General features: G+C 43.4%; 5 protein-coding genes across 5 annotated transcripts; 2 read left to right on the top strand and 3 right to left on the bottom strand.

Annotated features, from left to right (window-relative positions):
* The first annotated feature begins 345 nt into the window (after positions 1–345).
* On the top strand, positions 346–6,664 carry eral1 (Era-like 12S mitochondrial rRNA chaperone 1). The gene is made up of 11 exons (XM_079355629.1): positions 346–582; positions 1,722–1,880; positions 2,111–2,238; positions 2,325–2,402; positions 2,490–2,536; positions 2,649–2,710; positions 2,832–2,944; positions 3,824–4,108; positions 4,394–4,543; positions 5,056–5,136; positions 6,198–6,664. The coding sequence occupies exons 1-11, from the start codon at positions 477–479 to the stop codon at positions 6,318–6,320; spliced, it is 1,332 nt and encodes a 443-aa protein (XP_079211755.1). The 5' UTR covers positions 346–476; the 3' UTR covers positions 6,321–6,664.
* Positions 6,665–12,104: 5,440 nt separating this feature from the next.
* ggnbp2 (gametogenetin binding protein 2) lies at positions 12,105–22,456 on the bottom strand. The gene is made up of 14 exons (XM_079355000.1): positions 22,437–22,456; positions 20,108–20,243; positions 18,738–18,818; positions 18,382–18,635; positions 17,433–17,531; positions 16,545–16,658; positions 16,235–16,444; positions 15,974–16,148; positions 15,694–15,879; positions 15,467–15,590; positions 15,164–15,286; positions 14,313–14,461; positions 14,020–14,226; positions 12,105–12,835 (listed from the first exon to the last, which is right to left on the bottom strand). Exons 2-14 carry the CDS (start codon positions 20,198–20,200, stop codon positions 12,632–12,634), a joined length of 2,019 nt encoding a protein of 672 aa, XP_079211126.1. The 5' UTR covers positions 20,201–20,243; positions 22,437–22,456; the 3' UTR covers positions 12,105–12,631.
* A 2,841-nt stretch (positions 22,457–25,297) lies between these two features.
* Positions 25,298–28,297, bottom strand: pigw (phosphatidylinositol glycan anchor biosynthesis, class W). The gene is made up of 2 exons (XM_079355906.1): positions 28,049–28,297; positions 25,298–26,900 (listed from the first exon to the last, which is right to left on the bottom strand). The coding sequence occupies exon 2, from the start codon at positions 26,895–26,897 to the stop codon at positions 25,425–25,427; it is 1,473 nt and encodes a 490-aa protein (XP_079212032.1). The 5' UTR covers positions 26,898–26,900; positions 28,049–28,297; the 3' UTR covers positions 25,298–25,424.
* Positions 28,298–28,771: 474 nt separating this feature from the next.
* myo19 (myosin XIX) lies at positions 28,772–46,283 on the top strand. Its single transcript, XM_079355946.1, has 24 exons — positions 28,772–29,122; positions 31,585–31,723; positions 33,509–33,657; positions 33,972–34,085; positions 34,671–34,800; positions 34,886–34,955; positions 35,085–35,187; positions 36,354–36,450; positions 36,537–36,613; positions 36,947–37,037; positions 37,212–37,377; positions 37,487–37,560; positions 37,644–37,765; positions 38,379–38,492; positions 38,647–38,823; positions 38,908–39,045; positions 39,133–39,240; positions 39,324–39,394; positions 40,370–40,449; positions 41,504–41,667; positions 42,513–42,642; positions 42,907–42,992; positions 43,692–44,015; positions 44,108–46,283. Exons 1-24 carry the CDS (start codon positions 29,063–29,065, stop codon positions 44,219–44,221), a joined length of 2,898 nt encoding a protein of 965 aa, XP_079212072.1. The 5' UTR covers positions 28,772–29,062; the 3' UTR covers positions 44,222–46,283.
* Positions 46,284–47,377: 1,094 nt separating this feature from the next.
* Positions 47,378–50,723, bottom strand: znhit3 (zinc finger, HIT-type containing 3). Its single transcript, XM_079355955.1, has 5 exons — positions 50,519–50,723; positions 49,391–49,422; positions 49,236–49,301; positions 48,295–48,372; positions 47,378–47,701 (listed from the first exon to the last, which is right to left on the bottom strand). Exons 1-5 carry the CDS (start codon positions 50,593–50,595, stop codon positions 47,499–47,501), a joined length of 456 nt encoding a protein of 151 aa, XP_079212081.1. The 5' UTR covers positions 50,596–50,723; the 3' UTR covers positions 47,378–47,498.
* Between the last annotated feature and the right edge of the window lie 3,507 nt (positions 50,724–54,230).

Here is a 54,230-nt window from a genome sequence, read left to right as displayed (position 1 = left end):
AACTTTTCTCCCCCACGCAGCAACCCAGGCTGGAATCAGAATCAGAAATACTTTATTAATCCCAGGGGGGAATTTGGTTTTTACGGGGGGGGGTTTTGTTTTGTTTTTTAAAAAAAAACACATAACAAAAATAAAGAAATAATTTAGACCATAAAATAAAGAAAGATCAGATTGTTCTCTGAAGTCACTGTTGCTTCCAAACTCACTATTATGTCATGGGAGAGGGGTTTGTCGGAATTGTTTCAGAGCATGAGGGATGTAGTTCAAACACTGGTCGCGAGGGGGCGGTCTAGTTTCAACCTATAGAAAAGACCTCTACGAGAACCCTCTTTAGACCGGAAGTGTTGTTTCCTCTGTGGTCAAACCAACATGGTGGCACCCTGCAGGCAATGTGAATGTAAACAGCGGCTCACCTCTGGGACATTAAACTATTTAATACCTGTTTCAATAAAACGTGTATATCTATAAATACCTCAATGGCTCTCAGAGTGTGCGCGCGCGTCTTCAAAGGCTCCGCTGTCCTTTCCGCACGAGCCGTCGTATCCGCGCGACAAGAAAGTGCGTCATGGTTTTTAACGACAGGTGAGAAAATGTTTATTTTGTATTATTTTAGGATGTAAGGACACACATGAACATGAGACAAGCCGAACGTGACACTTAAATGTTTTTGATAATTAGGGACTGGTTTCGATTCTAAATTGATTTTGGGTGATATAGACCACATACAGGTCTACTCAGATCCGAACCCAGGCTTTGAAGATAGTAAGGTCCTAGCTACACACACACACACTAAAATCCCAAAGCGCCTGTTCTATGAGAACCAGGACAGTACAGAAATAAAAAAGCATGGACAGCACTTTTTTATTTTTTATTTATCCAGGAAAGGTCCCATTGCAGTTAAACACATTTTTCAAGGGAGTCCTGCAAAATTTACACTCATTACATACAGACAGCAATTAAAATGATATAGAAAAAAACAGTTAAAAGCTGTGGGAAGAAACTGTTTACATGACGGGACTAATAGAGCACAACCATCTGAGTAACAAAGAGACAGTTAGCAGGATGACTCGGGGGTCCCTGGAAATGCTGAGGGCACGTGAGCTGATCACTATAAATATCCTCTAAAGCTGGAAGGCTGAAAACAATCATCCTACAAACACTTGTGTTTTAGGGTTTTTCTCCTGCACAGTGAGATGACCAGACCAGACAAGCTGCTGAGATGCGTTCAATGACACTGCTGTGAAAGTTCTGTAGCATGTGTCCGTTTAAGGTCAATTCTTTTAATTTCCTTTAGAAGAAGAGATGCTTTTGTTGGCATGTTTCAATAATGTTTGTATCTCGGTGGGCAGAAATAGTCATTAAATAGTTATCTGCAGGGCTGCATAAATACATGCAGCCCTGCATTGAGTGAGGCGAAACACCATGTGGATAAAGCTTGTTCCAAAACGAACTTGAACCTTGGGGAAGGGGGCGGAGCTGTACAGTTTGAAAAAGGAGAAAGTAGGAACAGAAAAAACAAGCACTCAGCTCGTCTCCTTAAACTCTGTCGTTCTCCACAACTGACGGCCGTGAAATAGAAAAGTCTAAATCTGCAGGAAGCAATTTAGCGTCACTGAGTTGAGGCAGTGAGGAGAAGTGGGGGGCAGAAATGAAGGCAGGGTTGCAGTCGTGTCTCCCCTGCCGGAGAAGTGACGTAGATGTTGTCATTATTGTTTTTACAGGAAATGCTGCCTGCGGCCAAGGAAGGCGGACAGGATTCAACTTGACCCCAGCTTGTTTCATATCTTCAGAGGTTCTTCTCAACAGATTGATGAAAGGCAAAGCAGTGGAGGAAGATGGCAGCATCCATCGCCAGCCCGCCTCAGTTCCACCGGACAGCGGTAATGAGACACTGAGATTGACATCAATCAATCACACAAACAGCCAATTGAGAAATACTTTACATGGAAGCTCGTTGTACACAATTCAAAAGCACACATTGAACCGTGGATGCCGTATCAAATGCTTAAAAGTCATACTGAGAGTTGTTGCATTCCTACTTTACACTCTGGTTCCTTTTCGTCTCCGCTGTAATGTCACATATATATTCTCCGTCTAATCTTTGTTTCAGCGGAGCAGTTTTCTTTGTTATTGAGAAATCCAGATCAGCCGGAAAACTCAAAGGTTTTGAAAGTGGCCATTATCGGTGCGCCAAACGCAGGGAAGTCCACTCTGTCCAATCAGCTTCTTGGCAGAAAGGTAAACGTCTCCACTGAATTTTGTCTCACTAAAGAGGAGGGGATGCTCAGTCTTTCCAATCAGTGTTTCTTTTTTTTGTCTTTAAGGTGTTTGCAGTGTCCAAGAAAGTCCACACAACGCGCTCCAGAGCCCTCGGTGTCCTGACGGAGGATGACACACAGATAGTAAGAGCTTTAGAGTTCTGTTTTTTTAATCTCGTCTCTACATGCATTTAAAATTCTCACTGCACGTGTGGTTTGTCTTTGTCCTAGATTTTACTCGACACTCCTGGTCTCACAACTGAATCGAAAGTCAAAAGGTGCCCTCCTTCCTTCCTTCCTTCCTTCCTTACGTTTGAGTCTTTCACAGAAGTGTGTCGGCACACTTTAATTATACAGCGTATCGTATAACTGGACCCTCTAACTCCACAGACACCAGTTAGAGAAGTCTCTGCTCGAAGATCCCTGGACGACAGTGAAAGAAGCAGATCTGGGTATGATATCGATTTCTCTCAGCTTTTTATCGTCCCACCTGAGCTGCAGATTTCTTCCAGCATGCTTTTGTTCATGTTTGATTTCAGGCTGAGTATTTAGTGTGAACTGTGTCGTTGTCAGTGGTCGTCATGGTGGACGTGGCCGACAGATGGATGTGCAGCAGGCTGGACTTCGAGGTGCTCAAATGCCTTGCTCAGCACCCTGACATCCCTGCGATCCTGGTCCTCAATAAGGTAACTATATGATACGGTTACGATATCAGGTTTCGTTTCAACAAACAAAACATGTCTTTTTAGCTCCACATTTAAAGCTTTAAGTCATTTATGATAAATGAGGCGTTATTGGATAGGACTGATTAAGAGGGACAGGAAAGGTGGGGAGTGGGGTCTAATCTGACAGCCGCCCGGTCCAGTAGCTTATATTGAATGTGAAGGAAAACCAATAATTTAGCACCAGCACCGCCGGTGTTTGGCAGCTGCCTGTCCAACCGAAAGCAGACCAACTCCGCGTCCGATGGCAACGCCAACAAAAGGCTTCACCTTGTTTGGCGTGACATGCACCAAACAGCTCACCAGTCACCGCTAAGGTGCGAGGTATGGAGCTACATCTGGATTCGTGCTCTAGGCGATGCAATGAACAAATTCCAGTGGAGTCGTCAATCCATTTATTTCCAGTCTACGATCAGGATTCCAATAACGCACAAGACAATGTCTCATTACGTCCAATACTTAATAAACATTAGACAGTTACACTCAAGTTATTGATTTGATGAAGGATAAGAGTTCTTCACAATAAGGCGTGTTGCTGACCTGACTGACTGGTGTAGCTGTTTGTCAGGAGGCTTAAAACCCGCCTCAGGTCCAGCTCTCAGTCTGTCGTAAGGTTGACTGAATGTTAGGCTGAGACATCATTTCCACCATCGATGGGACTCCAGCGCCCCCTGCAGGAACAGACGGGTGATGTACACGCGTACGGCTGCATCAACTTATATTTACAGTCTATGCTCCAGAAGAGTGTTTTTGCTCCAACTTAAATATTTGAAAGGCTATGTTCACCTGTGCTGAGGAGTCTTACAGATGTGTTCACTACTGCTCCTCCTTGTGTTTTTTTAGGTGGACCTGCTTAAGACCAAAGAAAGGCTGTTGGACTTCACAGCAGAGCTGACATGTGGAATTGTGAATGGGCGTAAATTGCGTGTCAGGCCGGTGATAAAGCCTCCGTGGGCTGAGAAGAGGGACTCTGCGTCCTCGCTTGAAGAGGACAGGTCCGGGCCTGAGGGCAGCAGCACGCTGAGCAAAGAGCAGCTGAAGGTGCTGAGGGGTCAGCGGGGCTGGCCTCATTTCAAGGATGTCTTCATGCTGTCGTCTGTGGACAGAGAGGACGTCGACACGCTGAAGGTGCACTCAATGCTCAGAGCAACCAAGAACTGTCCAGGGTGCATGCTCCAGTTCTGGAGGTTCAGAGAGAACTGATTCAGTGTTTTGTACGAGGTCTAAATAACCCTGTGTGAGGTTATGAGATATGATCCTGTAACATTTATGACAACTTATCAGCAGTAGCTGGTGGCTGTTATTAAAACATTTTTATTAAAATGTTGAGTTTTTTTTTTTTTTTTTTTTTTTTTCCCACACCATCTCTCTGTAGTAATAGATATTTACCAAACATTCATTCCTCCTTCCTAGAGTTACTTCCTGGTTGCAGCGAAGCCGGGCTTGTGGCCGTACCACAGCGAGGTCCTGACTGACCAGGGTCCAGAGGAGGTCTGCACCAACATCATCCGAGAGAAGCTTCTGGAGTATCTGCCGCAGGAGGTGCCATATTCACTGAGTCAGGTGAGTAAGAATGCAGAGGCCGCTCTCAATCACGTGAAGATAAGCTGGCAGCTGAGTGCATCCATCACTTCTCTCCACTCCGAAGCTGCAGCTTATTTAAAGTCACTCCACACACACGGTGAAGCCCCGCCCCCCCTTCCCTGAGCGTCACCCTCGTTTTAGAACAAGCTTTATCTGCTTGGTGTTTCACATCTCTGTGATTATATTTTCTCTTCTTTGCTGCTTCGTCCATGAGTGTTTGATTCTCGCTGTCATTGGCTAGAGGAAACACATTAGCTCCGCCCACAAATGTCCCAAGTCAACCAGAAGAGTAAAATCCAGTCAGAGGACAGAGTCTCTGCAGACACCAGCTCACATGTACGGAGGCGCCTGATGCTGCCACCTGCCTCACTTCTACTTCTGCACCTGCTAAGAATTCTGGGATATGTAGTCATGTCCACACTGCTCTCAGCCAACAGCTGACGGATCCTCCTTCCACTTTGTTAACTTTGAATGTCTCTGCTTTCTTTCAGTCTGTTGAACTCTGGCAGGAGGGAGAAGATGGCGACCTGGATATTTCTGTGAAAGTGTACGTGAGGAAGGAAACGCACATGGTAAGATGGGCTCTCTGGTCTCTCATGGTTCAGAATAGTTCTTCCAATCCTTTCAGACATTGGGGGCAGGACCTGCAGCACGTCTCTAGCCCTGCTCAGATGGCCGTGATGTTTACGTCCATGAGACATTTCGCCTTTAGTCAGAATGTGTCAGAGGTGTAACGGGGGGACGTCTTCAGAGGCGTTACCCAGAGGCCCGGTTAGTCCTGGAGCAGAGCGAGTGCAGGCCAGCGGAGGAATGAAGACGGGGGGGGGGGGGGGGCAATAATGCGTCAGCATGGGACGGGACAAGTGGGCCTCGTGTGAGAGCTCCCTTTGAAGTGTCACTGCTGGACTCGAACAAGAACGAGGGATTGTGACTGCTGGTCTGAGTCAAGTCTTTCCCTCTCTTAAAGACACCTGTAGCCTCTCCCGTCACTTCCCATATGTACTTACCGCTCCCTCGTACCTCCAGATCCCTCTTTCCTTGTCTTCTTCACCTCGTTAATATTTGAGCAGCTTTTCTGAACCATGCATATTTGATGGAAAGAATATTTGAAGCTCCATCTGTGCAGCTGAAGCACTTCAGGCCGATGACCTGTAAGACGACCGACAGCCTCCTTTTACCTTCAGCTCAGGACGAACTCACAGAAACAAGCAAAGAAATCCAATCTCTATTTTATGAGGAGCTGCTTTCATGTTGAGGTTCTTATCGGCCGATCTTAAAGGTCCGTGTTGTGTCATGTTTAGAGTTTCAGTGCTCATTGCGGTCGTTCAGAGGAAACACAAGCGCCGCACTAATCCTCGAAGAGCGACACTTAGTATGACAATATGCGAACATTGATACGCCACGTTTAAGTGGCAAAAGCATAAAGACAACATATCAGATGTTCAAACTGAGACGTGTCTTTGCTTTTAAAGAATCGAACGCTCGTTTTGAATTGGTTTCCAGCGGCGTGTTTAAAAAAAGTTGGTACAGAAGTCCTCCGCTCTTACGTCGTATGTTGGTGTCTGGTTCTTACACACAATTTAATGGTCTGAGCCTGCACGCTGACACCCGCTGTTTCTGTGTTTTTCTGTAGAAGATGGTGATCGGCGCCGGAGGTCAGTTGGTGGCTCAGATGGCCCGAGAGGCGGGCGAGGACCTGAGCCGCGTCTTCCTCAGGGAAGTGAAGCTGAAGCTCACGGTGAAGCTGAAGAAGTGAAAATGATGGAAGGACTTTTAAGGATGAAACGCCTGAAGGGATGACACAGTGGAAAGGTGGGATTGTTCTCTGCAGAGGACGGACATGAAGAGTGGAATCAGGAGCAGTGGCCTCTGCAGACCAGACATTTCCTGTTCAGCGGGAGGAAACGCGTCTTTTTGACTCCTCTGACTTTATCTGCAGCAGCCTTTCATGCACACTCACAACACGTTATAAAGACTCCTGATGTGGGGATGCAACAGAGGACATGTTGATATCATGGTGGAGAGAAATCTGACACGGCTTTATCAGTCAAATCGAGAAATGAATGCAAAATAAAACCAGTTGAGGAATGAAGTGAATAATTGCAGTTTATTTAAGCAGTGATGTATTTCAGGCAACAAGATGACACGACGCTCATCAGACGCATGTTTTGACACTAGTTTGACAGTGTGTTCATGGCTGGGGAGGTTTGGCGAGCTGTGAAAAGGCCGATGGTTTATCTTTGGCTCTCAGAGCTCTTAACATGGCGGGCATTTGGCGCCTGATGGAACCTGCACAGTCATGTTCACTCAAATGTCCCTGATGCACCCCCTGCCCCCCCGCCCCTGTTCCCTCCACTCCCACATCACTTTAGCCTTCGCCGCTGCCTTTGAAGTGTGGCCATCCATCCTCTGCTACTATCACTTTTTGTTCCGCTGCCTTCTCCCCCCTTCCCTCCCGCCTCCTTCTGCTTTTTTGGCTCTTACAAAGCGGCGCTCTGCCCCCGAGGGCTGACTTGCCTCCGTAATGGACGGCAAAATGGAGCACTAACCTGATGCTAAAATGGGTCAGATAATGGTGATTGGATTCCTTCCTGCTGCCTGTGAGTTAACTCTGTAGTTACTCTATCCAGGGCATCTTGATGAATAACCAGCTCATGGCCTAAAGCGAGCTTGACAGGGGGGGGGGGGCTCGACTCGACTCACAGAAGCTGCGTCAGCCCCTCCAGCTCTCTGCGCCGGCTGCTTCTCAGTGATTAGACAAGCCGGTTACGCAGCAGAGATCACCACTTAGACAAGCCAACTGCTGCTCGCAGATATTCTAGACTATATACGTTAAAGTCGTCCATCAAACACTGACACACACTCCACACGCTGGGTTTTCTTTTTTTTGTACTCGATAAAAGACAGTCGTTTGTTTGGGCATCATGAGCTTTATTCAACATTTATCCACACGTACATTTTTAAAACAGACTCCTCCAGAAGCTCCTGAATATCCCATGAAGCGACCTTCTCCTTCCTCGAGGTCACGGCGAGTTTGAGAGAGGGCCGTATAACCCTTACCATTACTGGAACTCAGTAATGGTAACGGTTTGACGGCCCCCCTCTGCAGCATGAGCGGTGTATTTCGGCGCGTCTCTGTCGCTGAGGGCGAATGACCCCCTGGATAGTACATCATCTATACTGTAGTGTCTCTTTAATGAACTTACAGTATAAGATGATATCCTGTCCAGGGCTCAAGATGCATCACGGCTCTCAGGCAGCGAGCTCCAGCTGTGCTCTGAACCTGAGAGGAAACGGAGGTCGACTTGTTACAGACTTGCAGAGAGCGTTGATCATAGAGTGCTGCTTTTAAATAAGGATAAAAACCAAACACGAAGCACTCACCGTTGCACGCCGTGTCGCTCGGATCGTCTCGTGTCTCTCTCACATGTTCATGTTTCACAGCTGCTCGTTCACAGACGACTATCAGCTCTGCACGCCGGGCTTCTGCACTTAAAGGCCCCCCTGGCTCATTAGCATACTGTGATGACATCTGGGTTGACCAGACAGCGTTTGAAGGGGGGGGGGGGGTCTTATCTTGTCCTAACCTGGACCTCCACACCCTTATCACCCCGGGCTGGACTTTGATGAGAACTGAAACTTTTATTTTTACTCCTTACGAACGAGGTGATTCAAGCAGAGGAGACTTTTTTTATTAGCTACTTTCTTTCATTTAACATAAAGTACCATCATCCTGTCATGTTATTGATGACTAGTTTTCTGTTTCAGGAGGTCAATGCTAGATTCAAAAGAACAATTTTATGTTATTATGGCCCCCCAAATGTTTAAAGTCTAAAATTTACGATCTGAAATTCTTAAGTTGATTTAAATCAGGCCATGGTTCAAAATGATCCTTTGCAGGCCGCAGCTGCCTGTGGCCTGCATTGTTGTGTTAGCATGTGTGCTGATGGCCCTCTTTAGTTAGCTTGTAGCTGTACATTGAACGTAAATTGACACAGAATGACCGTGATCTAAAAACTCTTACTATCAGTGAGTATGTTCTTCTTCTCTCTAGTCCTTGACTAAAACAGCTTTTATACACACCTGTATGTACCTGTAAACACAGCCAGCGGGACTCCAGCTTCTCCCTCATTGTAGACAGTCAGGACTCACAGACTCATTTACACAGGATAGACTGGGTTTATGATATATTGATGTGTAACATGTCGCACATTCTTCCTTGAAACTTGACGATTACACTCGTCCTGCTCTCTGAAACATTTAGTAAAGATTCCTCACTCATTCATGAAGGGAAGGTCGACTGAACACATTCTTAATAGACCTGTTGGACAACATTTGGCACCCTACTGTGCAGGCATTGACTATGAGTAGTATGAAAGGGTTAAACAAAGAAGAGCACAGCAGCAATAAGCACACACTGAACGTCTCCATCCGTCTAAAAGCGTGCATCTTGATCTCACAGTTAGTAAAACATCTAACGCTTTTCATCTCTGAATCTCCCTGCTCGAGGATTTATGAGCGATTGGTTCCGCGGTGTTTGAATTTAATGCTCCGATACGTCAGCTGATGTCACGTCATCTGACTTATTAAAGTCTTTTTCCAACGCTCAGCTCGACTCCAGGAAATGGAGAGCTGAGGTGTGTTTTTTATTGCAGGTGTCACACACGTCAGATTCACAGCCTCAAATTAAAACCCCAGACTGGGATGGAGCGGCTCGCAGTTTGCCGTCATTTGTCTTCGAAACCTGACAGTTTGACTTCATCTTGGATTCGTGCAGACCCTCCCATACGTTCAGCTGCAAACTGAAGAAGTGTCTGTCAAAGATGGTTGATCAGTAACAAAACAAGGTCCGAATCATGTAGTGCAGAATAAGCATTAAAAAACCCCATGACAGACATAAACTTATAACGTGCATTCTCTGCAGCGTTTTATGGAGGGTGTTTAATACATGATACGTTCTTTATGAGGGGAGGTATGAGGGTCAGGCCTCTCCCTGGTTAGGGTGTGGGGGCCGGTCAAGGGTGTGAGACGTCTTCCTGTACACTCTGATAAAGATGGAGGAGGGACCAGCAGGGTGGTTTGAGCTTATCTGCTGCACAGATGTTCCATAAGCGCTCTCAGATAAGTTCTTCGCGGCGGCTCGGAAGTGCAAACCAAACTTACAAAGTGTGGAACCGTAGACTGTAAAAATAAACTCTTTAAAAACAGCAGGAAACGTGTGTCAGTCCCCAAACTAATTAACAAATGTCAGAATCTTGTACGAAGGGGAATCAACCAAAAGTTAAAGGACACGGACGACACTGAGGGTCTGGAAGGTGCACTTGGTCCTTCAGTCTCTTCCGTGTCCTTCAGAAACTCCAGAGACCCAAGACGTGCAAAGCAGAACTGTGTTAATGTTAACTGTCTCTGGTGGGTTCAACAAAAAGGTGAAAACATCATTAGGTCAGTAATTCACATTTCTAAGTGTGAAATATGTCATACAGCTTTTGGTACTCTCCCTTTCCTGCAGGACTCGTTCACTCGTTTGTGAATGTGTTTTCTAAAATGCACATTTGTCTCAAGCTTGTTTGACTTTGGTTAGCACTTCTGTTACAGATTTATGTTCTCCCTGTGCTGTTTTGTTCCCTCTCGACTTTCTGTTGTCTTCAGTACAGGTTTAGCCACTGATTGCCCAACGAGGCTCACCTGGCTTCAGTGCTTAAAAGACTTATGGTTTCAGCAGAGAGAGGCATTTGGAGTTGGGACTGCTATGATTCTCACTCAGGGATTGTCTGTTGTTTTTTGTCACGTTAGTCTTAGTTGATCATTGTTATTAGCTTGTGTAATAGCAACAGATCTCTTTGTTTGACTTTGTTAAGGTGTGAGTGTGTTTTAATGGGTTGATTTGTGGATTGTTGTTAGCCGTATAGGGCTGCCTGATGGTGGGGTGTAACACATCCCAGCCACCGTAGTTCTTCACTTCATGAGGAAACATGAAGTGTCGTATAACAAGCCGATGTTGTCAAAAGTGATCAGAGGGAAGTTCTTAGGATTTAATTAAACTTGATGTAGATTAGGAAATTCTCTTCCTTCCTCATGTCTGGCCTGATCCTCTTCCTAATGACATGTCCTCACACAGGAGGTTACAGGAGATTGTGCTCATCACTGGAAGGTCAAAGGTCGCTATTTAGACTCAGCAGACTCCTCGTAAGATGATGGCAGAGAGAACAGGCCCGGTATCATTCAGACTCTTGTGTTTATTTCCTATCCTATTTCCTTATTCTCTTGATTTCTGTTGACTCTGCAGGCGGTGATGATGATATGTCCTTCTGGAGTTATTCAAGTCGTCTATATCTCAAACTGATTCTTTTGGGCTCTTTAAAAGGAACCAGTTTAAATATGACTTGACCTTTAACAGAGGACCCTTCATCCCTGACACATGAGACTAATTATAAAACCTTTAACCAGCTGCAGTGTTCTTGTTACTCAGGGAGCTCCAGAATCAGACAACAGATCCATCTCTACATTTTTATGACATATTTTTCCCATTCGATGAAGCATCTCTGCAAATTACGACACATCGATAAACTGTGGAGCGCCTGAACACATAAATTAACAAAGACCATAAATAAACCAGTTGCAGGCTGACAAGAGTACGCCCTCAATCAATTCATTTTAAAACCTTATGAACACATTTCATCAGAGGTCTTTGACATGCTGGCTTCAATGATTCTTTAACTATAAAGTGAGATTAATATTCTTTGGATTCGCTGTTGAGATTGTTCCCTAAATTTTATGAAAACACCGGAGGATTAGAGAGCACAGAGACGCACACAGACTTTTATGAAAGTTCATTACGCAGCAGAGTTAAATGAACGTTTGTGTTCTGGCGTTAGCTTCATGTCCAAGTCTGGGCCGTGAGCTTTTCACTGACCTCTGAGTTTGAAAAAGGGGACTGTGACTGCCCTCTTCAGGATGTCAAGAGAAGGTTCCTGCTTCAGCCTCTACAGAAGAGATTCCAAAGTGAGGCCAGAGGTCATGAGGGGGGGAGGAGAGGGAAGCCAAATGAAAACACTCCAGACCGTTAGGCACTGCCAGCGAAGCATTTTAAACTCATTGAGAGGACTTGTAGATAAACATGAGGCGGATAAAAAAAAAATCAGCAGCAGACTACTGAAACAAAGACGAGTCATGTCTCATCTTCAGCTTCACCTGAACAATGGTGCGTAACTAAGAGACACATTACTTCATTTAGAACAGGCTTTTTCAAACTTGGGTTCCCGACCCAGCGTGGGGTTGTATGGAATTCAAGTAGCCGATGCCAAAACAAAAAAGCTGCTGAGTCTCTGTCCGTGCAGAAATGTCCTCCCGGATGAATGTTTGCTGGCACCAGAGCAGAAAAACCGACAGAGTAAAAAGCTGTTTGTGTTTTGGATGTCAGGGGTCACCAGAGTTAAAAAAAGGAGGAAGACGGAGGAAGCCCCTGGGTAGTTTAAAGCCTAAAACTACACTGACACTTTAACTGTAACAACAGGAAACAGGGTCAAAAACAACACTCATACATATTAATAAATATTATTTATTTAGTAAATTTTTGCACATTGCATTCTTGACATCACATCATTCAAATCCTTGTTACAAATGGATTTTTGATTCTTTTTCAAATCTCTATTTAGAATTTCTGTACACATAACGGTACAACCTTTACCACTACATTGACGTGTCACCAAAGAGAAACCAAATAGAAAACAAGAAAACATAAAAATAAGACCCTTAAAATGTATCCCTAACATCACAGCTTCGATTACTGATTCCACTGTGCTCCGACCCAATGACCCTACAGAAGACCAACGACACAAAGCTAGGTTTGGTCACGGAGAACAATCGCAGGCGAGGACGTGGCCGAGAGATGAGACGAGAAAGTGTGTTTGTGTTCGAGGGCAACAGATACTCAAAATCACGTCACTTTAAAAACGGAGAAATCACTGAATCAGACACCAAACGGACTTCACAGTTATTTCAGTGAAGACGCTGCAGCAGTGGTCACGAGTGTTGTTCCCCGGGTGGTGCTGGTGGTTGTTTGTGCAGTTAGTTGAAACTGGTGGTGGCAAACCACTTTCCACACACGGGTTTACTCTGCTCATTGGAGCGACAGTAGTCGGTGAATTTCTCTTTTAGGAGCTGTCGGTACTGGTGGCGGTTGTTGTAGAAGGACTGGTTGCTTTCTAGAAAGGCCTGAATTTCATCCTGCGTCAGGCAGTTCTCCTCATCAGAAGCCACTTCGCAGTCGTCCTGTCGTAACAAGAACAAAAGAACAGGTTACGTAAAGGATGAAGATCTAACTGTTGTTTCCTTTTACAACTGCTCAGTGAAATCAAAGAATGTATAAAAGCTGATTTAGCTTCATGGTGAAAGACGACGGACTCTACCGCTGAGCCACAGCCGCCCTTACAGCAAATAAGGAGCCTTCACTGATGTGCAGGTGACCCATGCAATGTGCACTAATGCACCTCGGCCCCAATTACACAACTAGAATCTGTTTCATTTTACAGATCCATGAAATCATTCATGTACTATAACATGCTACTTTGGCTCCACTGCAGGTAGGTCTGTTTTCAATTCCCACTCTGCTTCACATAAGCCCCGTTTCCACCGAGCGGTCCGGCTCGGTGCGGCGTGCATTTTGCAGTGTTTCCATAGACCCGGGAAAGATTCCCAAATAACCGACCCGTACCGTCCCACTTTTTGGGACCCTTCTGTTGGGGTGCCAAGAATGTCGAGCCGACCTGAAAAGGTGGAGCTAAACACTGCAGTTCGTTGATTGGTTGACATGGTTCCCATGTTACGCCGGCAAAAAAAACTCCGCCGTGTTTTAACCATTGACTGTAATACACAGCTGATTGTTTACGTGTGTATTTCTCCTCACAGCACACAGCCTTCTCTGAAACAAAGCTGGATTGAGTTCTTGTAATAAAGAGTCACATGTCAGTGATAAAGTGGATGAACTGCTGGATGTCTTTCAGCGTTGGTTTTGTTTGTGTAGCGTTTTTCTCCTTTGTTGAATTTATTAGTTAGCAGTTAGCTGTAGCGGTTAGCTGCTATCATATGACGCTATTTACATAGCGGCTATCGTCATCCGGCTTACACGCCGCCTACCTAAATAGGGCACGGGTGACTGTGGAAACCCTAACAAGATCGGGCTTAATCGAACTAAACTGTACCGATACGTGCCGGACTGCTGTGTGGAAACGGGGCTATAATTTCCCACCCACGACACTTTCTGACAGGCTAGATATCACACGAGTTACAGCCAATCAACATTGAAGGCTAAGAGCCCCTGACGTGCACAACTGGGGAAGTCATTTTCCTGATGTGTCCGACACGACATGAATGCAGGGACAGAAACTCCCTAAGTTCTGCGTCAACAGAACCAGCCGTGCACGTCTAACCAGAACAAGTCAAACCGGTTCACTAACCAGCAGTTCCACCAGACTGAAGTTGGTCTCGGTAGGACTCCTGTCAAGGCTGAGGTTCTTCTGATGAGCTGTCCACGGTAGCCGTAGTGCGATGTTGGCAAGTGCGTCGCCACACGAGGAGTAGATTTCTTTGGTTCGGCAAGAAAGCGAAGGTAGACTGTGGCGTGTGGTGTTCCCGTCTGACGTGCAACCTTCAGCCTTCTTTCTCTGCGGGAATGACAGACAGAAGCATTTCAAAACACTTGTTACGCATGAAGCACGCAGCAGGACTTCTCTAGCGGTGCGGCGCTCACCTGACTGTTGCATAAAGCCTTGCCCTTCCGTTTCTTCTTTTTACTCTTGCACTGACTGTTTTCTTTAGAGCGCGTCCAGCAGTCCACATAGCTGTCTATTGCATCCTCCTCCTTGTCATCAACACAGTGAGGTGTGTTGGTCTCTTCTTCTGCAGAGGGAAAAAAAACCAAAAAACACATTTAGACAAAAAGATGTGGAAACGACGTGCATTCATATGAGAAAATAAAATCTGCCCTGTTCTTCAAACTTAAAGAGTTAATAGGGAACAGCAGCTTCATTAAACCTGTGAAAGTATCAAACATTCCTACACTGATTAGATGAACAGTTTTATTTGGTGTGGGTTTGACACGAGGACATGCTCATGTCTTTAGGTAATGTTGATGACATCGTTCTTAGTTTGTCGACTTTGCACAAGCAGCTTCGATCTTCGCAGTTCAGACACAAACCTCGCTGTGATCTGACGTGATCAGCTGACGTAACCTGATGCAGCTGAAATGCAATCAGCCAGCTTCGTGCCGACTCAAGAGAACATCAGGTTATTGCTGGAAATCCTGGACCCTGGATTTGAGCGCAACTGAGGAACCACAACCCCCTCCTAACTCACATTTCTGAGATAACTGTCATTAATTAAAAAAAAAAAAACATCAAGAGTCCCAAGGATTCTGACCATCGCTGTTCAGACTGAGCTCACACTGCTTAAGATTCGACCTGTATCTGATTTGGACCCGTATGAAAGTGACTCGTGCTGTTCACGCCGACATCAAAAAAGCTAAATCTGAGTCACGGAGGAGCAAATAAAACACTCTGTCTGCCATGTGAACGCACAGCCTCAGAGCGGCTCAGAGCAGACCTGCTTCGTCGTGGTTGCATATTCCCTCGGAGCAAGCGACATCAGAACCTTCCCGTGAGCTGGCCTCGCTGACCTCCATACTCGAGTATCCATAGTCACTGCTGTTGCTCGGAGGAGACAAATCTGCCGAAACAAAACCAATAAACACACCATGTTAAAGGCTGGTCGTTTATGCTCACAGGGTTCATCTGTTGTGGTGACGTCTGTGTTTGGCCTGCGACTGATCTCCTGGGCTTCTTTTTGAAAACTGTTCATGAAAGATGTGAAGTGTGTGACATGATTAGTGCTGGACGAAGTGTTTACTCTGTTTGGTGCTCTCTGGGCAGATACAAGAAGAGCTCTCGTTCGTGGCGGTCTCATCACATCCCGCCTCCTCCGCCTGGATGCCACAGACTTTGCAAGAATCCTCCGCAGACTCAAGAGAACCCTGAAACACAAGGGGGAGAGTTCAACGAAACTCAGCGCATATATATCACACGGTCCGCCGAATCACAAACAAGGTCAGACTCTCCGTCACAGTGGATGATTACCTCGTCTATTTTTTCCTTGTCGTCCCCTTCCTGTTCCGACATGTCGAAGCCACACTTGTTTTTCCGTCGATTTTTACGCTTTTGTCTTTTTTTCTCCTGCTTCAGCTCTTTCGCTCGCTCCTCCTCGGACAGCTCCTCGACAAACTGCTCCAGGCGACTGATGCCCTGCATCTTCTCCACAGCCATCTAAGAGAAATGGTAAAAAAAAAAAAAAAAAAAAAGTGACTATCCACCCTGCACATTATATCACAGGTACGTTTGAAATATGAAGTTACGTTACTTCGAAACTTTTGCGTAGTGCGTCGACCCCCAAATGGAACAATATCTGCCAGGTCTGCTCCTCTGCTCGTAGCTTCTGCCAGATCCTGTGCAGCCGTTCGTACAGATTAATACCCAAACAGGTCAGGACTTCTTCCTGTGCGATGTCAATGGTCTTGGCGTGTCTCTCTCTGCGTCTTAGAAAAATACAAACGGCATCCTCAACATACTGACACTGTGTAACACGGACTCAAAGTTAGTAACTGTCTGAAGCTCTACGTACTCGTAGCCTCCTGCAAACTCGGGCTCTGCCCGGCCGAGGAGGTGAGCGATGAAGTCTGTCTCACAGCACACGTGGATGTGGCGCTCATGGGGGCAGCAGCACAGCCCCTCGTACAAGGCAGCGCAGTAGCCCTTCTCTTTGCTGCAGTCCACCTCTCCCACCAGGATGTTGTACGCCCGCAGAACTTTGTTCTTGCAGTCGGTGCAGAATCTGTGGACATACAGTAGATGTGCAGATTGTTTTTAAACCTCCCACGAGACGTTACGTCGAGAGGGAATCAGGTGTTTTCGTACGGGGCTGCGATGGTTACCTGTGTTTACGCAGGTATGTCTCCAGAGTCTCTAAAAGACAAGAGCTGTCTATGAGGACCACCTCATCCCGACACTCCTGAGACATGAGCTCCCAAACATCCATCCAGCTCCCCCTGCAGACAAACACACACACACTTTGATTATTAAACCTTCAATAACTTCACGTCAACTTGAAGTTTTCTTCTTTGAGTCACAAACAGTCAAGAAAAAAGCTAACCGATCTAAGGACCCGAGGCTTCGTTTTTTTTTTTTAATATTCCCAATGAGGGGAGAGCGTTTACAGCAGCAGACGGAGAAAAGGCATGTCACATCTTTTTTCTGACTGCTCCACCATGTTTTGTGCGAATGCTCCGAGCACTTCCTGTAAGAGTCGTTGAATGTGTCTGGAGGTCGCTGTTGACGTCATTGACGCTCTTTTGACAAAACGTATAATAGTCTTATTTTTGTTCAGAGCCGTGACAGCGGGCTGTTTTTGTCGACTTCTCCGTGTCTGATCGGAGGCTTGATGGCGGGGCCGTCATTATTAAGCTCATCGCCCAGACAAAAGAGGATGGAAAGAAAAAAAAAAACCTCAAACAAAAAACATGCAGTAAAAAGCCAATGAAGCAGCGCTGGTCATACGGCGGCTGTCTTCAAGAGACGCACATGCAGTGTTTGTATTCTCAGCAGACAAACGGGATGACAGTACCTCCATGACATGCTGCGTCACAGTTTCAACAGTAAACTTCTTACAGGTATGATCAGTATAAAGACCATAATCAAGACTTGTCCACAATCCCACGTCTCACGCTACCATCCATCATTCTGTTCAGAGGAGAATACAAACGACTGACACATCATGCATCAGTTTGATAAAGTAAACTGATCAAAAAGGTGGAATGACTCACCCCAGAGGTTTGGGCTTGTGCGTGTCTAAGGAGTGAAGCTGGCAGCGTTTGTTCTTCTTACTTTTTGGAATGGCATCAATCATGTCGTTCAACTTTGACCTGAAAACAGAAAAAAAAAAAGAAGCTTTTCTTACAACACTCTGTACGACAGAACAATCTGTCCTTTTCCTGTATGTGACGGTAGACGCCGCTGTGTGTCAGTACATAATATAAGTCAGAGCGCAGACAGGACGGCTGAGGAGAGACAGGAAATGTCAAAAGGGGGAGAGAGAGAGAGAGAGAGAGAGAGAGAGAGAGAGAAAGAGAGAGAGAGAGAGAGAGCTGCAGTAAAGGACCTGGGTCAGATTCAAACCTGCCGTCGCTGTAACGACCACTACAGCCTCTGTACATGTGGTACATGTTTTCACAGGAAAGACGTGGCAAAAAGCTAAAACAGATTCTTTAATACCAGTCGATTTCTTGAACTCCATGTCGGTCGACAGAATGTCACTGCAGTATTGCTCAGCCCTCCTTCACGTCACATAATGGACGTTTTTGTTCACTGCGTTTCAAACTGACGGAAGACCGTTTTTCAGGTTCTCTTACGACGACGTACAAATAAGTAGGCAGTGAAAAGTAAACAAAGCGAATTTCTCCTGTTCAGACTGTCGTTTCAGGGCACGATGTTTACGCCCCTGTTGCCTCGCACCTTCAATGTGAAAGTCACGGAGGAGTAGTGCCCCCCCCCGTCTTCAGAAGCTTAACAACAGAGATGTTACAGAGGAGAGACGAGATCAGCTGAGCCTGCTGGGCAGCACAGCGCCGTGTATGGACATGTCTGACAGAGCCCAAACACAACATGAATTCAACGGACTGGGACACAAACATTACGCCGTCGCAGAATCAATATGGCTGCACAAAGACGTGGTGGCAGTGCTCAGCTACGTGGCTGTGGTTGTGACTCACTCACCCGTGGACGTAGAAGAGGGTGTACAGCTTCTTGGCGTCTGACAGACAGGCTTTGGTGACAGACAACATGCCTCTGGGTTTCACAGTGAGGGGCTCCAGGGCCGGGTTCCCCGTTTCGACCAAGTGTGAGAAGAGGCGCTCCACGCTCTGTCTGCAGCCCACGCACGGCACCGGCTGAGACAAAGCGGCGTACACCTCCCTGGGCGTCACCATCAGGGCCAGATTCAAGTCCTGCTGCTTCAGCTTGGCGTAATGCTAAAAGCAAAGGGAAGATTTCTCTGTTGGGACTTTGTTGACCAATCAAATGAAGGCACACCTCACGTACATTTAAACAGTGACGTGCATGAATCTGCTCACCTCAGAAAACTGTTTCCAATGAGCCACGTTTAACTCGTTGCTGTCTACATTCATGACGCCGTCCGGAAACTCCATCACCATCTGACGACAAAAGATCGTGAAACATTTCAAACGCACATCCTGGGAATATCAAGGGAGTGGCATCTGCATTAGATTGTTTTTAAAGACACAATCTCGCCTCAGAGAACGTTTGGCATGCTTTACATCAGTGGTGTCCAAACTTTTTTTCTTGCGGGCCAAAATTGTCACGTTAGAATCGCTCACGGGCCACAGGGTTTTTTTTTGTTGTTTTTTTTAAATATTGGAAGGAACTTTTTGTATTTTGACCTCTTCAAAAAATAATTTAAATACACAATAACTAATTGCAGTGGGAAACTGTTGTGTTCTAATTTTTTGGAAAGAATAGTCAGGCTTTTATAGGTCTCCCTCGCTAACATGAAAAAGAAAAAAAGAACAAAATATGCCATCTGATGAGGCCTGGGGCCAAAATCTTCTGATTCTTCGATTTGAAGTCAAGGGCCACAAAAAATCCACTCAAGGGCCACAAATGGCCCCCGGGCCGCACTTTGGACACCCCTGCTTTACATGAATAAGGCGTCACTTTTTCTACACATATTATCACAATTTATTAAAATGACACTGTTTTGTAGGTTAACAGGAAAAAAAAGATTTTAAAAACTAAGACGATGCACCAAATTGACCTTTTAATATTCTGAAAACAGGATGTAGTACCAGCTGTAACTTTGTTTTTCAATAAGCGTCATTTAAATGAGACGAAATCTTGATGATCAAATCAGACTGGTGTCCTTTTCCATTTCTAACGTTGTTATAAAGGGCTGCATGGTGCTGCAGGTTCCTGGTTTGAATCCCTATCTCACAGGAGCCTCTCTGTGTTGAGTTTGCACGTTCTCCCCATGCAACCTAAATAACGTTTAACTAAGACCGGCCCGGGCCTGCTGAGTTTGGCTATTACAAAGTAGAAGTGAGCAAAAGCACATTTAAAATCATAGTTCATGTTCAAACATGTCCTAACATACAATCCACCAGCACCTGCAGTAATCAAGAGGGTGTTGAGGCCAGACTCTTAGTGAGGGACTTATACTCTGTAGACTTTGGTCCTGTAGAATAAGGTACTAATAAGCACTTAATACTGACTAATAAGCAGCCAGGTCATGGTGAATATGGTGACCTAAATTTAAAGTGTTAACAAACCTTCTATTTTAGTTTGGTAAAGATAGACGGTTTTAGAACTAATCCATTGTTTCAGGGCTCAAAAAGAGAAACAAGAGCAAACACAAAGAGGCTTATGAATGAGTTAGCGACTTCGTAAATGTTCAACCTGTGGGCGCAGCCGGGAAAAGGTTACTCACTGTGAGGGTATCATCGATGTAAAGAGGGATCTGTCTGGCGAGGAACGGGTAGTCCTCCTCCCCTTCCCTGCAAACCGCTACTAGACGAGCCATGTTTGTTCTTTTCCTCCAGGTCGGGTTTGTTGATGCAGCTCGTCTGCAGATGACACAGGAGGGACACAATCAAAGTATGTCCCACGATAAGTATCGTATCGTGGGGGTTGTGGGAAATATCCAGTCCTCGAAGAGACTGACACCATCGAAGGTGTCGAGGTTCACATTGGTACTCTAAAGATTTATTTTTGGGGCTTTTTTGCCTTTATTGGAGAGACGGGACAGTGGATAGAGTTGGAAATCAGGGACAGAGAGTGAGGATTGACATGCGGGAAAGGAGTCATATGTTGGATTCCAATGTGGGTCGCCTGCAGTAAGGACTATAGCCTCCATATATCAGGAGCGCCCCAAGAATCACATCTGTACTCTGAAAAGCATGAGTCGACAGCTGCAGAGCAAGATTTAGAAACTGAGGACGCACCACCATCTGGAAGCATTTTGTCTTCCCAAGACAGAAAATATAAGAGGTGAGAAGATAACAGACGAGACAACTGTGTACAAATATTACAAGAACACAGAGAAATACACAAATAACACAACCAACAAGATGCAGCACTTAAATCGACAACACAATGAGAAGCTTCAATCACCTCCCCTGATTGAGAGACACAAACCTTAAAAGACCAAACACACTGACAAGCAGGTTAGCAGCTTCTAAAGGAATCGGTTTCACTCATCATTTATCTTCAGTCTTATTTTCTCGAATAAATCGGGAGAGAATCGTATCATGAGTTTAATGAATCGCTACATCCCTGATAATCTGCTGCAAGTCATAATGAGACGACAATAAACAAACTATTATCGCTTTAGCAGGAAAATGTAAAATCGTTCCTGGCCTTGAAAACTTATGATTTATCGTTAACAACTGAGTGACCCAGATTTAACCGGCTAACTTCAGTTAGCATAACAGGTAATTGGTAAACAGGAACTTGTATGTGAGTGTGAGTAGGAGGGGAAAGGGTGTATCGTTTCTGGTAGTCAACGCAGCGTCTATGTGAGCAGATTAACATGCCGCATGCCGTGAAGACTATTATTTATCTGATTGGTAGTAAAAACAAAAACAACCAGCGGCTATCTAGTTTGCGCTAACATGCTAGCTGATTAGAAGGAGGAAGCCGGCCATTGTATACCTCTCTTTATATCCCTTTATACTGCTGACTTTCTTTATTGTGGATTGTTTTAATCATTTGAGAACGATACATCGACAAAAGATTCGTATGTAGAAGTGTTGACGATGTTTTTTAAACTCTGTCGATGTCAGCAAACTTTGCTAACTGACTCTTTAGCATCCCTGCCCTTCCAAGCTAACGCTAGAAGCTAACGTAAAGTTCAACCGTCGCTTCTGCAGCCTCTGTCTCGTGACGCTGAAAATGATCTGAAATGTTGACAGGGTGTCATGTATGCGCGCGTGACTTGTTACCTGGTTTACTCACCCGCTTCTGAATGTCTTACCTTTTAAAAGATAAACAGGTGCGACGGTGAGTGAAGCTGCTACGGCGGCGGAATCTTCACCACTGCTTTCTAGTGATGTGTCGGTCGCGAACTAAACGGCTCTAAGAGTCGGCTCTTTGAAGTGAACGACAGGAGCCGGTTCGTCATTGGGAGCCGTTTAATGTTTTTTCTTGTCTTTTTTTCTCTGTTAAAGCCGAATATCATTCGTCAATATGTGCAGTTGCGTCTGTGTCCACACTGAGCAGGGGGAGGGAAGGGGTTGTACACAGCAAACAAACAGGTGAGAGAGACAGAGACAGAAGTTGCAGCCTCTGTCATGTCCTCCTCCTAGTTTTCCTTAAATTTCGTTTCATTAAAGTAAACACCGTCGCAACGTGACTACAGGTCTATTTTTAGAACAACAATTAAATGAATCAGAGCAAAGACGCAGGGTAGTGGTAAGAGGCCGCATCAATCAGGTTATCATTTATTGCAGCAAGAAAGGCAGAGGATGATCATGCAAAGAGGAGGAAAGGAGAGAACTGTAATAAACTAAGAGAATAAGAAACATAATGAACAAGCCAACAGATAGAGATGTAAATGTAGCCTAGGCTGGAAACTGACGTGACCACCTCATTATGTAACTGCACAGAGCGCACGTAGAGCAGGCACAATCACTCGAAAGTGCAGGCTTCAAAGTTTTTCCTTGTTTTCGTCTGATGTCGATAGACCAAGTCAAAAAGGAGATATGATCGTTTAAAGTTAAAAAAAAAAAAAAAACATACAGTGAGCCACGAATCCTTACCGGATGGCACAGTATGGGGGGTAAGCTCGCAGATGTCTTTGCAGGAGCAGTGTACAGTTGGTATGACTAGTGTGCATGTATTTAGAATGGATCCACCCCCCATACCCCCCCCCCCCCCCCCCCCCCCCCCATAGTCACAGACGCTCTGTGTGTGTGCGTGCAAGGGCGTAGGTAGTAAAGGGGTGGAAGGTTAGGACGATTCTAAGGGACCCCGGCTGATGAACGGCCCAGAAGAGCCTTTCATTTTTATATACATACATTAAATTTGCTGGGGCCCCTCATGCACTCAATGTGTATTTTGTTGTTTTATTGGGTTACATTTTATCTGTAAAAAATGTAGGGGGCCCAGAAATTTTTGTTTCCACAGGGCCCAGAATTTCTGGCAGCACCCCTGTGTGTGTTACTCTGTCTTCATTATTTTACATTACATCAGAAAACAATGAAAAACAAATGCCAGAATTTGCTGGCTGTCCTTCACAGCATAGATGCGTATGATCTGAAGTCAACCGTGGGAAATTTTCTTGAGAGTTTGGCGGTATAGTGAGAGGGACATGAAGAAAGTAGGTTAGTGATATATTAGTGATTTTTTTTGTATTTTACATTTGTACTATATGGAACTCTGGGAAGTCAAAACTTTGTTGTGGCTCTGTCAAATTTTGTACATAAACTATTTCCGAGTTTCATTACTAAAAAAGGGGGTGGAACACCTATAGCCACACCTGCTCTTTTTTGTAAACAATTTTATATTGTTAATTTTTTTCTCAATTTTACTTTTGTATGTTTACCTTTGCGACCTGTATTTACATTTTCAAGATTTCAAATGCTTCAGTAAGCATGTTTGTGTTGTTTATTGCAAAATTCAATATCATTTTCTAGATCGGATTTTATGTTTTTTGGCAAAATGTGTTGATACAGCATGTCAAAGTTAAAAAAAATAATAGATCATATAGGAAATGTTGTGCTGAAAAGCATTATAGCAAACATGGGCATGTTAAACATTTTGTAATGTAGTACATGAAGACAAAATCAAAAGTATTCAAAGACAGCAAAAATAGGCTCAGAACTCACCAAAAAATCTGAAGAGCCACGTGTTAGCCGGCTCTTTTTGGAGAGCCGAGCCAAAAATACCGGTTCTGTAATAAGAGCCGGAATTCCCGTCACTGCTTTCACCTTTGCCCTCTGCGCCTGCGCACGTAGAAGCTGACGTCGTGATTACGTGGCGCCTCTAGGGGGCGCAGTGCGGGCAGGAGATTTGTAACTAATCCACTTTAATCCCACAGTAATGAATGATCAACATGAAGAGGGTTTTACCAACAAAGTAATCCATGTTTTTATTTTTATTTATTTAATCAGGGTGATCCAATTGTATGGCAGTAACACTGGAATACTTAAGTTCGAAAGATAAAACAGATACCCCTTGCAATCACAGCAAGTAATACTGCCATGATAATACTTTTACATATTTTTGAGGATTATTACACAACACTTAGTTTGATTAAATGTGCTTTCATGTAATTTTACTTATTTAACATTAAATTATGTTAAAAAAAAGAAGCAATAACTGTACTATAACAAATTGTAATTTCATCAAACTCACAGCACACTTAAATGAACTCGTTTTAATTATACTACATATATGACCTGTTTCACTCTCCATGATCCTCAGATAACCCTACTTTGCTTCTTTGGAAATCCAGACAGACCTTCCTTTTGCCAATGGGTCAATTTTTTTGTAGTTTGCCAAAATAAACGTTTAGATAAAAGTTAAACTTGTTAACTTAAGTTAAATGCAATACAATTGTACGCTACGAGATGTCAAAGCACCACAAAAAAGACAGTTTTTAACATTATTTTTGGGGCGGTTTAAGATTGTAAAGTGCCGCACAGAAACTAAGTGGGTTTGTATCTGTGACTTGTTCATGTAAAAATTCCAAAAGTCCATGCATGTTCTTAGATTTATTAAACACAAAAAGGAAAAATCTATTTTTAAACAAAAGGTCCAAAAGATGATGATGATTACGATAATAATGAAGATGACAGTCAACAAAAAATATTTCAAACTCACTGACATCCCGGCACCCCAAATGTACATGTACCAATAAAGTTAACTACGCCCACTGGCCGGAAACAATATCATATCCATATAAGGAGCAAAATATCAGCTATTGGTAAAAACATACATTATGGCTCTCTACAGGGCTGGGAAGAGGAGGAGAGAGTGGGGGGATGACTTGCAGCCAAGGGGCCGAGGTCGGATTCAAACCCACAGTCACTATACATGGGATGCACGACATAACCGCTAAGCAACATTTAAAGTTCTACCAAATGGATGTAGTCAGACAGTAAAGTGGTAACAATAATGCAGTTTAATATTTTGTACGTTTAATTGCTAGACTTTCACCTCACCACACAGACACATATAAACAATTGTTTTGTTTTTTTAAATGAAGCTCTAAATTAAGTCAGTCGGACTTTATAGATGTCTTCACACTTGGGTCTCTCTCATTCATCCCTCTCTGTCATTCTCTGTTACGCTGTCATTGGGTAATCAGCTGTCAAGTCAGCGGTACACATGGCCTTCCTCCCTACTTGTGAGCCTATCATCGTTCTGCTCCCCTTTTAAATCTGATTCGTTCTGTGCCTTTAGCTCCAGTATCCCAATGTTTCTCCACCTCCCTAACACCACCTGTCCTTGCAGAATCGTCATCCATCAAGTCTTCACCCATCCAGTCTCAAGAAGTCTGCAGATCCACCACAACCGGGGTCTGGACTCCGGGGGGGGTGATTTATTCTGTTGACGCCCCCCCCCCCCCCCATACAGGACAAGCGCCAAAGTAGTTTCAACAAATCATATTTCCATGTTATTAAAAAACTATTTTCTTTATTCACATCGCTGCTGATAAAAATAATATTAAACATTTTGAGTATTTTAACATTTCATTCAAGTCCCATGATACAGATTCATCTCGTAGTTTTACAAACTCAACCTCACCAGAATTTAATGGTGATTCCACAGACGTGTAAGAGATATATCACAAAGCAATTCATGAACATGTACAACACTAAAACGGACACTGACAACAAACTGCTGCAGCTCAGGGTGTCCACTACAGAGTTGGTCAATCCTGTCATAACATTAGCAAGCAAGAAAAACAACAGCTGGTTCCTGCTGACAGCTTGAACGAGGCACAGTCCGTCCATGTTGTCCGTTTTTTGGTCAGAGTCTGATTGTTTTTTACACAAACTCCACGACGAGGGGACCAGATGACAGCCTGACGCCTTTTTGGAAAACAGTAACCCCATATCAGCGAAACCGATGCAGCACAGAAACAACAACGACTGGGCAACGCTCCAGATGCAGAAAGATAAATTAGCTAAACAGCGAGACACTGGCTCTGTGAGTGTTTGACAGGCCCACAGAGCAGCGAACAGAGCAACAGACGCAAATGAGAGGTTAAGGAGTGCTTTGAGCCACTGTCGAACCAGGGACCTCGGCTGCATGATGTAGAGTCCAACCTGAACTCCTGCCAAGTAAACCGCTACATAGCCCACGACAGAGAAAATGCCCTCCTTGTTAGCATGCAGAAAGTCTTTTTCTCTGTCGTTGTTGTGGAGAATGAACGCCTTCAGCTCGGATTTCTCCAAAACAAACTGATAAAGTCCACTGATCAAAGTTGCATACACCCACGACCGACTGGCTGGTAAAACAGCCAAGAGACAAGAAGCAACAACTCTGACGATGGCGAGTGTGAAGAAGAAATTCCAGTGGACTCCGTATTCTGTCACATGCTCGTGGTAGCCGGTCATTTTGACGCTAACCAGCCTTCCTATACCGAGAGCGAGCAGGGGCCACACAGAGAGGAGCTGCTTTTTGATGTGATTCATCCTGGATCCTGAGAAGCTCTTTCCTCGTGCCTCCAGACAAACGAGAGCGTTGGCAAAAACATACGCTCCCACACCAAAGTCCATTACACCTGTCCCGTAGGTTTCTGTCTTAGCATAGCGTCTCGGAAAAACACTGAAGTCTACAGCAAGAATGCTGATGGCTGTTTTGACATTTACCAGCACTCTGAATATGGTGACGAAAGGAATCTGCTTGGATTGGACGTGACTCTGAAGAAAACTGCTGACAGTATTCTGCAGGTGCTGGTTTTTAAGATGGACGTAGCAGTACACACAAACTGTAACAAAGAGCAAGCTCAGGATGACGTGTTGGAGAACACTGCTAAGGATGGTGCAGGACAGAACGAGAGGAAGGATGAGCACAGAGAAGTCTAGAACCAGGTGGGACAACAGGGGAAGTGGCAGTGGAAGAGTCCCTTTGGCTTGATAGTAAAGGATCAGTATGAGTCCTCTGTTGATTAAGCACACTGGAGAGAGGAGGGAACCCAACGTCACTTCCTGGAGACTGGTCCCATTGAGATTACTGACAAACGCCTCCTTCACGTCCTTCTGTGACATGGCCTGCAAACAACAAAATGCATGTATTACAACAGGAAGCAAACATGGCTGCAGTCAAAGAGAACACCATCACGGTCACTACCCATAATAAATTTAAAGGGACCTTTTTCGTTTTTTTATTTGATGCAACTGCGTGAAAAATTGGTGACATATACTGTACAGAAACAAGCAGAAGAGATCAGACGATACAGAACAGAAAAGATGTAGGGCAGTAGTTATAAAGTACAATAAAATGAATGAATCAAGGTGGAGCAAAATGAGTTTTAAACAGACACATCAAGTGACTGAAACTAGCAAAGACATTGCGAAACTACACAAAATATATAAAAAGGCGCAACAAGAAGTGAAAGATAGACAGAGGGTAGGAAAGGGGGAGATGGTAATTTATAAGGTGGACTTGAGAGGGAGAGGGGAAGATTGATTAGTGTGTTATGTGCTGAATATGTTGACGTGTGTATTCCAATTGTGGTGTGAGAGTTTGTGTAATAATTATGTTATAGGGTTTATTGTCTGCAGCCAGGGGTTTGAGACCACTGTTTGTTGATTGGAGGGTATGTTGGAGGGAGGGAGAGGCTATTCCTTTTCTTTGGCCGGGTTCTGCAGCAACAGTCCCCAGACCCTTAGGAGGGGTTTTTTTTCTAAGTTCATGTTTGTCCTCTGGCGGGGACACAGATCTCCAAAGGGTATTTCTAAAAACTTAAAGCTACTAAACTGAAACCTGCTGTGTATATTAGGCTAATATGGGGGCAGACATTTTGAAAGGTGACTGAGGGTCAAGTCCATTTAACACCTTCAACACAATCAGCAGTATTTTAGAATGAATTCTCAACTTGACGGATTGTAAGGAGGCAAGAATTGGGGTGATGTGATCTCTTCTTTTAGCCTGTGTTAAAAACTCTAGCTGCTGCATAACATACACATAAGGATTTAATAATAATAACATTAATAATAACTGTACGACATGTTCATTTCACATGTTCAGGTTCTCTAAACGTCTAATCCTTAAACCCGTCCTGGTCTCTCTAGGATCCACTTCCCCGGATATTATTTCACTAACAAACCGCAAATAGAGTTAATCAGGATGCTTTAATTTATATAAATACGTCAATAACGTGACTACAGCGAGTGTGTGTTTAGATACCAGTACTTACGTCTTACTGAAGGGTTTTGTGTGCGGCGGTGAGAAGACAGATTCACAAAATTACCTGTTCTGCAGCATACCTATTCATGTTCGCTGTAAGAGCTGACAGCCAGGATCATGCTCACAACATACGAGCGGCAATGCGTACTTCCGCATTCAGCAACCTGATGCTTTCAGAGAAACTCGGATTTCGCAGAGTTCCTAGCTAATTTGTATTCGTTCTGTATTTGGCTATTTGAATGGACTGTCTCACTGACAACTTCACAAAATACTTTAGTTAGCATATTTAAAAGACAAAATAAGGAATTTAACATCCAACATCACTAGAAAACACAAAAATATATGACTTCAGGGGGTGTTCCAGTCGACACTTCCGACTAGGAACTCTGAATTTCCAACTTCCCAGCTCAACGGCAACGCAGCATTCCATTTTCCAGAAGGGCCTTGCCTATGCCTTACTTTATATTAAAATAAAACCACATATGTATATATAGTAAGACAGAACAAGAATTCAAAATAAAAGCCTAACAATTCATAATTTTAAATGTGAAATGATGGCATTTTAAACGTGCAAATATAATGTGATTCATCAAAATTACGTATTGAACTATAGCAATTTATCACAATAAAAAAGTTAGAACTTGACAGCCCTTACTAAACTTGTTTTTGTCTTGTATACTTTCTGGAACTTCAGGTGTTGTGTTGATAAGGGAACATACTTTTTTGGGCTGTCTCAGCACCTGTACCTTAAATCCCAGAATAGTCACGCACGCGGGAAGAGGGCGGGAATAAGTGTACGTTTGGAGCGGAGGGAGGCAGTCGTTCATGGAGCTCATGCCGTCATGCAGCAGGCACGGGAAGTTGTCCTTGAGGAATGTCTGACAGTAATGGAAAATACTGAGGGTCTGGACAGCAAAGTAAAATAACCAAAACGTATCTGACGCTTCATTGAAGTCATTTTCCTTTTTGCGATTTTTCCCCGGTTGACTGTTGACCTGAAGGTAACGGTTAAACGGTTAAATCAATGAATTCTGCGGACAACCGACGAACCGTTGGAGTAGGATACAGACATGGAGGGGGGACGGTAAGTTGGGACACGGGAAAAGACAACGTCCTCTATGTGTTCAACCAGTGGTTTTAAGATAATGTGAAGTTTTTGTGTAAGGTTTTTTATTTTAATGTTAAGTTAAAACGTAAGCTGGAGTGTTTTTATCAGGTCGTACCGGTTCTCCGTTTTGATTGGTTGCTTCATATTCAAACGGTTTTATGATTAACTGATTCCGATAATATCAGCTAAGAAATGTGCCATGTTATTATTTAAGAGCAGCGTGACGTGTTTGAACGTAGTTAAATTGTTGTGGGTAACTTCAGGTCGAAGAAACTGTACAGGGACAGGTTACAGAGAGAGACACACACACTTTGTGTTTTAACGTGTTTTGATTGGGGCGACCGATATCAGATGTTTAGGGCCGATGCCGATATTAGGTTGAATGAAAAATAAAATCTGATAATTTTCTTAATTTATCTTCGGTTATTTTAGATCTACAAACGCATTTATTGAAATCGTCTGAAAAAAGATTAGCTTTGATTATACAGCACCTTTTAAATAGTTTATTTTGAACATGTAAAATACAAATTAAAGAAAATTTAAAAAAAAGTATTTTATAGAGATGGAAAACAAGAAGAAGCATGGCTGAAAATCACCTCATCCAGAATTTAATGATTTAAAAATTTTACAAATTACCACAGAAAAGTGTAAAGAGTTAAGAAGTAAAACAGATAAATAAAGGGTCAAGGACCAGGGTTGGAAATGAGCACCCTAACCTGTACGGTTGGTTTTGCAGGGGAATTTGCTCAACTTAGTGGTCACAGTGGCGGGTAAATAAAAGAAACCTAACAAAATGATTTTAAACAACACATTGTTTACTTGGTCTCTCAGTCGAGGTTTGTTTGCAGCTAAATGAGTTTGCCTTTGAGGATGTGGCTCTTACAGCCTCCAAATAGTAAACATAAATGAACATATTTTCTGTTTATGAGCGGCAATGTCAGTGTTTTCTTTAATAGCTGAAACATTTCCCCTTATAAAATAGCATGTTAAACTTGAACACTGTAAGCCTCGATATGGTATTGTACGTGATTACATTATGCTGCTGGTTAAAATAAAGCGGCAGGGAGGAAAATTAGTAACTGGTAACTTTTTTGAATCCACCAGTTGGGTAGGAGAAAAAGTGAATTTCCCACCCTGTCAGGGACAGTTGGTGAGTCTTTGTTAGTTTTTGAATGCCCCATATCTGTTATCTAACTGTCGTTTGAGTGCATGGTGTACTCTGGACATTATTTGTAAAGCATCCGGCATTAAATAAATTGAATTAAGACTATTTATAGGGTTTAAAACGTCCTTACGGAATAATGGGATGAAGGCAACCTGTCATTGGATTAATTGTCTGCACAAATTCAGTACGTCACTCTGTTGACAGCAGGCAGGCTACAGATCCAGGCCATGTGAGGCAGGATGAAGCAGATTTCTCTTTGTCAGTCTGAAGTAATCAAGACTGAATGAATTACGGCACATATCGAACATTTGACCATGCGGTTCAAACAGAGGGAGAAATATGTATGTACTCTTGCAGACTAACTGTGTCTTGGGCTTGTGAAAATAGACTTAAATGAACTATTATACTGTTATGTTTAGAAAGTCCGACAGATCTCTCTCTGCGCTTCAAATGAAAAGAGTTAGCGTTAATTAATTGCGTAATGACGGCAGATTTTAAGGTCCTAGTAGTTCATCAAAGTTTGAGGGATTATTCTCACCCTCAGAATGTTTGATGCACAAAAGACATGAGACAGATTTGATCTGACGTCAGTATCAGGTCTATCATTGAAGTAATTTACATATCAGATATCAGACTGATGGTGTCGATCCAAAAAGGTCGAGTGATCTTTGTTTCTGCTTCCTGTTTTTTGAATGTGAAGCCAGCAGAAAGTTCAAATGCATTTCTTTGGAATCATTTGAAATTTTATAAATGTTTATTTGTTAATGTTATTTTTTCTGGTAGCAATTAAACGATTAATGATGAGAAAAAGAAATATCAGTACACGTGTTTCAGATCAGAACTGAAACAAAGCAGATCGGTGCGTTTCCTGTTTGTTCTGTGTTTGGATCTTTACAGAGTTTTGTTGATGTTTTAAATGTGCTCTAGATTTAGGAAATGCATAAAACTAGAGATGCATTCATTTGATATTGGTATCAGCCGATATCAGCCGTGTAGACAAAACTCTGCAATGTGGCAAGAAGTCATGAAACAAATGTCAGTATTAGACTTGGCAATCATCTTAATGGTTATTTAAAACATTGGTTCATAATTTGTAGAAACACACCATTCTCTCCTGTCTTGCAAAATTCCATCTTTATTCTGGTAAATGTCATGTGTGTTTTATTTTTGTTTCCCTCCACTTTCAGCTTATTATTTTGGTTTCAAAAAGCCGTTCATTTGAAACACTCAGTACTTTGTAGATCGTTGCCTCATGATTGGTGTTTTCCCGTAGGTGACAGGATCGGTCCATTCTCATCAACCGTCCCTAAATGAATCACTGAATGGGGGAGTTCAGGCCTTCCTCACTGATGAAGACCAACTCCACACATACGACGACCTCACCAAGGTCAACCCAGTGACTCCAACAACAGGTAGCAAAACGGCCTTGAGCTATTTTACCCCTTATTCTTTGTTAATAACTATATGTGTTAACACAGGGGAATCAATGCCTGCCTTTCTGTTTATGCTCACAAACTTAATGTTGCCCCTGTATGAGTCGAGGCTGGGCCACTTCGGTAAAATAAAAATCTAGATCCGCCCCCATTTATTGAACTAATGTGCTTCCTCGTCACGTTTGGCCAAACACTATGCCTCGAAGCTTCTTTTTTTTTTTTTTTTTCAGTCATGCTGTATTGTGCAGACTTTATTTATTTACCAACACACCGCCAGCCAGCGTGCCCCCGTATCTTCTCTCTGAGGTCACCTTGAACCTGAGCCTTTGCTGTGTCTTATTTAATCATGTCAAGAAAACACTGAAGGGGATGATTAAAATACATTTTAATCCATGGCTGATTGCTGTGTTACTAAACTGCTGCAGAATCATTGAGAGGGAGCAGTTTTCATTCATGTGAGTGAACTAAGATTGTTATTTACTCTGCTGGCAGGCAAACAAAAGACAACAAAACAACAGTTATCTAGCCTATTTCAATTCAAGTTAAATAATGTGATCGAGATACTGATTAGTGTAAAGCATGATATCTCTCAGTGCTTAATCAACGGTTGTCTCTTTGTGTCCATTGTTTGTTTTTCCAAAAGAAATGCACCGTCACGGACATTATGTAAGAGTAGGTCAGGGTTTGTAAATGATATCCTCTAGTTTATATGTCAATAAGGTGACAGATTCAGCCAAAGGATGAAAAGAACAATCCAGGGTCAGGGTTGTGGAGCTCTGGTGCCTTCACACGTGCACAGGACTCCTTATATATCAAGGAGGAGATTCATGTGTAATCACAAACAGCTGAATGTTTCTCTCAGACTTCACCTGGAGTTTCTCCTCCAGCCTCCTCGCATCTATTCTTCAGAGAGTCAGAGTAAGCTGATGTGAGAATGCAGCAGGATATAATCAGGAGAATTCAGCTCGAGTGAGTGGGAGGGGGCAGTGACGGTGACATTTATTCCCTGTGATCGCTGCACGACCATAGACTGTCTGCACGCCACTTCTATGATCTCTGTGCTTTAATGAACCTGCTGTATTCTGTTTCTTGGTTTCCAGTATGGTCTCCACTCTTTAGTTCAGATTGTGATTCTGTTGACCTACACGTAGCATTGATAGACAAAAATCCTCATTATAGTGTTGGAAAGTGTTGCTTCATCTGCTACACAGTCGAGTCGTTCTCTTTACTTCATGTCTTGCCTCAGGAGACTCCACCCTGCCGTCTGACATTGAAATTCTCCTGCTGTGAGGTGCATGTGTAGATCAGGAGGATTTCAGGAGCAGTCCTTAAATTGTTTAGAAATGTTCAGGAGTGCAGATGTGAAAATGGCTATGCAATGATGCAAGCATGTGTGCTTGTCAACTGGTCTGGCCTCAGGATGACCCACCAACAAGTCTTAATGAGAGTTCACAACTAGCCAATCAGATGTATGAATGAAAAGTTGTGCCTTGGACCTCAGAAGGTTCAAAATATTTGTCCAATCAAACAAACAATAACTTCATAGACTTTGGCATTGTTTCCATCCTGGCACACCAATAAGCACCCTCTGAAAACAGCTTCACGAGCCACCACTCGAGAACCACTGAATTAGTTGACACATACCGTATATAATCATAGGAGCTGCAGAAGAAGCTCATGCTGCAGTCTTTTCTGTTCTCTTGTTTCTACCTGTAATATTTAGCCTCAGTTAATGTCTGATTATTTCACGTGTTTCTCTTGTAGTGCTGCAATGTCTGCAGGCCCGGTACAGTGTGAAGGTGTTTTACACTCATGCTGGCTGCACCTTGGTGGCTCTTAACCCCTTCCAGCCGATCCCTGATCTGTACACTCTGGATGTGATGAAGGAGTATCACTGCGCTCCTCAGCCTCAGGTACTAATGTCGTCTCAGCTGTGTCTCACTGTGGTTTATATAACCTGTATTTATTTCTACATTTTTAATTACTTTCGTTCATGGTGCAAGGGGAAGCGCTGGTAAACGTTTGGGTAATTCAGAGTTCTGCTTCCTGGACTCACAGGAATAATTAATGCATGAATGCAGAGCTTGAAAAAGATCCAACTCAACACTGTTTAAGTTTGCATTCTCTGTTAGTGTGGAAAAATTTCCCCCCAAACTCGTTCTCTTGTCTGCTTGCTGTGAGGTGGAACTTGACCCTTAAAATAAATCTGCATGTTTTTTGTCAACAGGAGTTCAAACCGCACATCTTTATTGTGGCTGAGGAAGCTTACAGGAACGTTAAGGGCCAGCTGGAGCCAGTGAATCAGTCCCTGGTGGTCAGTGGTGAGAGCGGAGCAGGAAAGGTAATAACACAACCTACATTTATTACCATTAAGTTCTAAATGGTTTCTTTGTTAGCATGTCACTGACCATGGAGCACAGACATATTTAAATGTATAACCAGTTAATATGCTCCTCTATGTCATTTACTGTTTAAAACTCGTGCATGGTTTCACATTAACATGATCAACAGAATGGCAACAAGCGTCAGATCCAAAGTAAGGAATGTGTGAGAAGGTGTGTTAGGCTGTTTGATTGACAGCTCATCTTCAGGGTAATACACTGCAGTGACCAGTCCTCTTAACGTTGGTTTGGCTGAAACATTAAGGTCGCAAGGAATAGGCACTCCATCCTGTGCCACAACTTGTTTTACCTCAAAGTCCAGTTTGTTTGACTAAGTGCCATGATAAAGTAAAGCTTTGTTTGTTGTATCACGCTGTGATGATGTGTACAAGATGTAACCATGTTCAGGCCCAGTATGACTGGAGCACTGTTAGTGCAGACCAGCAGGGGGGACCAATTGGGATTTAGTGCAGATAGTTATTTTCATGCCTAAACATAAAAATGGTCTGAAAGTTGGTATAAATAATCTTTGATGATGTTTGTAGACATGGACGTCCCGCTGCCTGATGAAATACTACGCCACAGTGGCGGCGTCCTCAGTGACGAAGAGTCAGGACACAGTGGAGAGGATAGAGAGGAGAGTGCTGGACTCCAACCCCATCATGGAGGCTTTTGGTGAGACGACCGATCACTGGAGTCCTTTCAGTGACATCATAACCACATAAGAGCGTCTCAGTTAACACTTCCCTCTCCTGTGTAGGCAACGCATGTACGCTACGCAACAACAACAGCAGCCGCTTTGGAAAGTACATCCAGCTGCAGCTAGACCGGTACGGACAGCCGAGCCTACCGCACTTCACTTCATTATTCAATACAGCATCCTCTCACTTTCTCATGATGAACTAGAGTTAAAGATGTCAATCAGTTTAATCTCTCAAACATTTTGTTTTCACTCTCAGAGGTCAGCTGTTGGTGGGGGCGTCCGTGCAGACATATTTACTAGAGAAAACCAGAGTGTCCTGCCAACCAGCTAATGAGAGAAACTTCCACATCTTCTACCAGGTGAGTTATGCCGATGGCTCCACGCCATTAGCACAATTGTACCCTGATCCAGCAGACGCAGGTTGTTGGGGCCTGTCAGCCCTGAGAATCAACCGCTTTACCCCAACAATCAAGGCAACCTCCTGATAGAAAATCTAGTTTGTTTGATTTTCTTTCTGCCTTCTACGATTTGTTCTGTCTTGTCAGTGACGTTAACCAATGAGAGCACAGAGCACTCTGCACAAACAAGAGTAACAATTGTAAAGAAACTGGTGAGGCAAAAGAAGAACTGTTTGTTCAACAAGTTGGAATTATGACCTGGAGGAAACGTTTGTTGAGCTCTGCCAACAAAAGCTTTTTTTTAATGTTTAAAGCCTTCTTCCTTAGTGTTGTCTAGCCCCGCCCGTCCTCCCTCCTACATAATCACGTTGGTTGTGATGATTTGTTTCATTGTGATGTCTGTCAGCCAAGTCAAGGAAACACTATGATTCTTTGATTGGCTAATCTGAAGCTCGGCGTACACTCTATGATTGTATTGAATCGTTGACGATGCACAAGCAGACATCAAGATTTATGTGCTCATACTGAACTGATTTTCTCTCTCTGACGCGCACACACACACATCGCTAACAAACAAAAGCCACCCGCAGCTACATCATACACTCTCTGTCCGCTGGAGGTCCACAGGTGGTTCTGCCATAGTTTATTTCATGATTGGAGGGAGAATACAGATAAAAAGGGTGTGTGTGCTGTTGCCATGGTAATTTCAGACGCTGTTTGTCAGTATGTGCAGAAGAAATCGGGGGGGGGGGGGGGGTGGGATATCTTAGAGTTGGGAATCTGCTCGTGGCTCTGCTCACACAGTGTGTGCAGTCCGACGCCAAAACATCAATCATGATTGGGTGGAATGGTGATTGGACTTCATGCCTCACGGTGCACTGCACCACTGGCACCAGGTGATCCAGCCAACTTCAAAATGAGTTGTACGACTCAAAACCTGTGTCTAAATTGGGCTTAAAGCATACAGTGTACGCTGTCTGACACTGTGAGCATTGTAACAGAGAAACAGACCGTGTAGTCAGACCTGAGCAGTAACAGGACTGCACCGAACCGCCCGAGCTCAAAGTGTTTTAGTTTAATATGAAACGCGTTCAAATGTAATAACATGAACATGTGTTGTTTTTCAGATGATGAAAGGGGCCACGTCAGAGCAGAGAAGGGAGTGGAAGATGTCTCATGGACAACGGTTTGCCTGGCTGCCAAATTCAGAAAGAAAACTTGAGGGTGCGTCATCAGACATTTCCTTGTTTTGTTTTTTTCACTCTTGTTGTTCACTCGTTATTCATGTTCATTTCATGTCTCATTCATAGAGGATTGTTTTCATGAGACCATCAAGGCGATGGTTCATCTGGGCATTAATGCAGAGCATCAGAGACAAATATTCCGGGTAAGGGCTTCATCATAGGCAACACTCTACTGTCACTTTGTCTGCTAAGCCTTTATAAACAGTCCTTAATCTTTTTAAAGTGAGAGGACGATTCATTTGTTTCCACACCAACATCTTTTAATAAAATAATGGTAGACAAATACATCTGTCAGTAAATATAAGTCATGTTCTGCATTTTAATAAATGTTCTGATAATCCTTTAACTGCCAGGTGGAGAGTTTAAGTGAAGGATTAAATTGTTACCTAATCATCAACAGACATGCTGCGTGTCATTATCTCCCCTCATCTGTAACCAACGTCTACATCTTCTCTTTATGCTGGCGTGCTGTATAGATATTAGCTGGGATTCTGCAGCTGGGGAATTTAAATTTCTCCTCTTCAATGGATGAATCACATCCATGTGACCTAGAAGAACAGACCAAAGGTACAGGATACCATTCAATTCAAAATATTTCAGTGTTTACAAGTTGATGATTCAGACACTGAAGGCTGGAGAAACAATCCTACGATGCTCATGCTTGATTTAGAAACTTTTCATTCAGGCTCCATAACATCCACCTGCTCCTTGATAATAATGTGTTTGAATATTTTGTACCAGACTTCCTGCAGAGGGCTGCTGAGCTGCTGCAAGTCCCCGCCGAGGAGCTTCAGACGTGTTTAATAGTGAGGATGTTAAAGGCGGGGAAACAGAGCGTGCGCAAGCCGTGTTCTCAGGCGGAGTGCAGCATGAGGAGAGACTGTCTGGCCAAGGTCATCTACGCACAGTAAGAGACAAGAATCAAGGATCACACTACACAACATTTGTCTTTTCATGTTTTATTATCACAGGCTCTCTATCCTTTGGAGTCAAAGTATCACTTGTTCCCTCCACAGGTTGTTTGAATGGCTGGTTACATTTATCAACAACAGCATATGTGCAGACGAGTCCACATGGAGCAACTTTATCGGTAAAACCTTGTTTTTATCTGAAGCATTCAGTATTCCTGTGTTTGTTTCCTTCACTCAGTTCTCTCCTCTCTTCTCTCTCCAGGAGTACTCGATGTGTACGGCTTTGAGTGTTTCTACATCAACAACCTGGAGCAGCTGTGCATTAACTATGCAAATGAGAAGCTGCAGCAGCACTTTGTGGCTCATTATCTCCGATCCCAGCAGGTAACCCCTGACAGACTCCTGAAAACTTGCTGAAGTTTCCGTGCTGAGCTGCATGCGTGAACACAAACAGCTGAAGTGGGAGGGGGTGGTGATGTTTATTCCGTGTGATCGCTGCACGACCATAGATTGTCTGCACGCCACTGCTACGATCTCCGTGCTCTAATGATGCAGCATTCTGTTTCCTGTTCTTCTCCACTCTGTAGTTCAGATTGTGATGCTGTTCACATATATTCTTATTATAGCGTCATGTGGAGGTCTGTGTTGCTTCGACGCCACTGCATGGTTTTTTTACGTCACATCTAACCCCAGGAGACCCCCGCCCCTTTCTGCTTGACAGGGATAGACTCCTGCTGTGCAGTGCATGAGTAAAGGAGGATTTCAGGAGCATTCCTGAAATGTTCTAAAACTTTTCAGGAGTGAAGATGTAAACTCAGTTGTCTTGTCTCTTGTGGTAATCTGCTTCTTATGTGGATGTTGAGGTCTGGAGTATTACAGAGACTCTAATTCAGTCTCTGTGGATCAAAAAGATATCGACTAATCATACTTTTTGTATTTGAAAAACACATTTTTCCCTCGAATTCTTTAATCTTTATCCTAATCTGTGCCTCTTCAGGAGGAATATGTGACGGAGGGGTTGCAGTGGTCCTTCGTCAAATACCAAGACAACCAGAGCTGCTTGGATCTCATCGAGGGAAGCCCCATCGGTGTGTTTTCTCTTCTTAACGAGGTATGATGCTCAGTGTCTTTGGCCTGTGGCTCCTTTCACACGTCATTCCCCTCTCTCTTTCTCTCTCCCCCTGATTTTCTCCTCTATCCACTGTCATATCCAAAACAGACAAAACCTCCCTCTCCAAAAATAAACCTACACATCTGTCCTATAGGAGAGTCGTCTAAATCGAACCTCGGACACTAAGACATTGAGGTTTCGTCTGGAAAAGGAGCTTCACGTTAACTCTAACATCAGCTGGGACAAGTTCAGCAAGGAGCCGCACTTCACTGTGTCTCATTACGCTGGAAAGGTCAACTACCAGCTACAGGGCATGGTGGAGAAAAACAAGGTGTGTGAGTAAAGCTGTGAAAGAAAGTTCAGGAAGTTGATTAAAGACCTATTTATTTACCATCTACTGGATTTTGTTTTGTAGGACCCGGTGCCAGCAGAGCTCATCAAACTGCTGCAGAAGTCTGAGGACCCGCTGCTTCACCAGATCTTCTCTGACAAGGAAAGTGAGAGTCCAAATTCTAAGGGACTCAGTAAAGTCACAGTGGTCTCCAAGTTCAAGGTGGGAGTCAGTCAGTCATGTTTACATACTCTTGTTCTGCTCGGAGAGTGTAGTCATGGCACTGGTGACGTTTGTTTCTGATTGTAGAACTCTCTGGAGAGCCTGATGAAGATCCTCCACACCACAACGCCTCACTACACCCGCTGCATCAAACCCAACCCAGACTGCAAGCCGCTCACCTTCAAAAAGGAGGAGGTAGATGTTCTACAGGGAATAACACTGTTTCGTGTTTCTATCTTTACAAAAGAGAGATTTTTAATAGATGGATTTCTTGTCAGGTTATCATGCAGTTGGAGGCCTGCGGGATTGTGGAGACCATACATATAAGTGCTGCTGGCTTTCCTATACGGTACAAATCTTTTCCTGTCAACTCTTGAAGTCTAGTATGAAATGAAAAATACTTTTTCTTAGTTTTAATCCAGCATTTGTGTTAAAGGAGCAACATGTATCTCTGACACCCAGTGTTTAAAATGGGTACTGCAGCCTAAATTCTAAACACTGCAGAGAGCTGTCTCCCCCCTCCACTCTAGAGTGGATGATCACACAGGTTGCCATGTGGTGAACACTGAAGCTTCAGTGTTTAGCCAGCTCTGCATCAGTCTGTAAACCTTTCCGCGTTCTAACCTCTCTCCATTTTCCAGAAGCATCTCAAACATTGATCCTAGTTAGAGCAGGTTTCTGCTGCTGGAGCTTATTAGAAACATGCAGAGGCTTTTTAGGTCGGGTACAATCACTTCTATCTGAACCAGTTCCACTGCCCGCTTCCATCACTACAACACCTATTGACCTGATAACTGCTCTCATATCTGACAAACCAAAAACGGCCGTGTGGGGGGGCCTTAAAACTGCCTACCTTCTCTGTTCCAAACAAATCCAGACCATTCAGGACCAGAATCTAAAGTTAGAAGGAGGACATACTGGCTGCTGCATTGTTGTCAGAGAAGCAGCACTTCAACATAGCATGTTTGCTTCATGTCTGATCAGAGAGTAAGCTCACTTTTTCTCAGTCTGTACACACTGAGCGTATATTTTAATAAAATTAAACTATTAGAGTAGTTTAACATCCAAATTATAGTTTCTCTTCCTGTAAAACATTGTGAACGTCTGCTGACTTCCGGCAAATTAAAAGCTTTGTCCAAGCTAACAATCAAATTGGGTTCATCCAAACGTTATGGTGGCCTTCTTTCTAGTGATTGGCTGTATCCTGATTGGTAGGAAATCCGTCAGGATTGACTCTTGATGTTCTGTCTCATGGGGACTCTGAGCTTCAAGCATTGATTAGTCTTTACTGGATTTTGATTGGCCTTTCATTTCTGTCATTCAGAATTCTTTACAAAAACTTCCTGCAACGTTACGGACTGATTGGAAAACATTCAGATGTCAAGCCACGGAGCCGCTGTTTGGGTAAGTGGAGTTTGTTGTGGGCTGCCAAAAGGTCACTTTTGTTTTATTTACTGTAAAGAAAAAGTTGATTTTGTTGTTTTAGGTCTGCTGATTTATTCTCCCTTTCCTTCTTTAGCTCTCTTAATAAACTCCGGCCTTACTTCTATATTAAAGGCGTTATAATAAATGTAGCAGCTTCTTATGAACTTTTCCAGGTAAATGCATGCCCCTGTGATTATCAGAGCATGCTGTGCACGTTGTTTTCTCATTAGAGGCCATCGTGTGCTCGAACTTACATTCATGTCATCTCATATTTTAGCTGCTTGTAGTTATGCAGCAGCATGATACTTTGGTCCCAAATGAAAGATCTTAAAAACTTCAAAGATGGATTCTCATAAAAATGAGGACACATATTTCAGTCCTTCTCAGACTGCTTTACTTTGGTTGTGGACCAATCACCTGCAGACATAATGCTTTTCATTTGACCTCATGTATTTAGTCCTTGTTGGAAGAATTCTCACAAACTAAACAAAGATGGCGCATATGGCAAAGTTACAGCTTTTAACCACCTGCATGTTAACAGAGCTATTGTGAGTGTAATAATGTTTAGCTCAAATCACTGCCGTTCCAAACCTCCATTCCACCAAGCGGTCAGGTTCAGTCCAGGAGTCAGGAGAATGCCAACAGAAGTAGCCTTCTGTTGCCAATAGAATGCTGGACGGCCTCCATTGTTGCCCTCTGTTTACCTTCTTCTTCCTCGTTGAATTTAATATTGGGCTACACAGTGTCATGCTGCTATGAAGCCCCATTATTAAGTAGCTGACACAACTATCGCCATCTGGTTTACACAACAGTTACCAGGTAAGGGAACGGTTGGCTGTGGAAAACTCAAGCGAGATCAGAGTTTACTGTAAACTGCGCTGAACCAAAGCGGACTGCTCGGTGGAAACGGGGCTCAGATCGCTTCACAGAGCTTCACTAAACACTTTTAACGACTATATATCCTCTGATCGTTCAAGTCCTGTGCTGCCGTCACATGAATTATTACCTCAACTACATCTCCTCTCCATCTTAGGCGTGGAGTCCGACGACAACTCTTTTCTTCGTCAGGAAGTGGAGAAGCTTCTTCACGGCATGCTGCAGCCTGACGAGGTCAACTCCCCGCACAAGCGTGAAAATGGAAAACACAATTCAGGGGTTCACTGCGGGAGGACTAAAGTCTTTCTCACCCAGCTGATGGTCAGTCATTCATTTATTTTTGTATTTCTGATAAATCATTTTTATTGTATTTTCAAATATCTTTTATTAAACAATCAACTCACACAGACAACCAACAATAAACATGTGGCTCGTTTTTTTACTCATTACAATGTGCATGTAATCCTGAAGTCATTTAAGACTTGGTATAATGAGAGGCACAGAAGTTTTGTGAAATAAGATAAATGCAATAATGTACAACACAAAGAACAAGGAACAAACAAAATAAAGAATAAAAGTGAAAAATAAAAACTGCCCACCCGACCCTTAGAGACCGTCACTCTTCAGTTATCTCAGTTGCTCAGTGTGCTAGGACAAGCATTATTGTATTCAGCCATCAGATGCAAGATATGACACGAGGGGTTCCCAGATGTTATTGAATTGCTGAAGTCTGTCCCTCAGAACATATCTTATCCTCTCCAAGTGGAGAGTGTCAGTTAGCATTCCTAACCACATCTTAGAAGTGGGTACAGCTGTGCTTTTCCACAGAGTAAGAACTAATGTCTTTGCTGTGCTGAGACGATAAGAAAGAAAGTGCCGCTGCGTTGCACTTAGTTCTTTAGAGGTCAGAGATGTTCCCAGTATGATGAGCAGAGGCTCTGGTTTAATCAAAGTATTCATGACCTCAGACGTAATTTTGCAGATATCAATCCAGAAAGGAGTATAGATCATTTTTAGGCTGCGTGTTTATGTGACGGTTAGTGCACATCGCGGAGAATCTTTGTGAAAGTTTCTTTTTTGATTGGATTCATGGGGTGTTTCAGTTATTTATCAGGTCTGTAAAGTAAATAACGGAGAATGACCTGGCTCGCTCTTTTGTCTTGCAGCTTGATTTGTTGGAGGATCAGAGGAGGAAGATCATGTCCCGATGTGCCTTCTCCATTCAGTGCTGCTGGCTGCGGTACCTGCGTCGCAAACGGCGTGCACGTCAACAGTCTGCTATTCTCATCCAAGCAGGTAAACTCTTAATGCCCTGGCCAGATACAGATGAATGGAAACAGCAGGGATCAATAACATATGAACTCTTTACAGAGTGTGTCTGCTGGTTGTGACCTGTCTGTCGGGCCAACAGGAAACAGTCAGAGAAGCTCCTCATCTTATTAAGAGTTAATGACAGATTGTCTTTGGAGCTTCCTCCTGAATGAAGTGCACAGATTAAAGCTGCAGGGTGATTAACATCGCACAGAGTTGAAGGTTGAATGTGTTTAATGTCTCCTGCAGCGGTGCGGTCCTGGCTGGTGAGGAAGCAGGTCAAGAGGTGGAGCAGAGCCGCGGCAGTCATCCAGAGGGCCTGGAGGAAGAGGAGGGTGAGTCTGACTCAAGAGGACATGTTGTTGTTTCGTGTGGCCTCTTGCTCTCATCAGCCGCTGTTTTTGGATCAAACAGTTCTGGCAACTTTGTGACGAGGAAGGATTCAATGCTTAATCCGAAGGCAACCAAGTCCAGCTGCCTTAGAATCAGGCTTCGAATTGACCATGAGCTGGAGGACTCAGACCCTCCACAGACATGTCCTCCAGGGAGTTCCCTGAGAACAAGACAACACAGGGACTTTGTTAAGTCTGATATGACCCTTATTGGCGTATGCTGGCCGACAGTGATTTATAGCTTGTTTCTGTTTTTTCTCTGCATCGCACTGATTTACTGTGTGATGGATACTCCAGAAATCTGAGGATGTGGCGCTATAAGACAACCTCTGTTAGCGTGCTCCTTAGTTTTGCTTGAGGCGAGTAGCTTCTAGCTCTACTAGCAACCAGACCTGACTTCATTTATGGCAGTTGAGCTGCATCATGGGTAATTTTGACTCGTTTCTTACTAGGAAGAAGAATGCAGGGCTCTGCTAAGTCAATATTCACCGTTTTTAAAAACAGTTGCGCTATTAAAGGAAGCTAACGCCATGTCTCTTCAGGGAATAGTGATGAAAACTAGCCGTTCTCCTGACTCCTGATAGTCACTGACTCACTTGGAGTTATTTATGATATGTGAATGACTTTTTCATTGTCGTGCAGGCACAACTGAAGTCGTTGGCTGACGCAGAGCTGGATAATGCAGAGGACCTCGTGGAGGAGGAGCAGCAAGTTTTGAACCCTGTTGCCATGGAACCAGGTTCTGTGCAGCTCTCTAAAAGCACCAAACCTGTCACAGTGCGAGGGTGGCCCCTGGGACTGGCTCTGGCATCGGCACCCTCCGTCACCGTGTCCCTGACAGCCAGAGGCTTCCAGAAGATCATGTATGTGATGGCCTGCCTCAACCTGAACTCCAGGCGAGGGGAGTACAAGGTGGAGACCAACCAGTACACACAGGAGCTGGCCTCCATACGGGCCCAGCCGAGGGTGAGGCACAGTCCACATTAATCCTACCACACCTCCTCAAATGTGTTTGTATCATCTGTATCATGGATCCCTTTGTTCCCTTTTGTCCTCAGGGATCTATCAAGCTGCACTGTAAGAGATCTCCACTCCTCTATGCTGACAGGCAGCCAGACATCAAGAGTTGCGTGACAGGTTTTAACGAGATCCTGCTAGACAAAACCTTGTGAGCGGGTCTGCTCTGCAGAATACCAAATGCTGATTTCATGGACCCGATGAGGGACACTCGATGTGGGCTCCGATGTGCTTTTATACTCGAGCAGCTGCTATCGTCTTTTGCCCATCACAGAGGGAACTAACCTGGAGGTTTAGCTAAGGTGATCATTTACATCTCTGATTTTTCTTTCTTTTTTTTTTTTATCAAACCTGGAATGTTTTTGACTATTGTTATGCAATTGTACCAAAGCTTTGTATGTGTGTCTAATAACGCTTTAACCTAACAGATGATCAGGTGAGCTAATGCAGTTTTCTTAGACCAAAAACAATCCGTCGTGGCCTACACGCCAAACATCCTCAGGAAAAGCTTCTCTAATTTAAAATCATTCTGTAGCCCGTCCAGAAACGCTTAGAGCTTGTCGGATATGTGCCATGTCAACCACTTCTAGACAATGATGAACCCAATGGAAGTTGTATTAATAATGGCGGTGCTGCAGGACAAGGAAAACAGAATTCTATTTTAAAATACTTCTTCTACGTCTTTTTCGGAGGAACTTAAAGGTGGAGTCAATAGAAATGTTTGTAAATGACATTCAAACATGGCCCCTCCTCCTGGGCTCATCTCCACCAGAAGCTCACTTACTGCTTGTACCGACATTGCAAGCTAACGCACGCTAGCACAGGCTAACAACCAGTGTTTGTCTCTATCCATTATTTATCCAGTTAGCATTTCCCCTCACTTTGAGAACATTTTCTCTTCTTTTCTGCTACGTCCGTATCCGTCATATTCGCCAATTTGAAACGTGTCCGATCACTGAATTGTATCCACTGCTAAACTCCCCAGCTGCGCTGTCATTGGCTGGAAGAAACACCCCAGCTCCACCCAGAAATATCCCAAGTCAATTTAAAGAAACCAGAACAGTAAAATCCAGTCAGAGGACAGGGTCACCTACACATGTACGGAGGCCCAGAAGGGACAATGGAGCAGTTTTACTTTAGGAGAAGTCTATTGACTCTAACTTTAAATGACGTGGCACAGTCTTTGTTTTTTAGGTTTTTTCTTATTGATGTTTAAAATGTCTAATTTTTGATCCACGCCTTTAACGCTGTGCCTTAAAATCTACACTCGACCACTAATAGATAGAAACATTTATTTATTCCAGGGTAACTATTTAGGTGGGAATTTATAGACTGGTTATTTTCTGTGTAAAAACATGTTGATGATTCAGACGCACATAATACGATCATACCAGCATTTTTCTTTTCTTTTTCTTTTTTTTAGTGTGAATTTTGTTCTGTGGAAAAAAAGTAAGAAGCAAGTATTGCACATGTAATGCACAAGTTGCACATAAACTCTTTACAGGGAGACAGACGAAGAGCCTTTCTCAAACCAGACCCTCAGCGCTCATCCGTCCGTCACGGCGTGAACTCGGTTAGAGGTCACACTCAGCTGAAAGAGGAAACCTTCAATAATGTGGAGAAATTAAATCATCTGCAGGCTTTGGCAGGAAAACACACTTTATATAGCCTTAGATTAATGTGTGATGCATCACCATGGTAACAAGATTTTTCTCAATCCATACAAGGCTACGTACCAGGAAAACGCCACTGAGAAAGTCCTGGAAAAAGAAACCGTAGAAAGAAGTTAGAGTGTAAGGAGCTGGTTTGAGAAAGGACTGAGAACAATGGGTCTCATCCAAAAGTTTAGTTGAAATTGCTGCTCATTGTTGAAATTGTTTAGTTGAAATTGCTGCTCATTGTTTGTTAAAGGTTCTTTGTAAAGTGTTTGACTGAACCACTGTGTGGCCAAAGTATCGATGCAAGTCCAAACCAAAGTCTGAGTATGTGAGAACGAGCTCATCTTTATATTTAATAGTCGTGTCAGAAACTAATTCTACATGAGACTAAATCACTTGAACCTTCACAGGGATCGCTCTGATGATTCTTTATGTGCATCAAGTGTCACCATGAGTTCAGAGTCTTGAATATATTTGTTTTGTCTTCTAAGAGATCAAAGTAAATTATGTTGGTATTTAAAAGTGACTGTTTTATTCTAATAAATGTCTTTTTACTTCAGACCTTGTCTTTGTCTCAAACGTTCACGTGTGATCAGCTAATTTCACACGTGACTTTATTCAGGCATCACACTCGGCCCTCTCCACATATCGGCATATTCAGCGAATCACTTAGCAGACGCTTTTATCCTAAGTGAGGAAGATCAGCAAGTAAGAAGACGAGTGAGGATCTAGAGAGGAGCAAACGATGTCAGGAAGTGACCAGAGGCAGAGCTCAACATTGTTCAAGAGTCCAAATCAGCATCAAAAACCATCTTAGATATCACCATCATGAAGGTGGTAGGTGTTCATTCAGGTGCAAAGGGACTCTGAAGACTGAAACTAGTTTGGTAGTTTATTCCACCACCAGGGGGCGACAGAAGAGCCTAGTAAGTATTAGACACTTAGGACTGTTGCGAAGGTTGGACCAGATGCCTTTTATTGTCAGAGTGTAGAAGGCAGTGGGGAGTGCAGACCTGAATGAGAGTTTAGGTAAAGAGGAGCAGAGTTTGAAATTTGATGCGAGCAGTAACTTGGAGCTGCTGGAGGGCGATGAACAGCGGAGTGATGTGCTGTAGTTCACCTAACTTCTGATTCAGAGAAGGGCAGCAGAAGTCACCTGTTGGGAACACTGATCCGTTTTCTTGGTCAAACTTTAGAGAACATGTCGGCACCGTGAAAGTCTGACAAAAGAAGTCATGAAAAACACATCGGCATCAGCAAGCTGGGAAATAGTTTTGTTTTTTTTAAACATCGTATCGCATGATGCTGCAGCGCCGTTTCCTCACAGCAAGGAGGTTTCTGGTTTGAATTCCCGCCTGACAGGAGCCCAGTCCAAAGACATGCTCATTAGGTTCAATGGTGACAATTGCCCTAGGTGTGAGTGTTGCTGGTGTAACCCCGCCTCCTGTTCAATTACAATTGGTTCCAGTCCCCAGCGACCCCAAACACTGAAAGCGGTATAGAAAATGGATTGAGGGTATTGGAGTCGGCTGAATTCGGCAAGATTTATTTTAAATGTCCGTATTGGTAGCAGCCCTGACTTTCACGATGCGTGCATCTCGACGCAGAACTTAAAACCTTGTGCAGCATTTAAACGATGATTCAAGACATTGATCTGATTAAAAACATTCAGCATTTATTAAAACACTGTAGCACGAAAAGTCAAAAGACAACAAACTGTACAAAATGTCACAAACGGCTTACTTAGAAACCTTCATGCCAGATCTGAAAGGTTTTATAAATCACCAGCTTCATTGAAGGGTGAGAACGCCACCTCGTCGTCCACGATTCTCAAACACTGATCAGAAAATTCAACAAACAGCGGCTCCTGCATGGCGGCCTTCATGGCGTCTGATTTGTTGTCTGCAGCATCAACTGAACGTAACAAGCATCTCAGATGGGGGTTACAAAGAAGATCCCTGAGCTCCTTCGACTGCCCTGTACGAGGAAATGTAGAAGAAAACTCAACGTTACACATCAGGTTTTTATGAAAGCAACAACATGTAGGACTTTAGAGGAGTGTGCTTCAGCGCCAATTGGAGGTCTCCGAGTTCGTCTGTGGTGCCACAAAACATATTGCTCTGCTTCACCACCATCTCTGAGACAACTTGCATCTGTTGACAAGCAGGGGAGAAGCTAAAGAAGTAGAAGAAGTACGTGTCTGTGTAGTCAAACTGTTACTATGAGAGGCTCATTTATGACATGCTAGTTGAGATCGGTTTGTTCATAAAGCTGGCTTGAAGATGGACGAGGAAAAAGATGAAACAGTACAGAGACGGGCTAGCCGGCGACTTCAGGTCAGGTGACCTCAGCACGCTGCCAAAGTTACATAGAGCTGAAAACAGCTGACCGTGTAGCTCTGTGGACACGAGAGACGCCCTTCATCCTATACCATGAAACCGACTTTAAAACGTGCTTTTAAAGGTGTCAGGACACTTTATTTATCCCGAGGTAAATTCAATTCAAGGGTTCGTTGCTAAATAGCCCACAGAGTAATGCAGAAGAAAAATGAGTTCATGTCGGATTCATACCGAGCCGCTGGAGTCTCTGCAGAGGAACTTTGTCAACGACGTCCCCTTCATGCAGAAGATCCTCGACAGTCCACTGCTCTGCAAAGACAGAAGAAGAAAAAACAAACAGGATCCAAATGTTAACTGGGACTTCATCTATTCATGGACACTTTCAGCCAATCCCAACTGTTAACATATACCGACTCACTACCTTGGGTTAATGCAGACTGTGAAGAACATGACTGCAAGAATTCAGAGACAATCTTATTTTGTCTGTTGATGAAGATAAGCATTTTAAAAGGTCCAGTCAGTGTGATGAGTAGAGACCGAAATGATAAAGCTCTCTTGCTCTACGACCAGACATGAAGGAAACATGCTGTATTGAAGTGCTGCTTCTCAGACAACAATGCAGCAGCCAGTATGTCCTCCTTCTAACTTTAGATTCTGCTCCTGAATAGTCTGGATTTGTTTGGACCAGAGAAGGTTGGCGGTTTTAAGGCCGGCCGCCCCCCCCCTGCCCCCCACACACACACGGCCGTTTTGGACGCCCCTCAGTTTGTCAGATATGAGAGCAGTTATCAGGTCAACAGGTGTTGCAGTGATGGAAGCGGGCAGTGGAACTGGTTCAGATAGAAGTGATTGTACCCGACCTAAAAAGCCTCTGCATGTTTCTAATAAGCTCCAGCAGCAGAAAGCTGCTCAAACTAGGATCAATGTTGGAGATGCTTCTGAAAAATGGAGAGAGGTTAGAACGTAGAAAGGTTTACAGACTGATGCAGAGCTGGCTAAACGCTGAAGCTTCAGTGTTCACCACATGGCAACCTAATGGTGATTAACTGGTAAATGCTGACAGCGCTCGTACATGAAAAATCAAACTGCCTGAGAAATGCAGAGCTGACTAAACACTGAAGGTGTCAGAGTTGCAGGTTACTCCTCAGGAGGAGTGATGATGTGAAACATACCGGTGTTCGAGGTCGTCTCAGCTTCATGAGGAGGAGGTGCAGGCTGCTCTACAGGTAGACAGGTGTCTGTGAACAAGACGAGGAATATGAAGCAGCAGATCGTTGTATGAGGAGACGGGGACTACATCAGTAAAATATTACCATCACTCATTTACCTTTATGCCTCTTGTAACAGCCGAGGGAACAACTGCATGAGAAAACGCAAAATAATCAATAAACAGTTGATTTTCAGGCAGAACAAACACTGAGACAAACCATCAGATCTATTAGTCATCACCCTGAAAATAAGTGTTTTTAATAACAGATCAAAATAGATCAAATGATCATTCTTTAAATGTTGTGGCGGGGTGTCTTAGAGAAGTCGTTCACGGTGTAACATCATTAAAGTGACATCTGAGCTGCACAGGTTTCCGTCCCATGTTGTGTTGACGTCTAACTTTCATGAAAGTAGTTCCAGTTGTCGTTGATGCAGTAGCTCCGGGGTTGTTGAGATTATTATGAGGGGTGGGTTACAAACAGGAAGCACTAACTCCTGCAAGGTTTTTTAAATTAAACGGTTGAAACTGAAGTGTAAGAATGGACTTTATAATCATAAATTCAGTCGGAATGTCTTTAAAGAGAGACTGTGATGACTTGCTGTCATTCCCAGCTCCACGTTCTGAGTAATGGGACGAACCATAGAACCCAGTTTGCTCACGCAGCGGTGTATGAATTGATGAGTTGATAGGGATGTAAAGATTCATGTAAAATCGTGATAAACTGATTCAAAGGTGTCATGGTTCACATTAGTTGTCTGAAAATAAATCTAAGTAATGTGGTGAGAGTCAGCAGCTGCAAAGCAAGATTTAGAAACTGATGACTTTTAAATCGGAGGTTTGAAAGTGTTCTGGATTCCCCAAGACAGAAAATAAAAGAGGTGAGAAAATAAGACTGTACAAAAACCTTGAGCAAATACTACAAGACAGAGAAATACAGTACAACCAACATGACGCAGCATTTAATGGAAAGCACGATGAGAGGCTCCAATCACCTCCCCTGAGTGACAGAAACAAAACATTAAAAGACCAATCATACTGATAAGAAGGTTAACAGCTCCTAAAGGATAAAAAGCTTAAAAGCTCCTAAATCTGTTTCACTCATCATTTATCTTCAGTCTTATTTTATGAAATAAATTGCGAGTTTGAAACTGAAAGAAAGACATTTTCTTTGACTTTACAAGCTTAAACTTGTTATTGAAAGCAGCAGACCGGAAGCTGAGCTGGCGTTAGAAGACAAACACTTACTATCTGACTCGACACGATGGACATTTGTACTTCGGGGTCTGTTCGCGGCAAACGCTGCAGATCTGCATCTTTGACATACAAAAATAATCTGTGAGACAAGTTTGCTCTGCTCAGCTAACAGCTCACACGTGCTGCAACCAAACAGGAAAGCAAGTGATGTCAGTTCCGGTGGCTTGATCGTGATTTCAAAGTAAAAGCAGGATGATCAGTGGTCTTCTGAGGGAATTTCGGTAACGTCCTGCAAGGAGCATGAAAGTCTCTGAAAAACCTGCAGGATTTACTCCAGGAGGCAGGATATAACATGTAGCCGACTTTATATTTTTAAGTCAGGACTCAGGAGGGTCGAAGGAAGAAATGTTATGACCATACCAACTAGTTAGTCTATGGTTGAAATATGCGGATGTTTGTGCTCACACCGTGGACTGTAAATATTACACATGCAGCTCTCTCAGGAGGCTTTCCTGAGTTATTCTCTCTCTCTAACTCTGAGCAAAACTCAAAAACACATGCATAACCAAACAAACAGCTGCGTGTATTCTGTTATGCATGAAATGAGCATATTTGATTTTATTTAATTTTTAAAAAAGTAAATTCACAAAGTAAATTTTTTTTTAACAAAAAGTCAGGATTATAAAATCTGTAAATGCAATCTCTCGAGGAGCAGGTCGTGTACTTGACCAGTTTTTGAAAGCACTGCTAATCAGCCTCGAAGTCTGATTGTGGAGCCACTTCCCCGGGGTCATCACAGCAGGCGGCGTACAGACAGGAGAGAGGAAATGATTGGAGAGCAGGGATGTTCATCAGCTGATCACCTAAAGCCAAACAAGCAGCTGAAGGATAAGCTCTGCCTGAAGCAGTGACAACCCTCAAATGCAGCTGTCATAACAGAACCAGATGTTTTCAGTAATCAGTTGTATAAATAACCCAGATTGATTCAGTCAACATCAGCTTTTTATTGATCTAAAATAGAACACAATATCTTGCACCAACAGACATAACTATATTCATCGATATGTTTTTCATGGTCACACTACTGACCTTTAAAACTCAACATTAACTATTTCTGCACACAGCTTTAATTCGACAGTCAAACATCCAGTTACACAGAGGAGGAATGAAAAGCCATCTCGTGACAGATAAATCGATGTGATCCCAGCAGGGTCACAACGCTCGATTCACCGGGTCAGGGAAAGTGGGGGGAGTACGTGGCCGCTGTCAACGTCAGAAAAACGAACCTTTGGGCAGATCTGAGGAGACATCAGAAGAAAAAGGTCATGCATCAGTTTAAACATTAAACACACAGTATATTAATTCCACCAACAGGGGGCGCTCAATAAAAACAATTAAAAAAAAGGTCATAGAAAGATACTGTATTGATCCCGAGGGAAATTCAAGGCATCCAGTAGCAGTATACAAGACAAGCAGGACACAAGACATTACTTACAATAAACAACAGCTGTCCCCCCTCCTTCTGTATACTAAACCAGAAACAAGAGTTATAGCCCCCTATATGACTAAGAATAAACATTACCAATTAAACTTGTGCCATTAAAAATAGTCTCATACTGGTATCAAGAAATGTACATAACCTGTGCAGGAAAGACAACGTATGTGATATTTAAACGAGGCCTCTTAGGAACCTCAGAAACAACGTGCTGACCTTCTATAAGTATATGTTTATTATTTATGTAATGTCGAAGCTGTCGGGGAATCATGGGAGTTCTCTCTGCTACCCCTCCCCCCACCCCAGAGGTAAATAAAGGGGTTTATATAGGCATGATCAAATACTGGATCAAATTGGATTTAGACCAAGTCACCAAACTGGTTACTGGGTTGTTGTCCGTTACGAAGGTGTGTCTTGAAATGAGGAAAAGGAGTTTCAGGTATGCTGCTGCTGCAGCCTGGAATCTGCTGCAGCATGAATTTTGTCTGAGGGAGCGGGTTTCGTTTTAAAAGTAGATTGAAGCTGTCGGAAGAAGATGCTTCAGGTTGTAGAAGCTTTGATTGATGACTTGTTTAATCTGTCTTTGTAAATACTCTGTGATTTATGTCTGTAACTTTTTCTTGCTGCAGACCTTCTTGGCCAGGACACTTCTTGGTAAATGAGATTTTTAATCTCAATGAGGAAATACATTTTGAATAAAGAAATAAAAATCTGTTTTACAAAACCTTCTGTAACTGGGTGGCCTAACAGGTTTAGAAAAACGCACTGAGGTTTGATGATGTCATGCATACGTTACAGATGTCCCAACAACAGCTTTGTTCTGTTTACCTCACACACAGGCGCGCACACCTCTGTGCGTTTACAGCAAGAACAGGGTTATGCAAACATCCAAGCAGGTTTATTTGCCCACCCCAGAAGCGGATTTTTGGATGCATAAAGAAAGAGGGCAAAAAAAACCCAACAAAAAAACAAAAACCTGATAAACCTCCCTAATGAGGGGGGGAGGGGCTCAGGCCTTCAAAGCTTTTCTTTACCTGTACACATCGAGGGAAAAGCCATCAAGACGTCAAGCTCTTGGTTCTCCTGCGTTTCATTTCGCTATTGTGAAGTTTTTCTGCTATCTTCCTCTCGTGTCCGGAGGGGCAATGGCGGTTTGTGTTGAGCTCGATCTCTCTCTTGCTTCTACCTTTTCCGCAGGCGTGACACGAGTATTCACGCAGGTTGTAATAGTCGTACTGATCATAATGAGCTTCCTCGAAGGACACAAATCTTTCCATATCTGTTGCCATTGTTTGGACGCGGACCGCTGCAGACACTTTCTACCAGATGAGTCGACGGACGAAGTAAACAGATGACGTCACCCCGTGTTTATATACACCGAGTCACGTGACGCCAATGGGTCGGTCTGATTGACGGACATAATGCAGATGTTGTGCTTTTTCATTCATCTATAGAGCATGTTGTTTTGTTTCAATTCTATGGCTGATTATAATTTGTGGGATTATTGTCTTTGCATGCTCACATGTCCATCAGAATCATTTTATTTTCTTGTTAGCTAAATGTGTTGTGAGTCAAAATGACAAAACTAAGTTTATAGTAATCAATAACAGTAATGACACAATATCAAGAAAGATATGATTAATTACTCTTGATAACATGTGTCGACTTCCGGTGCGGGCCAAGGATAGAAATGGGTCAGATAATTGATAGTTGGAGCAGGGAATTGAACCCTTGACCTTCTGGCTGAGAAATGACCGACTACCAATTGGGCCACTACCGCCCATCCTACAATATTGTAGACAAGTCTGTCCCATCTTTGCCATTAACGATTTTTTTCTTTAAAATAATCAAAAGCCTGATGTCTTGTACTAATGCATATCCCAAAACATTTGAACTAAATGTTAGTCTAGTAATGTCCGACTGTGTGCAGTTATGACCTCCACAACAAGGATCAGTTAGTTGGGGCCCTATAGGCAAATTGAATTGGGAGACCCTCCGACTAGTCTGCCGGTGTCCCCACTTTATAACTCTTTCTTTAACAATTATTCTCCATTTTCCTTCTGTGATTTTCATTGACAAACTTTGATTTTCACAGTAGTAATGTTAAGCAGAGTACAGTATGAGTAATTGCTACAAGATGGAACCCTATGAGGGAGGTTTCCTATGCAGGCAATGAAGCAGTTGCCTTCATCACCTGTTGACAAGCAGTCAGGATGTCAGAAAAGAATAACTTTTCAGTCCACTTCAAATTCTGATCGAAAACCAGAA

This window comes from Symphodus melops, assembly GCF_947650265.1.
Source record: "Symphodus melops genome assembly, chromosome: 11".
NCBI classification, from domain to species: Eukaryota; Metazoa; Chordata; class Actinopteri; order Labriformes; family Labridae; genus Symphodus; species Symphodus melops.
Note: the sequence above shows the minus strand (reverse complement) of the source record. Positions and strands in the feature narration are given on the sequence as shown.

What these genes read in the sequence shown, in the direction of transcription:
- eral1 (XM_079355629.1), top strand. Translation starts at nt 477, where the DNA reads ATGGCTCTCAGAGTGTGCGCGCGCGTCTTCAAAGGCTCCGCTGTCCTT. An exon ending in AGTGAAAGAAGCAGATCTGG is followed by an intron (nt 2,711 to 2,831) that starts GTATGATATCGA and finishes TGTCGTTGTCAG; the next exon opens with TGGTCGTCATGGTGGACGTG. An exon ending in CGATCCTGGTCCTCAATAAG is followed by an intron (nt 2,945 to 3,823) that starts GTAACTATATGA and finishes GTGTTTTTTTAG; the next exon opens with GTGGACCTGCTTAAGACCAA.
- ggnbp2 (XM_079355000.1), bottom strand. Translation starts at nt 20,200, where the DNA reads ATGGCTCGTCTAGTAGCGGTTTGCAGGGAAGGGGAGGAGGACTACCCG. An exon ending in ACATCGATGATACCCTCACA is followed by an intron (nt 18,819 to 20,107) that starts GTGAGTAACCTT and finishes TTTTGTCGTCAG; the next exon opens with ATGGTGATGGAGTTTCCGGA. An exon ending in ATTGGAAACAGTTTTCTGAG is followed by an intron (nt 18,636 to 18,737) that starts GTGAGCAGATTC and finishes CTTTGCTTTTAG; the next exon opens with CATTACGCCAAGCTGAAGCA.
- pigw (XM_079355906.1), bottom strand. Translation starts at nt 26,897, where the DNA reads ATGTCACAGAAGGACGTGAAGGAGGCGTTTGTCAGTAATCTCAATGGG.
- myo19 (XM_079355946.1), top strand. Translation starts at nt 29,063, where the DNA reads ATGAATTCTGCGGACAACCGACGAACCGTTGGAGTAGGATACAGACAT. An exon ending in ATCAGAGACAAATATTCCGG is followed by an intron (nt 36,614 to 36,946) that starts GTAAGGGCTTCA and finishes CGTGCTGTATAG; the next exon opens with ATATTAGCTGGGATTCTGCA. An exon ending in TCTTTCTCACCCAGCTGATG is followed by an intron (nt 41,668 to 42,512) that starts GTCAGTCATTCA and finishes TTTGTCTTGCAG; the next exon opens with CTTGATTTGTTGGAGGATCA.
- znhit3 (XM_079355955.1), bottom strand. Translation starts at nt 50,595, where the DNA reads ATGTCAAAGATGCAGATCTGCAGCGTTTGCCGCGAACAGACCCCGAAG. An exon ending in CTGTTACAAGAGGCATAAAG is followed by an intron (nt 49,302 to 49,390) that starts GTAAATGAGTGA and finishes TCTTGTTCACAG; the next exon opens with ACACCTGTCTACCTGTAGAG. An exon ending in TGAGACGACCTCGAACACCG is followed by an intron (nt 48,373 to 49,235) that starts GTATGTTTCACA and finishes CTGTCTTTGCAG; the next exon opens with AGCAGTGGACTGTCGAGGAT.